Here is a 72089-nt window from a genome sequence, read left to right on the forward strand (position 1 = left end):
TTTCAACAAGGATGCTGAAATAATTCAATGGGGGGAAGAATAACCAGTTTAACAAATAAAGCTGAGGGGATCCCTGGGTGGCTTAGTGGTTTAGCTCCTGCCGTCAGCCCAGGGTGTGATCCTGAAGTCCTGGGATCAAGTCCCGTGTCAGGCTCCCAGCATGGAGCCTACTTCTCCCACTGCCTGCGTCCCTGCCCCCCTCCCCATGTCTATCATAAATAAAAAAATCTTTAAAAACAAACAAACAAACAAAGCTGAGACAACCACATCTCCATCATCTCCGTGTGTTTTTTTTTTTTTAAGATTTTATATTTATTTATTCATGAGAGACACAGAGAGAGAGAGGCAGAGACACAGGCAGAGGGAGAAGCAGGCTCCTGCGGGGAGCCCAACGTGGGACTCGATCCGGGGTCTCCAGGATCAGGCCCTGGGCCGAAGACAATACTAAACTGTTGAGCTACCCAGGCTGCCCTCCATATGTTTTTAAAAAATGAAGTTGGACCCCTACCTCACATCATACACAAAAATTAACTGAAAATGAATTACACCTCAACATAAGAGCTAAATTTATAAAAGTTAGGAGAAAGAGTAAGAGTAAATTTTCATGACTTTGAATCAGTCAGTGATTTTTAAACTATGCCATCAAAAGTACAAGCAACAAAAAAATAGATGGATTTCATCAAGTATAAAACCTTTTATGCTGCAAATGACCCCATCCAGAAAGCGAACAGGGAACCCACAGAAATGGGAGAAAATGTTTGCAATTCTTATATCTGGTAAGGGATGAGCATCCAAATAGAGAAAGAACTCTTACAACTCAGCAAAACAACCAAATTAAAAAGTGGGCAAAGGATTTGAGTAGATATTTCGCCAAAGAAGATATACAAATGATCCATAAACACATGAAAAGATGTTCAGCATCACTAGCCATATGGAAAATGCAGATCCAAATCACGGTAAGATACTGCTTCGCACTAGGGTGACTATAATCAAAATGACAAGAGAATAATAAGTGTCAGCAAGGATGTGGAGAAATTGGAACCCTCCTACATTGCTAATTGGGAATGTAAAATGTTGCGGCCTCTTGGGAAGAAGAGCTTCATAGTTCCTCAAAATGTTAAACTTAGAGTTGCCATATGAACTAGCATTTCCACTCCTCGGTATCTACTCAAGATAAATGAAAGCATAGGAACGTCTGCATGGTTCAGCAGTTAAGTGTCTGCCTTCACCTTAGGGCATGATTCTGGAGTCCTGGGATCAAGTCCCACATCAGGCTCCCTACATGAAGCCTGCTTCTCCCTCTGCCTGTGTCTCTGCCTCTCTCTGTGTCTCTCATGAAAAAAAAAATTAAAAAAAAATATAAAATAAATGAAAGTATATGTCCACAAAGAATTTTGTATGCAGATATTCATAGCAGCATTATTCATAATTGTCAAAAAGTGGCAACAATCTGAATGCTCATCAACTTGTAAACAGATGAACAAAATGTGCCATATCTATACAACAGAGTGCCACTGAACAATATAAAGGAATTAAGTACGATGAAGGCTACAGTTGGGATGAACCTAAAAGACTTCAGGGTGTGTTAAAGAATCCAGTCACAAAAGACCATATGTTGTATGATTCCACATGTAGCAAAGCCAGAAAGTAGATTAGGGGTTACCTTGGACTGGAAGGGTAGGAGTGACTTCTAATGGGTACAAGGTTTCTTTTGGGGGTGATGAGAATGTTCTAAAATTAGATTGGGGTCATGGCTGCAGAGCTCTGTGAATGTACTGTCATTGAATTATACCCTTTCAGTGGGGGAAATTTAAGTACTGTGAGTTATATCTCAATAAAACTCAAAAAGAAAAAGAATAGAACTAGAGAGACCACAGGTTAGAAGTTTCTGGAAGGGGAGGTGAGAGTGGCTTGAGTTGGAGGACAGATATGGAGATGGAGAGAAGTGGATGGATTTAGGGCTTCCATATTTTGGTGGTAGAACTGTTAAGACTTGCTGGTAGAGTGCATGCCGAGAGTGGGGGGGAAGAGAAATGTAGAGGTGGAGTAGGTCTGGATCTCCTCTAGTGTCCTGTCCTGCTCGTGCATCCATCGCTCTACAACTGAATGGTCTATGAAATATCCAGCGAGGTTATTTGGGTTCTAGCTGATTGGCTCATGGCGCGGGGAGCTTGTAAGATCAAACTGCAGTTATATACCTGATGGCTGATGTAGTATTTACTTTGGTAGAAAACAAAGAGAAGTGTCCAGGATTCAGTAAGAAGGATGTCTCTGAATTTTCTCTTCAATTCTGAAAAACTTGGCTATTTGCAGGGTTTTTGAAGAGTAATAACCTCTTTAGTCCAAAATGTTCCTATATAGGTCAGAATCATCTTTCTTCCTCATAAGCATTTCCTCTGAGTTTCTGAGGGTCTGCTTTCAAGTTTAAAGCAGCTTTTTTAGTGGTATCATCTCTTTTAAAACTGGATCAGAAGGTGAATGTTCTGGAGAGACTAAAATCACCTGGGTAACCATTATAAAAGACACACATGCATTTAAAGACCACAGCACTACTGAGATATGAAACTTACAGTGTAAATTCAGCCCAAGCTGAGAACATTTATCCCCCCACGCCACCCCGTTTTCCTGATGAGAAATAAGAACAGATATTTGAAGAGGGAGAAATATCACATCCAAAGGGATTTTTTTTTTTTTTCTCATCAGAATCCAGCTCGAACATTATTACCAAGAGACTTGTGAGATGCATGGCCACCCTGAAAGAAGATGCTGGCTTTGCTCAAAGTGATAAATTGAAATCCTGGTATTTCAGAAAACTTATGGCCACTGCGTATAGCCAGGGGACCTGGAGACAGAGCGAACTGCAGGTTCGTACAAGAAAATGTAGAGCTGCCTGGGGTACCGGAGTCTTTTTACTCCCAAGGTAGAGAAACACTGGCAAAGCATAAGAGTGAAATTCCTATGAGGTTGCACTGTCCCCTGGGTAGCATGCGGTGTTTGACTCCGGCGAGGGTAGGCGAGAAGGCAGGAAGGAAGCACAAGTCTCCCCGTATAGACTAGGGTGCCCAGTCAATCTGCAAGTTTGTGAAAAGCAGTGTTGGTTGTGAACACACTAGCTCTTTGACAAGACTGCCTTGGTTTGAGCCCCAAGCTCTTTGCTTTTGATCTACGTGTCAGAGGCAAATTACACAACTATTCTGGGCGTTTGATTCTGTACCTTACAATGTAGACAGTACATCTTAACCCATAGGGTTGCTTTGAGCATTAAATGAGTTTATATGTGTATAAAATGCTTAGAACGGTGCCTTGGCACATAGTACATGCTCAGTAAATTTTAGCTACTCTCCTATCGAGTGCCTCTTACATGCCAGGGAATGTGCGAGATTCTGGGCATGCAGTTGCAGGCAAGATAGACAAGATCTGTGCACTTATAGAGCTTATAGTCATCTGGAGTCTTATTTGCATAAATATCCTCATGGTGTATGTGGTTCAGAGGCAAGAGATGGAACAGTAGTTCCAGAACTGCCTCAACTTCCACTTCGCCCGAGATGAAAGGCAGTTTATATATGACGATTTTTTTTACATATTTATGTTAATATTTATTATAAATAATGTAACCAGCACATAAAATGTGGAATATACTCAAAACAAGGCTATGTTTATAAATGTAAGGCTAAAATATAAGATTAAAAATAATAAGTAAACAATGGTGACATAGAAGTCCAAAGATGATTCTTAAACATTTGGGTGGAATCATGGCTGCCAAATGAATCCCTGTTACTGGTGGGAACCGTTAGGGGTGGAAAGGAGTCTGTGAAGCACTGAGTCTAACCTCAGGGGGTGCTGACTGTTCCTGATTTAGGAGAGGCTATCCTAGGAAAGGAAAGGGGTGAGTCAAGAGGCAGGTTTTCCAAAGGGAATTATAGTTGTGGTATTGGGTTTTCGGTCTCATTTGTCCAATTGTTGCTTTCTCTTTTAAGCCCCACTGGGTTGGGGAGTTAGCATCATAATGCATTATTAGTATTTTGCCCTGAGAGGGATTAGTAGTATCAGCAAGAGGGAGGCTTTAGGGTCTGGAAAACCATGAAGACTTCTGCAGGGTTGAATTATTCCTAGTGGTGAGGAATCCATCATCACCCACCCAGGATGGAGCCCGGAGTGACAGTTTCCATGAACTTGACCAATAGCCCTCTGCTAGAGGGACTGAAATGTCACTTGGTAGGAAAGGCAGTTATTTCCTGCCCTCCTCTAGACCTCATGTATATTTTGAAATACATGATGTGAAATACTGATACCTCATGAAATACTGATGTGTTGACTTTCTTTAAGCTAATATCCTTATTTTCACATCCATGTTGTGTTGGGGTAAAGGATGGAAAAGTTAATTCAAATCTTGATTAAAATTCTACTGGCTGCAACCTACTATCTTCTGCCAGCCTTGATCTAGAAGTTGAGTCAATTATCTATGATTATTTTCAACTCTCTAAAGAGCTAGAATCTAACTTGAGGGGAATAGTTAAAATAAACGAACAAGCCCATGCCTAGATGGAATATGCATTGATTGTGAAATAACCTAATGTATGTGTGTTTGTGGGTCCCTATGTTGTTTCTGTAGCTACTGAAAATTCAACTTTCTGAAACATCAATTCATCCTATCATGTAATAAGGAGCAGAAAATTAAAGTTTCACAGTCAGGAAACCGTTGGGTTCAATTCTTACTCAGATATTCTCTCACCTTCTGAGACTCATTTTCCACATCTGAAAAATGGAGATTTTAATGCCTAACTCATGGGATTTTTAGGAAAATCATAGGATCTGTGTAAAACTGGTAAGACTTGTGGCTCTGTGGCTGGCACCCAGGCACTTGCTTGGATTGAATTCTTAGCATAATCTGGCTCAAGTAACTCTTTTGTTTATTTCTTTCCTCTATTTTTGCCTCTTTTAGAGCTACGATTTACTACAGTGTGACCCAAATGATTCATTTAAATTATAGGTTGTAAATGTGAGCTTGCTGTTGCACTGCTTTAAAAATCATCAATTACTCGTAATTGTGCATTGAAGAGAGTTGAAGCTTTTTACCTGCCTTAGTCCCTGACCTCCTTCCATATTCTCTGGCCTCATACCCTGAGGTCCAATGATACCACCCTGCTTCCATTCTGTATCTGCTCTGTCTCCACCCTGACACCAACCCCATTCAGCTTAATGTTTTGGTGCAATTACTTACACTATTCCCTCTGCCTAATAGAGCCTTCCAGCATCTGTTCATCTGGCTAACTTTCATCCTCAAAGTTCAGCTCAACCATCTCTAGGAAGCCTTCCCTGAGGCCCAGAAGCCAGCTAAGAAGCCAGTTTCAGAGTTTCCGAAGTCCCCTAGCCTGGTCCTGTCACAGTGCTGGCTAGATAATTGTGAAATGACCTGTTTGCTAGACTCACACCTCCTCAGTGGCAGACATGATATTTTATGCATCATGGTCTCCCCGGTGTAGAGCATGGTGCTTGGTATACAATAGGTGCTCAATATGAACTGAACTGCATTTTCCTTGGAAACTCTCTGTATCAATTCGTATACAACCAAAATAAGCAGAAACTATCCTGATTATTAAAGATGGAGGAGTTTTAATACAGGGAATTCATCGCAGAGGTGATGGAAGAGCCGAGAAGCTAAACAGGGAACAAAGAGGCAGATCGGAGAACAGCTAAGAGTAGGAAGTTGGTACCATCCTAGGGCGGAGATGGAGTTGCCAGAATCACAGGGTTGGGTCCTCCAGATAGAGGCTGGAACCAAGCTGGGGAGAGCTGGACCCTCTACTGCCAAATTCGATGCCCAAAGTGGAGACAGGGAGAGAAATGCAGTGGGTTTTCCTCGACCTCTGGCCTACATTCTCCCGCCACCTGCTCTCATTGGCTGCATGCAGCTGGCAGTCAGCCTAGAGATGCATCCGGTAGAGGGCAGCCTCTCTGGGATCCAGGGGAGGGTGACGAAGGGATGGAGCGTGAACAGACCTGTGGAACCATTCACTCCGCAAAGTAGAGGTAGAAAGTAAAATGACCTGAGTACCATGGGTGTCATCATTTATTCCTTCGAATTAGTATTTACTGAGTGCAGTTGTTCACCACTTTTTTTCTGGCTGTAACATACATTCGAGATGAAGGTGACTTGCAGCTCACATCCCCATGAATGTCACGCACGTGCCCAGGGTTATTAGCCATTGCCAGTGCATCGCTCTCCTCTTCTGTGACTCAAGAAGGACATTGGGATTCACAGAGTGGCATCGTTATGAGAGAGAGAGAAAAGAGTAAATCAGTGCAGATTAATTGCCTATGACAGAAACACATTTCGTAACCAACCCAACTGTCCCAGTTTCCTACCATGAAGGGACTGAGAACCACAGGGCTTGGTTAGAATATTCTTGCTTCATGAACAAATAGGGCAAGGCTGTGTCTAAAATTAGAGTGAAAAACTGAAGGAGGATTCCAGAGAATTCATGTGAGAAGGACTTTTGCCTCAACTATTTTTTCATGGACAATTGCATTAAATATGAACTTCAACTTGTCTGTATAGACATCATCTATACTGAACTATAGAGGTAAAAAATTGTAAGGGAACAAAATGCGTAGAATGTATGTTCCATGGATGGTTCAACCTGTGATTTTGATGTGTCCTGGCACATTTTTTTTTCCCCACACTAAAACTAGTATTTTTAAAATATAAGATAATACCCATTTCTTTTTGGTATTGGTTTGGTTAACCTGGGCTATTGTGGAACTCCACAATAATTATTCTAAAAGACTAAAGTCTTTTAAAATGATCAAATTGCAGGCAGTACCCATTCCTCTTCAGAACTGCCATGTTATTTTTAAAATTCAGAGGAAGAGGAAATCTAGGAGCAGCAGAATCTTGCTTATGTTGGTGATTATTGAATCACGTGGATGCCGAGTACATAAAATATCTCCTCTTGTGAAAATCCCTGTTGCCATTTAAAAATACGGAGATTCGAGAGCGCTCTATATCTTCAGCATGCTACATATCAGAATTTTAGAAGCATTTATTTGTTTACATGTCTGATGTCATTCTCTACTCACAGGGGTGAGGAGGGGTGGGGGAGTCCTTCTATATGATTTGTTGCTCTATCCTCAGTGCCTGGAGCTGTGCCTGGCAGAGAGAAGTGGCTTAGGAACTTCTTCTGGGTGACTCACTGCTTTCCTTTCTACCTTATGCTGGCATGAAATCTGAGAAAGATGAAGAGGTGATTGACCTTACTGGCCACCACTTTCCTGGGAAGATGTCTAGAGTTTGCTCCACTCCACTGGGCTGGGCCAAGCCTTGAACAACCACTTATGTGTGCAGGCACTAAAGGAAGAGAGAGCCCGTTAATTGCAAGCTGTTGCCAAAAGGTCACCACTATTAATTATGACATCTATTTGAAGAGAAGGAAGTCCTGTCTATATGGCAATAGATTCCACGGTGTCTAATTTGTTTGCTGTAATAAGGCCAGGCTCAGTTATTGATGAATCCATCATCCACGTCTTGTATGCTGATGACACCAACTCAGTCTCTCTCAAGATAATGGTATTTATTGCATACAGAGACGAGTGCCGGGCCGTATATTATTAAACTCCATAAACACGTTGCACATTAATTGCTACTGCTGTGCAAGAAAACATTTTTTTTTTCATTTTTGTGGTGGAGAGTTCAGTAATTTATATGGGATGACTCAAGCCATGTCTCTGGGCAGCAGGTGAAATGCTGCTAAATCAATCCATATGGTCGGTCTGTGCGAGAGAATCATTTGTCTGACCTGCATGGGTGAAAGATGCTGGGTGTCTCAGCCGTGCTCAGTTCTTTCCTGCTGTAAATGGACTGACCCTCGGGGTGATGTCTCTACATACCTTCTGGGGGAAAAAAAAAGTAGAAACAATTACAAGATCAATTTAAACAGAAAATAAATGCTGTCTCAATTAATTCAAATGAATAGAACTTTTCTTAGATTTTCTTTTCTGGGTGTGTTCTCCCTCCAGTATCCACATAACGGTCCAAATGTTCCATTTCACCTTTCTGGCACCAACAAAGCCTCAGTTCAGAGGAATAAACAGCTTTTTATCCAGGCAGGAGGGTGGGGGCTGAGCTTTTGGCTCTCCAGAGAATAGCACATAAAGTCAATGCCATCCTTTGATGACTGTCTCTGTGTCTTAGGACCTCACTTAAACTCTCTGACTTTGTTTCCTTACAGTTCTGCAGCTAACTCATTACCTTTATGATTAGTTCAGGATACAACTTAAAAAGAACATAATCAAGGAAAGTGACTCTTCTGTCACTCCTTCTCTGTCTTCCCAACCCGGCTGGCTGTGCTTTTGGTTTGGTTTGTTTGTACCATATTGAAGAATGAGAAACCCCCCTTTAATGATGAGGGCTCACCTATGTTTTCTGAACAAAAAGAGGCATCTTAATTGCTAGATGCAGAGTTTGGTATTCCCTACACATCCACATAATGTGTTTATGTAGAGTTGCAGACTAAAGAATAATCTGATTTATAGATGTATCAAAATTTGGTGACTCTTAGTTTTCAGAAGCCTAATTGAAGAATATTTTAGATTTTCTTTAGTGGAGAGTGAAAAACAATGGGTCATATGGAATGTAGCCTCCTGGCCCTGGCCTTCATCTAACTCTTTTTTATTTTATTTTATTATACATTATTTTATTTAAAAATTTTTTTATTGGAGTTCAATTTGCCAACATATGGCATAACACCCAGTGCTCATCCCGCCAAGTACCCCCTCAGTGCCCATCACCCCAACTCCCCGCCCAGCTCCCCCTTCCACCATCCCTTATTCATTTCCCAGAGTTAGGTGTCTCTCATGTTTTGTCACCCTCACTGACATTTTCACTCCTTTCCCTTTATTCCCTTTCACTAATTTCATATTCCCCAAATGAATGAGACCATATAATGTTTGTCCTTTTCCGATTGACTTATTTCACTCAGCATAATACCCTCCAGGTCCCTCCATGTGGAAGCAAATGGTGGGTATCTGTCGTTTCTAATGGCTGAGGAATATTCCATTGTATACATAGACCATAGCTTCTTTATCCATCATCTGTCGATGGACACTGAGGCTCCTTCCACAGTTTGGCTACTGTGGACTTTGCTGCTAGAAACATCGGGGTGCAGGTGTCCCGGCTTTTCATTGCATCTGAATCTTTGGGGTAAATCCCCAGCAGTGCAATTGCTGGGTCGTAGGGCTGGTCTATTTTTAACTCTTTGAGGAACCTCCACACAGTTTTCCAGAGTGGAGGCACCAGTTCACATTCCCACCCACAGTGCAGGAGGGTTCCCCTCTCTCCACATCCTCTCCAACATTTGCTGTTTCCTGTCTTGTTAATTTTCACCATTCTCACTTCATCTAACTCTTATTCCAGTATCACTATTCTCTCTTTCCCTGGGGGTGTTGAGGGGAGATTTCCCCTATACTCTTCTAGTTGATTCTGGCTGAATAGACAGCTGCAGTAACCACAGCACCCAGAGGTGGTCGTGTGACCTGATTAATCATTAATACCCCATCCCCTGCGTTAGGGTGATTGGCCCAGGGTTGGGTTTGAGACTTGAGCCAAGTCAATGGGAATTTTGTCATGGTATTTTATATGTGGGCATACTCTCTTTCCCCTCTCAGGTTGCTGGCTGAGGTGGTATGAGCCTGGGGTTGTCCACCTGTGCCTTCCCAGCGTTCTCTGGGCTCATTCTCGCTCACAGAGGGAACATGCTGTAAGGAGAGATGGGGGCTATGCATGGTGAGAAGCAGCTGTGGGGTAGGAAAGGGAGGGAGAGAGAACACTTAAAAGTAAAAGCAAGCTAATGAAAACGTTTACGAGCCCGTGTCGCATGGCTCCATGTAGCCGACCCCCTCTGGACCCCCTTGTTATGTGTGCCCATTATTTTAGCTGGCTTTGAGTTAGTTCTCTGTCACTTGCAACCAGACAGGTTCAGACTCACATATACACCTGACAGTCAGCACCAATCACTGCCTTCTTTGCCAATGTGAGTGCCACAAAGTCCCAGACTCTTGGGAGAGCCACCACTTCAGAGAAGCAGGATGACCCTGGGGTTCAGCCTGCCTATGGAAAATTCCAGGCAGCTCTGAAGCAGACAGTGAAGAGAAGGTGGCAGGAGGCTGCATATACACCTCAACCCTGGCACAAGTCCCTTGTCATCTCCACTGACACCCTGGTGGTCTTTTGTCATCCCCTTAGTCTTTTAGGACATAGCTTGCTTGCCTTTCCCTCAGTTCCTTTTCATCTCTTTCTTTCCATCTGCAGCTGTCAACAGTTGCTTCTTTATTTTCTTGCTCATGTCTTTTATTTCCGGGTCCCCTATTCTGAGAGATATGTGCCTGGGTGGCAAATTATCAGATAGTGCTGACTATTATCTTTGAGATACTGGGTAAAGTGCAGGGGGAAATATATCTCCCCTACCTCTCTAGGAACGTGGGGGAGCTAGGCAGCCATCACCATTTGATAATTTAGTGATCAAAATCTTTGTCTCTTCCCCAATCTCTGACTTCTACAGATTTATGACTATGCCTTGGGAAGATTAGCTGTCTTCTCTGTTGAAGGCTCAGGGTTAGATCCTAGCTTATCACGTGGCCTTGGAAGCATGAATCATGGCGGGGAGGACTAGAAGGTGAGCAGGGGGCAGACTTCTTTTCACCCTCCCTCCAGACTCTGCCATCATCTTTCAGATGGTTCAAGGACCTGCTGTTGTGTGCTGGCTCATTTCTTGGGTATGGGGCCATTTTTGATAGGTATGAAGAAGGAAGGTGGAAGAGAGGGCCCTTCAAGGTGACTAGGAGCAGGTGTCCCACTTACCCCTCTTGTTGCTAGAGTTGCAGTTGTATTATATCATTTATGTGGGGCAAGGGGAGTGGTGGAGATAGGAAGGAGCGGGGCTCCGAGTCAGACTGAGTGAAATACCAGCTTTGCCCTAACCAGCTCTGAGGCCCTGGGCGCGTTCCCTGTGTTTCCCAGCTCTCAGATTAAGCATCTGTGAAATGAAGGAAGTGGCGGTTCCTGTTCTACGGAGTTGTTGTGTGAATCAGAAATGAGGTAATAAATATGAAAATTGTCTGTGGATGGAAGCTGGTGGCCTAAATACAAGACACTGTTCTTGTTAAGGTGCCACACTCCACAAACAGCACTGTCTAGGGGTGCAACACACAGTAAAATCAATTTTGCTTGGTGGGAGAGATGTTTATTATTTGGATTTTTTTTTATTATAAAATAGCAGTTTGGGGAGGTAGAACATGTTGCATTCAAAATCTTCATATATATGGGCAGCCCGGGTGGCTCAGCAGTTTAGCACCGCCTTCAGCCCAGAGTGTGATCCTGGAGACTCGGGATCGAGTCCCATGTTGGGCTCCTTGCATGGAGCCTGCTTCTCCCTCTGCCTGTGTCTCTGCCTCTCTCTGTGTGTCTCTCATGAATAAATAAATAAAATCTTAAAACAAAACAAAATCTTCATATCGTTTCAAATTGAAAACCTGTCTGGCTATACCAGTGGGACAGGTGAAAACTATTGATTGAGCTAGCAGGTGCCTTTATTTTAAGAAGCAATTATTCTACTTAAGATTTGTGAATATGTATTTACTAGTTCGATGCATTCAGAATTGTTAGTTCAGATTACATAATTTTGGAAAACTTAATGTTGACATGTAGACATTTGAAGTTCTACTGGTTATTGTGGCCATGGTTAGAAGTTTTCCCTAGGGAGAAGTTGGGCTGCCAGCTTTCTTCTTTGCAACATGTGGGCCTTTATACCACATACATGTGTGCACATACATGCACATACATACACATACACAGGCTTGACAAGTGACTGGAGAGCAGAAGTGTCTGTGACAGGAATTAGGGTCATTATAAATCATTTCAGAGCTTGCATAGCCTGGAGTTTGAGTTTGCACCATGAAAATTGCCACTGCCCTTAGCCAGTAAGTCAGATGATGCAGCCTGTTGCAGGCACTACGTCTGGACATCTCCAAACCTCAGGGACAGCGAGGCTAGGAAAGTGTTACAATGTTCATGTTCAGTGCTTCACAAGACAAGGATGTGTTGTCTGTCATAGGCCTACTGATCTATCACAGAACTGCTCAGATGTCACAGACACATGATGAAAAAGATCACTGTGACATCCTAGGATTCTATGCCCTTTTTCCTGGAAGATTTTGAAAAATAACACCAGAACAGTTCATTAAAAACAACAGCAAAAAAGATTTTTCATGTCAGAAGAGTTATAAAAACAACAATAATGTCCTTTTTACTCTGCTTCCTTTCCAGATACACCAACTGCCTGAGAGCAGATGATAAGGGGGAAATCAGAAGACATTTCCTGGGTGGCTCAGTCAGGTAAGCATCTGACTCTTGGTTTTGGCTCAGGTCATGATCTCAGGGTTGTGAGATCGAGCCCCTCATTGATTGAATCCCCACTTGGGATTCTCTCTCCCTCTCCCTTTTCATGTTCCCTCCCCAACCCTCACTTAAAAAGAAAAAAAGAAATTTGATGTTCCAATGGATTTAGCATGTTTCTTTCCAGAACACACATCTCTCTCTTTAGCTTCCAGGGGAAGCCTAAGCGTCAGGTGGAAACATGTAAACTTACCTTAGATAACTGCCTTGTACGTCCTCAGGAAGCTTTTGCTCATGGAGAATCCCTGCTTTCTAATGGTTGAAGATGGGGAGACTCTGAAGGGCAGGGCTTCATGTTGAGTTAGTCTGTCTTGAATGAGCCCCCTTAGAATATTTTCTGTGAGCAAGAAAAGCCAGAGGCCTAGATTACAGGTCTGAACCTAGTAGAAATCTGGAGAAGAAACAAATAGTCAAGTTGCAACATGAAGATTTTCTTGTAAAGCACTCTGCAGATGGGGAGCCTAAAGTATGGGCCCCAGACAGTGTCCTCAGGTATCTTGAATAAAGCAGACTAAATAAGAAACATGAACTCAAAAGTGCTTTAAAAGGATATGATGCCAGCAATGCAAGCTACCCTTACTATTTTTGTTTGTACAGAAGATGTTGTACTTCTGTTTCTACCTGGTTTTATCCAGGGCATGTTTCATCTTATTTGATCATCTTTTAGCCCATAAATATAAACTATTCACCAGAAATGTGGGAACTCCTATTATTTCTACTCTCTGATTTTGTCATGGGATATCAGGACTCAGACATGGACATTTGTTCTCATGGGGTCCTAACTGAAGAAACTGAGCTTGGAGCTCAGCCACTGAGGTCCAGAGAAGCTAAGTGACCTGTCCAAGCCCAGACTTAGCTCAGGTCTTCTGACTCTCCTCTTGGCCAAGTGTTCCCTACACTATATTATTGTGCTGTTCCAGAGTGATACTTGGCGGTGGGGCGGTGGGGGAATAAAACTCTACTTTGTGATGCTCACCTGCTGCACCACATCTTTGCTCTGTCATGGTGTCCAAGATGGGTCACAATGGGATGGCCATTATGGACCACTTGGCATTTTCTGAAAGGATCTACTGTGAACAGCTTCCTAAGGAATTTGGGAAAATAAGTTGAGCTAAGTTCTATATGAACCCAAAGAGTTAAAGTCCAACTGAAAGGCAGGCAGGTGTTGAAGTCATTGATAGTGTCCATAGGCAGGTGGCTGTCAGGAGGAACCCTGGATAGCCCAGAGTGACTGAAGCTGGGTGGCCTGTTCCATGCTTGTGGGAATATGGAGATTCCTCTAAGTCATGTAACCAGGAATCTGGAAGAATGTTCCATGAAGAGATGAAAAATCTGGAAAAAAGCTTAATCAAAGGCTGGAAATTAAGCCTGGAAGACGTTGGATCAGCAGCCATAGTCTTGAGCTCCATAATATTTCACTTTCAAGGCATCGGGTGTAAGGACAGTCTAGTGGAAACCCAAGACCCTTTTGTGCCTTCGTGTGCAGGTTCCCTAGCAGTTCCCACATGCACAAAACTGCCGGTGCTCAAGAACCACACAGGCAGCCACGACATGGCTGCTGGACAGACGATGAGCAACAACTCTTCCTCAACCTGGCTTGGCCAGTGTTATCCTTTGTCTTAGGTAGCTTTTTCATGCCAAACGTGGTTTTAGTTGGGTGAGAACAATGCACTCTACCAATCTCATTTTAGAAATCCTGGGCTATCAGAAATAAAGAGGCTACTTTATGGAAGCCATCATGATGTTTCTCCAGGGGATTGCATATGAAGACTAGGAGTCCCATGCAATTGCAATATTTTGGATATCATCCCAGATCACTCACTGTCACTAGCACGGGGCGAGGGGATTTCTTAGTCTCCTGCTGCATCCTATGTGCTGTGTTCTCCTCCCCTCTCCCCTGTCAGGCTCCACAGAAGAATGGCTATTTGCTGCCAGTCATCTCAGTCTCACGGAGGACACTGGTCTCTGGCACACTGGCTGACAGTTTCATATCCACAGGGCAGGGTCTGGACCAATAATATCTCCGCTAACCTCTGGACTGCAGTGTGGTTCGTTACCAGTATTTTGCTTGAGTGTTTCCTTTCCCCCTAGTTATTGAGTCTGTGCTGCTTCCTCCTTGGCACATGTTGGTTTTTAGAGATGATGTTGTTGAGTGACATGTAAAAATTAGTTTCATTTCCACTCAAACAATACTTCTGTTGAATCTTCTCTTACATCCCCCTTTTTCATTAATTGTTCCCTTATCTGCACCCCATATTTATTGTTGCATTTGGATCCAGATCACAGTGTGCCTTATGGTCAACTATGTCATTCCTTCCTAGGCAGAGAGTGGGTCTAGTTTGTCCGTGAATCCCAGCACCCAGCACAGTGTCTTTGCATATGGAGAGAGTGGTGACAGAGATGGGGCATGCACCTGCTGGTTCTCCCTTCCTCCTTGGGTAGCATTAAGAGGGAACTTCCCTGCTCCTTGTAGGGAGGCAGGGCTATATGACCGGGTCTTGCCAATGAAATGACAAGTGACATGTATCACTTCTAGGCCAAGCCAGTGAAAAGGTTTGTGTGACCCTCCAGCTTTTTCTGCTCTGCTTTGATGACTGTGGTGATGTTGAAATGGCAAAACCACAAGGAGAAACTAGGACAAGAAGAAAAGCGAGAAGAAAAAAGAGAGACTTGTTCCAAACAGAAGAGGGCTTTGTGTAAGTAGGGAATAAACTTTTGCTGAATTCTCAGCCACTGAGATTTTAGGGTTTGTTTCTCCAGCCAGGCTGGTCTTGCCTGCCTCCTACAGATGGCCCGTAATTCATGGAACTGCATGGTGAGTCTAGGTATTTACAGGTGCGTCTCCTCAAATGATACAATTTATTTGCACCTTCCGTTTTTTCTTTCTCAATATAGCTTCACTTAGACCTTGAGAATTCTGAAGGAGAAAGTATAATAAGTTGTTAAACTCTACAGGGGCCGGTTGCATACAACCGGGCAGAAGTCATCACCCGATTCAATTGTGTTGTCACCTAGCCCTGAAAGGACTATAGCCATTTGGAAATTCATGAATGTCTCCAGCAGATGGGAAGGCACCATATCTCACCCAGGAGTTGCTGTACCTTTGACATATTAGAGAAATTTACAACCCCAGTGGCTTACCTTTTCCACCTTGGCACATGCTCACTTTACTTAATTGGGCTCTATGGGCTCCGTGGAATATGGGGAGACTCCAGGTTACTCAATGATGTTTCATTCCCTATACACCAATTTTACTCTGTTCATGTATAATGGGCAACTTAATGTATTTATTACAGCTGTGTATTTATTTTGTATACACACATCGTGATCACATAATATGCAATATTTACAGATTATTTCTAGGGACTTGTTGGAAGACAGTAGGTGTTACTAACTGATCTAACCTTTCACTGATATAATCTCTGGGAATAGTCTCTCATCATCGACAGGGATTTGTTTTCTGGCTAAACCTCATGCAAGATATTTGTCCTCTCTGCACATACATTTCCTTCTCTGGAAAGTGGGGATAATACTTATTCTTCAGATTGTGTGAGGATTGGAGAAAAATATTTGTAAAGATCTACTCACTACTTGACAATTTGTAGACATTTCATAAATGGTAACTGATAATGATTATGTATTTATACTCATAGAGAACTTCAGCATTTAAACATATTTCACATTTTAAAAAAATTCAGTTCACCCTTATGATGACTTTGGGGGGAGGTCCATTTTGTAGCAGAAGAAAGTGAGGCCCAGAGAGGGCACTACAGCTTGTGCAGAGTCTAGAAACCAGCAGAGCTAGGACTGAAAACTAGGCTCCTCACTCATCCTGGTGCTAGAACTAGAAAGTACCTTGAAACAGTGGTTAAGAGCGGAGCAGGATGAAAACAGTGTAGGGTCAATGGCACAGAGCCTGGCAGGAAGTAGGAGTTCAACATGTGGCCACTATTATTGTATTATAGGTACCAGTGACCATGAATTATGCCTTCAAGTTTATCTATCTTAAAGTGAATCATCAGGGACCCCTTGGCCTCATCCGAGTAATTTCCGCAAATAAAGCTGTTACAGTGTGTGGACTATGCTATGTAAAGCACTATGGATAATCAGAGCACTGGAATACAAAGAATGAACAAATAACTGAGAACAGCCTTGTTGTGTATACTTGGTTTGTGTTAGTCACCTGTTGGACCAGAAGGCCATTCTCTGTGTATTGAAATACTGGAAATAAAATATGGCCCTTCTCTGGGCTGTAATAAGAGAACCAGAGGCTTATTCCTTGAAGTTCAGAGGCATCGTGTCTCATATGCCTCTGTTCCTCCAAGATGCCAGAGAGTGCACGTCAGTATTTATGGCACCCCAACACTCAAATTAGCTTCTCTAATAATCAAGCTGAAAAACACACCCTCCCGGTAGTCTGTTCTCCCGCACACAGCATTCTTCTGATAGAGGCATTCATTTCAATTAATGCAAAAGCAGAAGGGTTTGAGCTGCCCATCCATTTGGCAAGGGATTTGGGAATAGGATCAAAGTTGGTTTTATTTCAGTAGGGTCTCTAGTGAGCTGTTAATTACCTGGGTTTCAAATCAGATGGCATTTGAAATAGAATATTGAATTACACCTGTGTTTGCGGGTCAGTTTATCTCCTGATACGAAGGTAGATTTGTGGCAGGAAGGAACAGGAGGAAATGAAGTTAGTTTTCTTCCTGTGTTTGATGGGGGTGGGGGGGTCTTTGTTGCTAAAATATTCCTCAGGGCTTTGCATACTGGGTTAAACCAGTAGGGAAAATTATGTTTCAGGAACGTTGAGCCAGAGCAGACCTCCATTTATCCCTCAGACAGATTAAAACATGTAATCTTAGATGTGTTAACATGAAATATGACTTGCACACCCATACATACACACGTTCCTATGCACACATACATAGTTTGGAGTACTGAAGGTGAATCGAAAACTAGTTTGGTGGGAAACGGAGCACTGGAATGAATGTTTCTGAGTATTTATCTCAAACATTTAGATTTTAATTTTACTGAAAATAAACTTTTGTCTGTTTACCCATTTACACCTGTCAGAGGATGATATCTTATTTTGGAATATTTCACTTGCTCACTAATCTCCAAATACACACGTCTCCTTTCTGTTCCATAGGTGCCCACACCCTTCCTTGCCTCACGGTGCCTGCTCCCTCAGCTCCATCTCCACAATGCTTATTGCTAGCTCTGTGCGTCTTACCCTTCAGGTTTCAACTCCAATTTTGCTTCCTCTGAGAGGCTTTCCCACCCATTCATTCTGCCTTGTTTCCCTATCTGTTCCTTCAGAGCATTGATCCTGTTATTTATGTGTCTCATATATTTGGTCTTGGCCATGAGAGCAGGAAGGGGCTTGGGTTGTCCTGCGCACCCCCACGTCTTCAGTACTTACACTCTACTCAGCACGTTGTGAGCCAAGCGTCTCACAATTTATTTGGTGAGTGAATGAACAATTGGATGACTGAGCAAGCCATGGGCAAACCTTTTGTTTTCACAGAGCACAGACCAAACCATTAGTGGAGCATAATATTCAGGTTCAGTCCTTACAATTCAAAATAGAATTTTATGAAACTGGACAGTAACTGAAAAACTAACAAAGCTGTGTGTATAGATTCCACCATTTTGGCCCAAGAATATTTTGACAACACCATGCACTTGGGAGCTGAGCTTTTAGTGCAATAAAATGGCTATAGCTTCTCTCTTGGTTTTTGCTCTTTGTAGGTCTTCATTTTTACCTCCTTGTAGGTGTCTCCTCTTATCTCCTGTCCCGCTTTTTTTGGCTTTTATTTCTGTCTCTCAAAAACTGCTGACAATTTTCTCATGGGTTACAAATACAAGCTATGTTTCTTTTTATCAAATTCATAATGGCTATTACTGGTAGAACTGATCGCAACAAAATAATACTGACAACGACACAACAGCCTGTGGTAGAATTTGTTATTGGCTAAAAAAGAAAAAAAATTGATGGCCAAATTAAATCTTCTTGACAAAATCTAGACGTGCAAAATTTGATCTGGGAAAATTGAACTTTGTGGAAATAAAGAAAACTCAAAATGGCAGAAGCCATAACTGTTAAAATTGGATGTGACTGGAAAAAGAAACCCAAACAACCTGATTGAAAATTTCTAAGGAAAATGATTGATACTGACCAAATAATATCAGGGAGATAAAAATAATGACAAGATAAAAGCATTTACATTATTTAATCAAGGGGAGAGAGGACTGGGGGAGCTCAATCGATAAATAAATCTTAAAGTACAGGAAAGACAACTTATTGTGCTAAATAATGGACAGCTATTCTTTTCCAATAATAATAATAAAAAAAAAAGGTCCAAGAATGCAACAGGGGGTTTAGAAAGAACTTCCTGTCCACAGGGGGCTTGGAGACTCTGGAGTGCATTACCATGAAGGCAGGTGGTGACAGGGAGAGAGTTGGGAGGGCGGAGTGTAGGGGTGTGTGTGTGTGGGAGGGAGCCCTTTCTGAAGTTTCTGGAATAAGGTATAGCAGAAAGCTATCATTCTGAGGTGGTTTTTGTACATGCTTTTCTGATTGAAGAGTCAAATTAGGAGCTTTCGCTCCCTGGGATACTCCTCTAGCCCATATTTCTATGACTTCTTAAATTCTATTTTGCTCTTTGGTAAGAAAGTGGAATTATGCTACTTAGAAAATAAATTAAGTCACTTTACACCTAAGCATTAAAACTTTTAGTTTTGTTTAAATGTTTTAAAAATTGTTGTGTTCTTATGACCCAGGTTTTGTAGCTCCAATATCTTTTAGGAATGAGTTTTATGTATGTGGAATTCTGCGAATAAAATGGTCATTGTGATGACTATTAAGGATCATTGTTTTAAATCTGGAATAATAGAAGTTTTCTCTCCATAGGGGAAAGAAGCTAAGGATTGGGGAAATAAAAATGATCCATTGTAATAGCAAAAATATCACTGTTGGTTTTAATGAGAGAAAACATTCAGGCCCTTGTAGACAATGAATCTTTGAGGAGAGTCTTATATGTGAAAAAAAGAAAGAGCAGAAAAATTCTATGACTGGTTGTGATTGCTAGTATTACAAGTCTATAGCAAAGATTGTGCTGTCAAGGTGGAGTAGGAGACTGAGGGGGAAGGAAGTTCCCCTGGAGCCCCCCAGAGGACAGGAAGTGGCTCTAATAAGAATGGAAAAAGCTATTAGTGTGAGTGAAAACAAGAGAGTGGCTGTCAACAATAGGTTGGGGTTGCCCTCCTTTGATGAATGGGACAGTTACTCTTACTTCTCTGCTCCCAGTGTGGGGGCATCATATGAGAAGCAATAACCGTAAGTCAGGGAACATGGCATCCTAGAAGAAACAGGCAAAGCTATCCAGGAAGCAGAAGGATGCTACTGAGTAAGGAGGACTTGAAAGGGGGTTCTAGGTTGATTCCAAGTCATTGCATTCATTCAAATCCTGGGAAATGCCAGGAGACTTAGTGTACCAGTGGATGCATCCCAAAGTAGCCTTTCAGAAAAGTAATAAAAGTAATAAATCAGTGGTTGTGGGTGATGTTAAAGGATTTTTCAGACTGAAGAAACAGAAATTCTAAACTACTCTTGGCCTGAGGTTAGAAATAAATGATATAGCATATTTGTTTTTAAAAAAACTATTTTTTTTTTAGCATACAGAGCTACAGAATTTTTCCTTTTGTGATGAGAGCTTCTTAAGGTCTGCCCTCTTACCAACTTTCCAATATGCAGTACAGCGCTGTGAGCTCTAGTTGCCCTGCTGTACATTATATCCCCATGACTCATTCGTTTTATAACTGGCAGTTTGCACTCCTTGACTCCCCTTACCCACTTTGCCCCCTCTTCTGCCTCTGGCAGCCACTAATCTGTATATCTATGAGCTTTAACATTTTTAAAATTATTATTTAGATTCTGCGTGAGTGAGCTCATACAGTGTTTGTCTTTCTCTGCCTGCCTTCCTTAAAGATTTTTAAAGTTACTTATTTATTTATTTAGAGCAGGGGGGAGGGGCAAAGGGAGAGAGAGAGAGATCTCAAGCAGATTCCATGTTGAGTGCAGAGCCTGACAGAGGGCTTGATTCCATGACCCTGAGGTCATGATCTGAGCTGAAATCAAGATTTGGAGGCTTAATCAACTGAGCCAACCTGGGCACCCCTCTGCCTGATTTATTTCATTTAGAATAATGCCCCTTTGATCCATCCATGGTGTTGCAAATGACAAGATTTCATGCTTTCTATGGCTGAGTAATATTCCAGTGTGTGTGTGTGTGTGTGTGTGTGTGTGCGCGCGCGCGCGCGTGCACACGTGTATCACATTTTCTTTCCCCATTTATCTGTTGATCAGGTTTATGTTGTTTCCATATCTTGGCCATTGTAAATAATGCTGTAATGAACATGGGGTGCATATATCTTTTCCAGTTAGTGTTTTCATTTTCTTTGGATAATTACCCGGAAGTAGAATTGCTGGATCATTTCGTAGTTCTATTTTTAAAAGTAACCACTATGGTTGCCATGATGCTGGTAGACAAGAAAATCTCCTAGGACTGGATTAAGTGATTAGTACTATTTGTTGAAGATTAAGAATTACTAGAGGAACCATGTGAATATAGTTTGTTTTTTCTTTCCATGTAATTCTGTTGCGTTTTCTATAAGGATTAGTAATAAAGATAAATATTCATATTTATGTTTTTAAAAATAAAGAGTGGTGATCATGATAATGATTTTATTTTTAAAGCCATATGGCATAGAATTCTTATTTGATATCATTTAGACCTCATCATTGCTATTTAGACCTCAAGGTTATTACCATGACCTCATCCATCTAGTGGTGAAATACCCTTATATCAGGCAAAATATCACCTTTGCAAATTCAGACTTCTAAATTGACAGTTCATGCCATGGCAACTTTTTTCTTGAGTAGTCTTTGAGTAATTAAAGCTTGATAGGCAGGTAAAAATAGAGAATTGACCTTAAACAAGATGTTTTAGTGCTTATATATTCTTATATTAATTTTGTGTCTAGCAGAAGACTAGCTCATCAAGCTAGTTTTGTACAACATTTGGAAAGTGGGCTGCTAAAAGGTTAGTTTATTATAGACACTTAAACTAGCGGTGAATTTCCAAGCTATTTTTATTGGTAAGATTAAATTACCTTATCTGTACTTCTTACTGAATAGACTTTTTTCTTGTCTGTAAGTTGTTTGAAGGTAGTTTTTTTTTTCTTGCATGTGAAAAATAGTGCTGACAAGTCAATCTAATATCAATAGGGTTGTAGCCTATGAATACTTTTGACAAGTGAGCACCCTTCCATGGATTTCCTGTTGTCCCCTGAAACACTCTACCGTGGGAAATTTCAGTATGGAGCAAAGAAAGTTTTACTGCCAATTTTGTGCCTAAAACACAAGAAAAGATGAACAGACGTCTGCTGCATTGAAAAAGGACACAGGCATGCATTAAATCCCTTATGTCTTACTTTTTAATGATGCAATTGTGAATTATGTTCTAGTTGCATTTGTAATTAGAGGCTGCAGCAGATGGTGAAGACTTATTTTAAAGTGATGTGTCTATTAAAATAAGCCACACTGCCAAATGATTGTTCACTGTAACAGCATCTTTACGCCCCTAAAACACTCCGATTCTTTGTTGATGTGCAGTTGATTACCACAGCTGATTACATATCTGCACATATTTGTTCGGAAATGTATCAGAGATATTTGATATGTGCAATACTTTAAAGTGTGTGTTATCACAATTATAGATAATGAAGCCTTCAATGAATTATTCAGTCACACCATCTACAAAGGGAATGCACTGATTTTCCTTTTCAATAAAATGAAGCATGAATCTTTTTAAACTATTGAGGCTAATTCTCCCTCCACTGTAGGAGAAGCCTTGAGTGGAGAGTGGGGAGTTTCTGAGTCCTGAAAGATTCTCTTATGCACATTCTAGAAAAGAGGAGTTTTGGTTTGAGTGAACTCAGTTTTTGGATTGTGGTGGAAGCTCAGACTAAGAGTGAGAATAGAGAGTAATAGGCTCGGTGGGTGGGGGGGATTGATTGATAGTATATATTACAGATTATATTACAGTATATATTATATATTATATTACAGTATATATTACAGTATAGATTGATAGTATATATTACAAAACTTTAGGCTGTGAAAAGAAACAACACCTAAAACTGGCTGGTTTATAATGATGAAGTAAGCAGTAACATTTCTCACTCTGGTTGCATGTTTATCAAGTTGCGTGTTTATCAAGGCACAGAAGAGGCATTCTGCTCATTCCAGTCTGTAAAGACCAGATTGGTGGAAGTTCCATCTCAACAAGGGTTTACACAATGGCCTCACTATTGGGAAAGGGATGTGTCACTTAAATACTAGCTTTCAAAACTCCTTTGTAGAAGAGTCACATGGGCACTTCCAGTCATGTAATTGGCCAGAGCAAATCATGGGACTAAAACTTGCGTTAAGATGGCAGAGAAGTACAGTCCTACTATGTGCCTGAAATATTCGGTGAAAAATAGTTATGACCAATCACCTCATGATGTAATTTTTTTTTTGCAAGGCTGTGTGTGTCCCTGAGCCAGTTCCTCTACCCGGCTACTATGGCTACGCCGTTTTCATCATCTTGGTCCTGAAATATCATCAGATCCACTATTTTACATTCAGCAATGTGCATAAAGACTTTTAGAAAAGAGGAGGGGTAGAGAAGTCTTCCGGTTTAACATTTTCTACTATGTTCTCTTCAAAGGCGTTAAGGCAGAAATAAGGATTGCATGGTGGCCTGCTGAGTCTGGGAGTCTTTGGGTAAGTTACACAAATTACTTCTCAGAGCCTTCAATATGTTAGTATGAATATCCATGAGGCCAATGCAGCACGCAGGATTTCTTAATTCCATAGAATCTCTTTTTTTGGAGAGCTTCTTACAGGATGGTATTTTGTGGGAACACATTTTGGGTAGTGCTGCTTGGGTCTCTCCCATCAGTACTTGGTTGTATGTTTGGTCACTATTTTAGCTTCTGGGTTGGTGAATACATCAAGGTGCTGGGAAGGTGACACACCCAGAGAGGGCATGGAAGCTCCAGCCACCCTGACCCCATATGTTGCTCTGTTCATGTCTTCCATTTGACAATCCCTGAATTGCATCCCTTATAATACATCAGCAAATGTAAGTATTTTCCTGAGTTTTCTGAGCTGTCCTAGCAAATTATCCAATCTGAGGAGGGGTTATGGGAACCCTCAATTTATAGCAATTGGTCAGAAGTAGAGGTGGTGGTCCAGGACTTGTGACTGACATTTGAAGTAGGGGCAGTCTGTGTGACGGATCTGGTGCTAACTCCAGGTGCTTCGTGTCAGGACTGAATTGAATTGTTGCGCAGCCAGGCATGCCTGGAGAATCAGAGAATTAGTTTCTGTTGTTGGAAAACACTGCAGACCTGTTGGTGGTTCTTGCTGGAACGTGCTGAGGGCTTCCATGGCCACACTTTTTCCTCCAGCCCTCTTCTCCTCCCTAGTCCGGAAAGGAAGCAGCATGATTTTGATGGATATGGGGGTCGAGGAGACATTTTGGGATAGGAAAATACATGTCTTACATGAAGACATGAGTCAGCAAAGAGGTTTGAGCTAAGACTGGCAGTTCTAGGTTGGGAAATGCTTTATGCCATATTCATTCAATACCCAAGAGATAAATATAATCCTCTTCTGACATTATATATATTATATAAATAGGATTATAAATATAAATATACATATAATCATATATGTATGTACAGCTGACCCTTGGATAACACAGGTTTGAACTGTGTGAGTTCACTTATATGTGGATTTTTTTCAGTATTACCTTGTACTTTATTTGCTCTTGTGATTGTCTTAGCATTTTCTTTTCTCTAGCTTACTTACTGTAAGAATACAGTATATAATACATAGAACATACAAAATATGTGTTAATCAAGTGTTTATGGTATCCTTAAGGCTTCTGACTATTAGTAGGGGAGTTTTGGGGGAGTCAGAAGTTATGTGTAGATTTTTGACTTGCAGTGGTTAGATACCCCAAGCCCCACATTGTTCAAGGGTCAACTGTGTAAGTACATATGTGTTTATGTGTTTGTGTGTATGTGTGTGTGTATTTCTCTTTCTATTTACAAACATAAAACATCTAGAACCGGGCATGTGATAAGCACTCTACTACAATAAAAAATAGTGATAAAGGTAGATAACAGTTTCAAATATATTATAGGTATTTCTAAGAACTGGGCTAGGCTTATGGGAATCTCATTTTATTCTTAAAAAACTCTCTGGCAGGTGGTTACTATAATTATTCCCATTTTAGAGATGAGAATACTCAGATTCTGATAGGTTAACATATTTGTCCAAAGACATGCAGCTAATAGGAAGCAAAGCTAGGATTAGATGAACTCAGGCAGTTTGACCATGTTCTTAACCATTCCGCCACTATAACGATTATTCCTTATATTGGGTGGTGTTTAATGGTAGTTAAAGTGGGGATCCCTGGGTGGCTCAGCAGTTTAGCACCGCCTTCAGCCCAGGGCATGATCCTGGAGACCCGGGATCGAGTCCAGCATCGGGCTCCCTGAATGGAGCCTGCTTCTCCCTCTGCCTGTGTCTCTGCCTCTCTCTCTCTCTCTCTCATGAATAAATAAGTAAAATCCTAAAAAAAAAAAAAAAAAAGGTAGTTAAAGCCTGTATATAGAGACTATATTTGTTCTCCACGGCAACACTGTTGGATGCCATGTTCTCCACATTTAAAGATAAGGAAATTGAGTCTCACATAGTTGAATCTTAATTTAAAAGCAAGCAACTTGAGTTCTGGTCCATTCTTTTCCTAATATATATCTTATTTCTACCCACTTTAGTTTTGTCTAGCTCTATTCCTTTTTCTCCAATTTTCTTCTTCCTTCTCCTTCCATCCTACAATCTGGATTTGTAGCATGTGAACTACTAAGAAATAATTTCTTGGGATAGTCACAAAAAACCCAGAGAAGTATTAATAAAACTGTAAATGACGAATCTAGTTACCTAAGCCCCAAATAAATTAATGCGAATACCACTGCACTGCATTCAATTTAATAAATCTTCACCCAACCATTCTGTGTGTCAGGTCTTTGGGACAAAGAATGTCCAACACACACACACACACACACACACACACACACGCACACACACACCCTACCCCCAACAAGAGGTTGAATGTTTTAGGTGACACAAATCCTATCAGATGAACATTACAGGGATGCCTGGGTGCCTCAGTGGTTGAGCGCCTGCCTTTGGCCCAGGGCATGATCCTGGGGTCCTGGTATCGAGTCCCATATCAGGCTCCTTGCATGAAGCCTGCTTCTCTCCCTGCCTGTGTCTCTGCCTCTCTCATGAATAAATAAATAAATAAAATCTTTTTTTTTTTTTTAAAGATGAGCATTACAGAGGGGGGCTTGGACAGACATAATCACCATACCCCCATCTCCTCTGCTTTTCTTCATAACTTCCCCTTCATCACCTCTCTTTCCAAAAAATAAAAACGGGGGAAGACAGAGCCACAGGGAAATGGGATTAGGAGAAGGGAACCAAAGACCATGGAAAAGCATGAGAAGGATGGGCTATTGACTCACAGGAATGTGGTTCACTGGATGGACTCTTAGCTTTCTTTCATCCATGCAGCCAATGCTAGCACATGCTAGAGGGAATCACATGCAGCCACAAGGCAATGACCTGACTTCATTGTCCACATAGACAAAGGGTCTCTTGACTGTAATGGGGGGCAGCTCTCTTTTTGCTTAAATGACATGAAAGGGACAACCCTAGAGTTTCAGCATGTGCTGCCAGCATTTAGTACAGGGTTAAGCAACAAATGTTCCTCATCTCCTGGGTCAGGCAATGTGTGTGAGGAACAAGACCATATCAGTAAGCATAGTAAAGCTAGAACTTTCAAGAAACGTAAGAGCCCGAATGCCCTATAACTATGGCTCCTCAGAGTTGCATACTTTTACTTGAATAATGAAGTTACTCTTTTGTAATAGACCGAATTACCTAGAATGTGAAAAGATCGTTTTATTTTTTAAAATAAGGGTCACAAGCTATCAGATCATTTTGGAGATATATTTTGTTTGAGTTGATCAAGGTTTGTAAAAAATGGATTTTGAATGCCTCATTTAATATGCTTGCATTCTCCAGGTAGCTTCTCTGTCTAGTGGACACTTGGATAAAGTCAATGACTCTCTAGAAGTTGGTGAGGGTTTTCAGGGGAGGGGGATCCAAAGGTGGGTTCTTTCATAATATTAGTGTTTAGGATAATAATGAATCTGCCTGTGTTTTTAGACAGAAATGAATAACTTTGGATAATAAAAGACACCTGTGTCGTCATGGTTAGAAACAGTCAAATCATTAACCTAACCGGACAGATGTAGATAGATGTAGGTGGGGCTTCTGTAAGACCCAGGTCACCATCAGCCATCCTGTATTTTTTAAGTCAATGGCCACTGTATTTTCCCTAGAGATGATTATGCCAGGATGGCTTCTCAGCTCATACGAAGACAGTGGGACACAGCTGAATATATTTCTTGAGTCTGGAGACCTTTATTTTAATCCTGGCTTTGCCTATAACATAGTGTCACCTTGTGAAAATCGCTGATTATCTCTGATTTTGGTTCCTCATCTGGAAAATGTGGAAGTTGGTGAGGTGATTGTCAATGCCCTGTCTAGCTTTAAAATTCTATGATGCCGGGAATATGGTTTGCCCATCAGTGAAAAGTCACTGAGCCGACCTTGGAAATTGCTTCATGCCAATTAATCTCTTTCCTCTCTTTAGTGGAAAATAATCAGAAAAATGGTTTCATATTATAAAACATGAATGTTTCTTTGGAACCCCCTCCTTTACTGCCTTATAAAAACCAAGTGACCTACTATATCCATTTGTGTCTGAGACAAGTGTTAGCAAAAAAATACTTCCATAAAGTTAACTCCTGAGATTGAGGTTGCTGTATGAGTACCTTGTTTGATAACTTATTCCCAAGAGGCTGGGGAGCATGAGGAGGAGGAGGTGGGTTTGAGAACCTTTTTCACTTTTGTGATGCTTTTCAAAGCTGCCCTACTGAGAAATCACTTTGATCAACACAAAAGAAGGATCAGTTTGGCTATTTTTATATCGTAAAGTCTCCAGTGATCTGGCATCTTTGAGAATGAGAGCAGCTACCGAGCACAACCTCTGTCTGAATTATATCTTCCTGTCCCCCCACTCCCATCCCCAGCCCCCTCCCACCCTGAGACCTGTGCTTATTTCCCACTCACTGAAGCTCTGAATTTGATTCTGGTTGTCCCCATAGCTGGCTCTGGGCCACTCTTAGACAGTCTAAATCCTCCTTAGTTATTTGGGTTAGTTCTGATGAGGTGCCAAGAATTCATTCTGAAAGATTCACACACTCATGTTTTTCTCCTGCTGCAAAGGAGTTGGGTCAGAGACACAGAATAAACAATGAGTGCCTCGTTTGTTAACCTCAGAATCCCATTTGCTGTGCACTGGGTTTATTTTCTAGATGACCATGGCTCCTGGCACTGAACAAATTACAGGAATTAAACAGGATTTTTCTGTTCTACCTGTGGTGGTGACATATTCTTGATTTTCCTAAATTCTCAAATTAATGTTATTTTTTATTCTTATCTGCAAAGATGATAGGTGATTTGCTTAGTGTAAAAAGAGGAATTACCTTCATTTTAATTAATTAATTAAGAGACAGAAAGAACATGCATGAGCAGGGGAGGAGCTGAGGGAGAGGGAGAGAGAGTCCCAAGCAGACTCTGTACTGAGTGTGGAGCCTGATGCTGGACTTGGTCTCATGACCCTGAGATCGTGACCTGAACCAAAATCAGGAGTTGGACCCTTAACTCACTGATCCACCCAGGCACCCCAGGGTCTTAACTTTCTATCATTTGGATATCCTCATATCAATTTACAAATAGGAAAAATTCCCTTGTCGGACTGTGCTACTGCATTCTGGCTTCAGAAACTGGGATTCCTATGATTATAGGCTTATGTCTTGATGGCACAGAAAGGAGACTCAAGTGGAGTTTAAACAAAAAAAATCAAGAAGTGATGTTATGTAGCCACATGGTTTGCATATCTCTATCAGAACCAAACCAGGAAGGACAACAGAAACTCAAGCCACTTGGGTTCACTCCTCACATATGGATTAGTGCCTAGAATTAGATCATGAGCTTGATTGTGTGTTGAGCTGGTTATTAATTGAATTAGCTTGTTTCTCTGTGTCCCTGAGATCTACTGTAGTCCAGGACAGACAAGCAGGGCATTTATAGCATTGGTAGTGTGCAGTGCTGAAACCTGAGAAGATTCACAGTACAGAGCCCCTGGGGGGTGTTTGTGTGGGAGACACCCCAGGATGAAGTACAAGATAATCACAAATAAAGACACAGAAAGTAAAACAGTACAACCCAACTCAGTGTCAGATGAATGGGCAGCTGCCCAGGGCAGTTGGTTGTAGTCACTGTTAGTAGAGTGTGGTAGAAATTCCTGGAAAGGTTTCTTTGTGAAGGTGACCTTGAAGCAGGCTTTGGAAGAAGAAAGGCTGCATCACAAAGCCGTGGGTGTGGGTTCAGGGAGAGAAAGGGGAAGCCCAGGCAGGAGCAATGAGTTTGGAGCAGCTAAGTAGAGAATGTAAACTTGAATTCTGAAGGAAATGAGGACATTCTGGGAAGATTTGGAAGGCCAGAGGAAAATGATGAAATCCTGCGAAGGAGACATTTTTTTTTTAAAGATTTTATTTATTTATTTATTTATTTATTTATTTATTTATTTATTTATTTATTATTTATTTATTTGTTTATTTATTTCACGAGTGGGGGGAGGGAGAGAGGGAGATGGTGAGAGAGAATCTCAAGCAGACTCAGTGCTGAGCGTGGAGCCCCATGGGGGGCTTGAGCTCATGAGCCTGAGATCATGACCTGAGCTGAAATCAAGAGTTGGGCGCTTAACTGACTGAACCACCCAGGAGCCCCTAGGTGGTTAAATTTTGAGGAGCCAAAATTTAAGATCAAATTAAGGACTGGCTAAAATGACTTTCTTGGCTGAAATGATGGAGGAAGAGTGGTTTAATGGGCAAAATTGCTTCTAGCTCTGAGGAATGGCAGGCAAACCTGATATAGTAGGACTCAGGTTAGTAATTTCCCTTTGCTCCTGTGTATGGTTTTCAGTGTACAGTCCTACTCTCTTACGATAAAACCCTAGTTCCTTTCTTCTTTTCTCACTTTCTTTACGAAACCCTGCTTAGGGGATCGGAACAGCAGTCGGTTTGGTGGCAGGTCAGGCGCAGTGGCAGCGGGTTCTCCCCTGGGCCTCCCATCCCTGTGTGAGGACTTTCAGACTTCGGCAGACAAATTAGCCTGAAGCCAGTGCCTGTTCCCAGGGGCACATCTGCCTGTGTCCACTTGCTCAGCAAGACACTCTTTCTGGGGCCAAGACACCAATTCCCGTACCTGAACCCAGTGTCGGACCTTTCCTAAGGGATCTGTTTCCCTTGTACTGACACAGGGAGTATAATTCTTGTCCTTTTGAGTAAACAGTTTTGCACAGTCTAGGGTGGGGCCAGACTTAAAAAGCAAAGCCAAGGATTCTGTTGTTTCTCTAATACCTGCCTCCTGGAGGGAGCTCGCTGTTCATAAGGGCACCCTTCGAGCCCAGCCTTGCCCACCTTCTTCGGAACACGAAGTAGTCCTTGAGGTCCTCTCTGCTCTGTTGCAGCTGGGAATTCACCTCCTTTCATGCCTATTAGACTTGGATGGCAGCCCTTTAAGACCCCCAGATAAAATGTGTAGATCTGCCCATCTTCAACCTGCATTTGATTGATGCAAGATTTTCATTTCTAATTAGACCTGTTTGCTCAAGAAGTACAAATAAAACCAACACATGCTCCTTAATCCTGTTAGAGCGGGTGGCAAGGTAGACTATTTTCTATTTTATAGTTGGTTTTAAAACTCAAACTATAAATGTGAATTACTTTTCAGTCTGACTCCTCTGGTGTAGGTTATTGTTATGCTAATTCAGGTGTATGTCTTCCAGGACCTTATAAGTATATAAATCTTGTTGTTCTTTTGAACAAATTGGATGGTTAATCCCTTAATCAGTTATTGAGAGATTGCTACAAGCACAGAGCAAAGGCCAGACCTCAAAGCTCTGCAGTTTGAAGGTCACCATTGTTATGCATTTGGTGTTTCTCCTTTTTTCTTCTGTTAAATAAGAAAGCTAGTTTGATCCTACAGAAAGCACTTTCCTTTAAAGTGGAAAGATGGGAGCCTGGGACGAGCAGGAGGTTCTAATGATTCAAGCAATAAGTGATGCTATTGACGGGAAGCATTTCTTCCCACTCGCCCATCCCCCACCCCCTTCTCTGCCTCTCCTGCTCCCCTCTTAGGTGTTTTCTGAGAACGGAAATCTATCTCCAGTAGGCTGGCTGTATGTGTCAGGTAGCTTTTCTGTTTTCTCAACAAAGTATTTGTGTATATTCTGTGGATAACCTTTTAGTAGCATAAGTAAGCAGTTTTTCCTTGATCTGTCCCTGAAAATATTCATTGAGACTCCATCAGTTGCTCAGAAATAATAGGTTAAATTTAAACACATTATTATTCATCGACAGGTGTTTCTGACTATAATGGGGGAAGGTTTAAGCTCATATGGATGGTTATTGCTGACAAGACAATGTGCCATAGATCCTCTGTGTGTGGAGGCCCTGGCTTGAACCCTGCCCTATCTGAGTTGATATGGCCAATCACATATGGCCAGTCACACCCCTGGACACCGGTGCTACCTCCTTTCTACAAGATGTGTTCTGAATTGATTTATATTTATAAGGACTGGGTCCACCAGCCTACTACCCCAGCTGACCAAAGCATATCATGTTACAACCTTTCTTCTACCTATGTCTCATTCAATAGAGCCCAGGGAGGACCTTTTTTGGGGGGGGTGTTGCCTAGGCAGGAAAAGCCCCATGTAGAAATCCCGTCAAGGGGGTGTGATGCAGAATCAAAGCAAGGTGCAGAAATTAGAGGAAGCAATAGAAATTGAGATTCTGATTCCAAAGCAGACAAATTTCTGTGTAAACCTTCTCCCATGAAGTAGGATGGGGATCTGGATCAGGATCCAAATCAGAATCTAAAGTGCCAATGGAAGTCACAGACAAATGAGGTTTTACTTTATTTTTTTTAAGATTATTTTATTTATTTTAGAGGGAGAGAGAGAGAGAGAGAAGGAGCCTGTGTGCTAGTTGGGGGAAGAGGCAGAGGCAGACGGAAGAAGAATCTCAAGCAGACTCCCAGCTGAGTGTGGAGCCCAGTGTGAGGCTCTATCGCATGACCCCTAGTATCATCACCTGAGCTGAAACCAACAATTGGATGCTTTACTGACTGTGCCCATCCAGGTGCCCCACAAATGATGTTTTAAATCTTTGTGACCCTGTGAAGGTTTTAAACTTTTATTGTTTTTTTTTTTTTTTTTTTTTAAATTGTTGTCTAGGGTGACTGGGTGATCAGTCAGTTAAGTGTCTGCCTTTGGCTCAGGTCATGATGACAATAATCTTAGTTACCAATCAGTGAGCATTCACTGCATTTGCTCCTACAAACTGGGCATTACTGTCCACCATTTTATAGAGGGGAGCACTGAGGCTCACCCACACGCTAAGCAAGCTAGTCCAGATCTGTCAGCCACAGCAATTGATTGAGAGATGGTCACATGACCCAAGCCAGGCCAATGGAAGTTTTTAAGATTAACTGGTAAAAGACTATCTTCTGGGAATCCTAAAAGGTTAATGTAAGCTTGAATGTTCTTGATAAATGTCTGAAGGGAACTTGTCTCAGAATGAAGCCAAAGCAGAGAAAAGCACAAGAAATAGAGAAAATCATGTCTCTGAAGACATGATTTCGGCACCTGGCTACAGCTATGCCTGAAGCCAACCATTCTTGGATTGTTTAGTTACATTTAACAATATATTCCCCCCCCCTCTTTTTTTTTTTGTAGAGTCATGCACTCATGCAGGCACTCTTTTGACCCCCATATGGCTGTATGAGAATGGGTTTTGGGCCTAAAACATTTTCTTGACAAGAGTTAGAGTCCTTGTGGCTTGAGCTGGGCTTATCTCCTTGTGCCAAAATAATTCTTCTTGTTTCAGATTTAGTGTGTACTCTCTTGTTCTGGTGAAGCATGTGTATCATGTGGCATCTGGCCAACCCTATTTCTATCCTCTTTCTATCCTTTCAGAGAGGGGGCTGAGTCCTACTATAGCACAGGAGGGCATGTGCAGGCCAGTAGCCCTGTGTCTGCTGCCAGCCAGGGACCCGTTGGTCATGGGGGACTGGTGCCCACCATTGGAATTGATCTTATTCTTTCCCTTTTCCATTCCCAAACTTTCTCTAACTCTCCAGGTAAGCACAGTCATTTCTCCTACTCTTCCCTCACTCCAGAATCTACCATCATTATTGTGCTGTATCTTTATACATCTGTCCTTTACTAGACTGCAAAATCCTAGAGAGCTGAAGTAATGCCCCTGTGTGTGTGCGTATGTATTTAATTCTTGCCTTTAGGCTCACATAGACTCCAAAAATGCAAAGTAATCTTCAATATTTAAACAAGAAATTCTTTAGTTAGCCTTATGTATACAGGTGTAGGTTCTCCAGCCACTTCCTAATATAATATAATATAATATAATATAATATAATATAATATATAGCCCCTCCCATGCTTCTCAAACTTTAACATGCAAAGAAATCATCTGAGGGTCTTGTCAAAATGTAGAGTCTATTTCAGAAGGTTCTGAGGTGGAGCTGGAGATTCTCATTCCTAATAAATGCTTTGATACTCTGAGAAGCAAAAATTGGGTATGCGTCATTTGTTTCTCCAGGAAACTGTCAGGTCAGAGGATGTAGGAACCTTCTGATAAATCCGTGACTTGTTAGGTGGTAAAGATGTATTTTTCAAGAGCTAAATTCAAATTCTAACTTTATTGCAATGGAGATTAAATTACCAAAATAAAACTTGAGGTACACAGAGGCATTATTTTCTTAGTCAACCAGTAAGTACTTTTTGAGCATTGACTTTGAGCCTACCTCTTGGCTAAATATAATGACATACAAAAGAAATATGGGACTAGTTCAGTGTAACCAGTTTTAGACCTGGAGAAAAAGAGATTCTCTCCTGCTGATTTAGGACTGCTACTCAAATTTATCATACCCCAAATATCTTCACTTTTTTTCATTGCCTTGATAGTTCTTTGCTTGACGTTGCAGAATAAGAGAGGATTCTGGAGCTCATCATGCATTCACACCTTGATGTGTATTCTCTCCTTTCTTTCCTTTTACCCAAAAGAGATCCACCAAATAAGAGAAATTGGGATTTTGCTCTGGTGGCTGAGTCAATCCTGGAGCAAGGGGATAATTCTAGGGGAAGGCAGTAGGGATCCCATAGGATAACGTGCTTATTGCTAGATTCCTTTAAGAGAATGTTATATGCCCAACCATGTTACTCAGTAGAAATGTCACCAAAGGTAAGATGAAGTCTATTTATTTTGAAATTTTATATCTGGACCATAAGAATCACTGAAAGTCAGTGATTGCAGGGAACTCAGTGATTACTGGATGCAAAATTATCCCTTTCTAAAGCAGGAACCCCAAATCCCGAGTATAGTTTAACTTGCCCTACACATGCATCTAGTACATCTGTTCCTCTTGGTTGGAGCTCTTTATATAGCAAAGGAAGCAGTGAAGCAGGGGTGACTAAGAGCCCATGCTCTCCTCTGCAGTCAGGGTCTTTGGGTTTGACTCCTACTTCTCCAGTTGCTAATGGGCTTTGAGTGAGGTTTTTTTTTGTTTTGTTTTGTTTTGGTTTGGGGTTTTTTTGGACTCTCTGTGTCTCAGTTCCTCATTTGCAAAATAAAGATAGTGGTAGTAACTACCTCAATGGGCTGTTGTAAAGATTAAATGAGTTGATACAGGTAAAGCAATTAGAGCACTGCCTATCCAGAGCAGGTGCCCAGTAAATATAGGTGGCTATTACTATCCTCATTACTGTGATCTTCCGTGATGTGACTTCAAGGCTACCAGTGAAGAACCTCTACTACAGGCTAGCCCTGAACCCTAGGCTTCCCCTACCTACTTGCTGTTGCCACATACTCTATTATATAAACGAATTGTGCCTCCCAACCCGCCTTCCGTCCACCCCCAAGGTCTCACATTATACAGTTCACAACGTGGGTTAAAATGCTAATATTCTTGAGAGAGGGATCATGATAATTTACTTTCACTCTACATTAGGAAGAATTGAATTGAATCCTTTTCCAGAATTGGTTCCACATTGAATCCTTTTCCAGAAACAGGTTTGCAAAGAAGAAGGGCCACAAGGTTTTGGGAGTCTAGAATGTCAGAGTGATGGGGAAGGGGTGGTAGCTAGGACAGGGAGGAGAGAGTTGAGGGTACAGAAGGTAGTCTGTCCATGCTCCTTACCACCTTTAGTATCCAGGATCCATTCTCTCTCTTGTCCTCTCTGATTCCTTCTCTATAGCCTCTCACATGGGGATAACTGTGTATCCTTTTAGCCTACAGAAGTCTGAAGAACCTTTGAAAATTCCTCATAGTATAGGGTTGCTGAGCCCAGAGCATCCCAGGGAGTGACTGGCTTAGGCCAGAGTTTCTTAATTTCAGTGCTATTGACATTTGGTGTTGGATAATTTTGGTTGTGAATTGATCTTGCGCTTTGTGAAATGTTTAGCAGCATCCTCAGCCTCTACTCACTATATGCCAATAATACTCCTCCCAACCAGGTCATGACAACCAAAAATGTCTCCAGACATTGCCAAGTGTTCCCTTGGGAACAAAATTGCTCCCAGCTGAGAACACTTGACTTAAGCCTCACTAAGACCCGCTGATTTTATTTTCTTTTGGTCAGGCCAGGCTGAACTCAGATCAATGGGATCATGGGCTTATTGGCTTCTACTCTCCATATGGAGATTCTCCGCCCCTCCCCTTCCCCACCTGCCTCTAGACAAAATCTACTTGTGCCTCAATTTATCTGATGTAGTCACTCCCTGTGATATGTGGAGGGCATTTGCTCCTGGCTAGAGGTGGCCGGCTGAGGATACAGCAGGCTATCTTAGGTTGGAGTTCAGGGTGACCCCTTGATGCCCACTCCTCTAGTTGTCAGCTGGGGACACTCCGGTTTTGACAACCATGTAGGATCACCTCAAACTCCTATTTCCTCAGAGAGAGGAAGTCAGCTTCAGCTCCCAGAGATGGTCAGAAGGAGCAGAGAAAGGAGTATAACCGAACAACGATCAACTTTGTGAAATGATTCTATAACACCCACTGCTGTCCGAGGAAAGTGGGCTGTGTTCATGAAAAGGTATTTATTTATTTATTTATTTATTTATTTATTTATTTATTTATTTATTTATTTATCTATCTATTTTCTTCAGTTAAGCTGGGTTGAAAGACGTTAAGAGAGACTTTTGGAGTTCCATTTAAATCTTTCCTACTGTGTGATGCTGGGAAAGTTCCTAGACCTCTCTTAACCTCAGTTTCCTTGGCTGGAAATGTGAATAATAATTGTACCTACCTTCCAGGGTTAGTTGTAATTAAGCTCCACGTGCCACTGATGCTTCCTGGGAAATGAAGACCCCACGTGCACCTCAGTGCTCAATCCACAAGGCTCCCATTGGCTTGTTCCCCAATTGCCTGGCAGCCTTCCTCTCCGCTGCTTTCTCAGCACAGACTCCAAGTGTCTCCCAAATGTGTATTTCTCAGTTCTCTAGGGGATGCTCGACTCTCAGTCCGCGGCTGAGCCTGAGTAAGCACCTGGAGTGCAGGGATTTGGTCGAGTGCGCTTTTGGCAGCAAAGCCAGGCTTGGAGTGGGCTCACGATGTGGTACATCTCACAGCCCAGAAACTTGGGCAGGAAGCGCTCTCCTCTGGGCTCTTCCAGAATCCATAGTGACGCCCACGTAGGCACCCGGAACAGGAGTCCCTGGGGTCATGTGATAATTGTCGGTCACCTTATCACAACTGTTTCAACTCACCAAGATGAGGTCTGAGATGTCTTCACTGGAGGGTCTCAGTTGGCATGAAGGCAATCAACATTTCAAGACACACCAGCTGGAAAATTCTTTCATAATATGAATACTGTAAATATTTACTTAAGCTTCCTCCACCCTCCACTGACATTTCAGAAGCAAGAAAATTGTTGAAGAGGCCAGATTTTTACACATAGTATTTATAAAGTATACTTTGGGCAGCGAGAGTGTAAACATCTCTGTCCTGGATTTTAACTCTTAGTACAAATTACTTCTCCGAGACTGAGATGGCGTTTCAGATTAGAGAGGGAGAGATAGGATGTTTGACTTAATTTGCCCAAAGTCACACACTTAGTAAATGACTTTGGAATCAGACAGAATTTGGTTTAAACCTCCACCTCGGTGGTAGTTGCTAATGTAAATTCAGCATGTTGCCTCATGCCTTGGTTTCTATAATATGAGGATAGGTTGGTATGATTCCGTAACATAAATGACGTCAAGTCCTGAGTAGGGTGTTGGCATAACACGGGTTCAATAAATTCAGCTGTAATGGTAATTGCACGGTTGCCTAGATTATCATTTTACAATTCCTATCTGTCCCCGCCACCATTCTTTACTAACTGACACCGATGGACAGGAAGCTGTGTTCAGTCAATGCCTAGCATGATACTTGATATTTGGGGTGTTCGCTAAGTGTTTGAGTGAATGAGCAAATAATGAGATCATGACACAGGAGATCTTCATTGATCAGTGAATTTCTAAATTGATATGCTGGGAAGACTTGTTGAAACTTTCTAAGGCTCAGTAATGACTACTGAGTACAGATGTTAATGAAGTAGGTTGAAGAAGGTCTTTGGGCAGGAAGGCAGCCAGAGGGCAGCGTCTACCAGTGACTGATGAATGGCAAACCCTTGCTGGAGGTCAACTAAAACAGTTCTATGTGGGGGTGACTTTTAAACAAGGCAATCTGCAGGGAATTGGGAAACTCCTTTCACCCTCCCAAATCTGCCCGACGTCTCTCTGTCAGAGAATGATTCCTTTGGGCTAAGTAGCATGTAGGCTGGGGTAGCTGCAGTTAAAAAGAGAAACCGAGAGACCCAACATGTGGAGGGCATTTGGAGGGCAAATATGTGCCCAGGGTGACCGTCTTCCATTCAGGGGCCCAGATTGTTGGAGGTTTGTGAAAGGATCACCTCCCTTCCAGCCAGCCAGATGGGGCAAAAAGTGGGGAGAAGAGCTCTATGGGAAAGGCTCACAAGCCAGCCTTGGGGTAGCACTTAGCACTTCTGTCTCCATTTCACTGGCCAGCGCTCACTCCCATGGCCAGACCTGACTGCAAGGGAGTCTGGGAAATGGACTGCCTGACTGGGCAACCACTTTCCAGTTGCATCAGTGCCATATGTGACAAAGGACCAACGTGTCTGACCAACTGTGAACGGTCTTCACCACACCTTTTAAGGAGGCACTCTCTCTGGGAAGGTGTGGGTAAGTATAAATTAGTCTGTCCCCGCCAGGGGAAGGATGTCCACGGTTTGAAGGATTTGCCCTAGAAAAAGTTGAGGGGAGAGGTTTGAGGCTAGCAAAGGTGAGTGGTGCAGGCTGGGTGGAAATAACTGAGGCAGACCTGGGTCCCAGGGTCCTGCTCTCGGGGGTGGGAGACGTGGAGCATCAGAAGGGGACAGGAGAAATGGAAGATAAAGACAAAAAGGCTCTCAAGTCACAGTTTCATAGAAGATGAGAAATAGCTGCTCTCCAGAGAAGCAAAATGGTGCTGGGGGTACCAGCAGTAGAGGAGTTACGAGCCACTTGTGGGCTGTCAGGTGCCATGAACTGTGCGGGGAGAACGGGGGCATGCTTTCCTCCTCCAAGGAGAGGCAGGCTCATTATGTCTCTAAGGTGGATTTTATAGTTCTGGATTTGAGCCTAAAAGTTGCATGTGGTTTTCAAATACTTATTTTATCACACACTCCACGATTACTTCCATTATGTGGGGCTAACATTTGAGTCTTTTCAGAGTTAGTAGGGATATAAAAGGTTTAAATAAGCCCAATATCAGATGTGTCTGGGATTCCATTTCTTGCATGCAGACTGTAAATAAATGCTGATGAAAAATATTTTAGTTCCAAATTCTGCTACCCCAAATCCTACAAATATGCACATTAAAGCCCCATAATCCCATAAAAGCCTTTTTACTTGTAAATAACACTATCTTGTTTTCCATCTCAAATTTCTTCTCCTGTAATTACACAATATTTGGTTTCCCCTTTTTAGGCAATTCAAATTAAAACTTATTTCATTTCATAATTACAAACATTCATTTTGAGTAAAGACCAATCTGACGGGAATTTGGTTCCAGTGATATTGTAACCTAGACTTGTAATAGCAAAGCAATCCATCTCCTTACTAATGTCTTGGAATCTTTTAAGACTCTACCCCAGCTAAACATTTGCATTTGGAAAGTTTTATCCTTTTTCCTGAAATAATAATGCTTTATTAAGAGCACCGTGTGATTTGATTTTTTTAAAAATAATGATTTAAATCAAAGACTTCAAGATATAAAGAATTTAAAAGGTGAGCCATTTCACCCTCTTAGTTTTGGGTTATTTTATAACTCCCATGAGTTCTGGAGTAGAACGTTGCTTGGAAAATGTTCATTATTAAGTTCATTTTCAACCATTTCCTGGAAAAGGAGAAAGAAAATATTCTTTGTCTGGGTGTCATGATAGGTGGTAATTTTGAAATATTAGATAAAGTGTATGTTATTACTATTCTGAATATGGATAGAAGAGAAAAAGAGCGTGCTGACTGGACATTTTTGGTTGGGTAGTTCATACGTAGGAAAACGCGGGATCTATTAACTAAGAAAAATGCATTGAGGAAATGCCAAATGGAGGAGGGCTTGCAGGGTGATCACTGTTCATCCATTGCAGTGTAAAAAACAAAACAAAACAATCCAAAAAACAGTGGTTTGCAACAATGATTTATCATGATCTCACAGTTCTGGGGCTTGATGGGTTCAGGGGGGCAAGTTTTGCTTGTTGGGGACCCTCATCTGTCCAGAGTCAGATGGTGGCTGAGGCTGGTGGCACCTGAAGGCTTCATCACACGCACTGCCCGCTCTCAGGCTGGAACACTTGCTGGGGGCTGTTGGGGCATCTCCCTTTCCAGCAACCTCAATCCATGGCTAGCTCGGGCTTCTTCACAGCACAGGGGTCTCACGGTAGTGGGACTTCTCATGTGGTGGTTGGTTTTCCCGCAGAGCAAGTGCTCCAGGAGACCAAGACAGAGTTGTAAGGCTTTTTCTAAGTTGCCTTTCAACGTCCAGTGGGATCAGTTCTCCTCATTCTGTTAGTTGTGAGTCATGGGGACAGTCCCGGTTCCAGGCGAGGTGATCACCGAGGGTTACAAATAGAGGCATGGTTCATTGGGGGCCATCCTTACAACCGCCTACCACATACCACGGTCACCGACCAGCTGCCCACTCAGACCATTTTAATGGGTGAGATGACCACACCGCAGCAGGGGGGTTTGTAGTCTGATGGGCCTGAGTTGGTAAGAGCTGGGAGGGGAGGGAGCAGATAGCGGCTCTTCCTCAGGACTACTTCATGCTGTCTGAGTGGTGTGTGCGTGCATGTGTGTGCAAATGTGTGTGCAAGGGTGTGTGCACGCACCTGGGCGCACTTTGGGTAGGATTTTGGGTCACATCGATTGCAGTTTGATTTAAGCTGGGGTCAGGAGGGGAGAACTATCAAATGCCCACTCTGTGCCAAGCTCTATGTTACACACTTTAAACATTTAATATTGTTTCGGGAGGCTACTGATGTCGCGGTCGTGCTCAAATCCTCGGTGGCTTTGTTACTCACAACGGATGGGGCTCAGAACAAGGGTGAGTTACCTAACTTCCCTGGAGGCTCAGTTTTCTCACGTGTAATGTGTTTGAGGGACTTCCGTTCACAGAGAGAAACACTCAGTTCTCTTTTCACGTTTTTAGTGCCCGTTTTATTAATCTTATGAATTTCTCTATCAGGGAGTATTTAAAAAATGTTTAAAAGCAACACATTTCTCTCTTTATGTACCATTTATGCAACGAATGAATACAAAGTCATGAATTCAACAAATGACATTTTTTCAAAATATGTAAACAGTGATTACCGGTTAAATCTAAGATTTCTAAATATGTAATTAAAATTATAAGACTAATTTATCATATTCTTGTAAATATTTTAAACAGTGTAGAAGGCACGTGACACTCATACACTCTTAACGCATTTATAGTACTAACCGGGACCTGACACTAAAACCTGGTATAAAAATGGTGATATATTTGTTTGTTTCTTCATTATCTTTGTTCCTTTTCTGTTTTTTTTTTTTCCCCAGGCAGAATGCTTTGGTGCATTTACTCGGCTGGACATTCCTTCTCTACCTGTTGAGGTTGTGGGTGACAGATTGACATCCTTTGCCCCTTCTCCGCTCCCCCAGTCAGAGTTCCTAACTCCTTGCCCCCGCTTTGTTGTTCTGCATAGCACTTTTCTTCGCCAGAGTGTATATTGTACTCATTTGTTTAGTGTCTCCGCATCCATGCAGATATTTTTTTGTCTGTGTAGTTCACTGCTGTATTCTCAGTGCCCAGAACAGTACCTGGCTGGCACATAGGAGTTAATCACAAAGATTTATCAAATGAGCAGATGCTGTATTCCGGACCGGGATAGTGGCCCATGATCCATGAAATAGATCCATGAAACACGTGTGTCTCTTCATGGAGATCTTGAATTGGCTACCCAGCTGGGCAGACTCTCGGTGTAAGTCAGGTGTCATTCACTTTATGATGAACTGTTCAAATTCTGGACTATGACAAAGTCATAGTTTTTTTTTTTAATTTTTATTTATTTATGATAGTCACACAGAGAGAGAAAGGCAGAGACATAGGCAGAGGGAGAAGCAGGCTCCATGCACCGGGAGCCTGACATGGGATTTGATCCCGGGTCTCCAGGATCGCGCCCTGGGCCAAAGGCAGGCGCTAAACCGCTGCGCCACCCAGGGATCCCAAAGTCATAGTTTTTAATTTTCTTTGGATGAACTATTCCTCCTGAATCATACAGATTCGTATCTATTTTTATAGATCCGGGGAAGTACATTTTAGCTTTGCTCACTCTGCACTGGGGCCTCATCCATTGTCAATCATGTCAAAGCAGTGTGATGCCCTGAAATGGCAGGTTTCTTCCTCTTTGGCCAGTAAGAAGACCTATAATATTAAAGTCCACATTACAGGTTTGAAAGGTTGGGATGGGATAATCCACATAAGGTGAAGAGAATAAATAGAGCCTGGCACATATTAAACTCTCAATATTCTTCTCATTAATTAGGCCATTTACAGGGTGCCTGGGTGGCTCAGCGGTTGAGTGTCTGCCTTCAGCTCAGGGCGTGATCCTGGAGACCTGGGATCGGGCTCCCTGCATGGAGGCTGCTTCTCCCTCTGCCTGTGTCTCTGCCTCTCTCTCTCTTTCTGTCTCTCATGAATAAATAAATAAAATCTGAAAAAAATTTAGTCCATTTGGAGGTATTATCCTTGCTAAAAAAAAAGAGCTCCAGTTGTTTTCTCCTTAGGTGTTTATGAAGAATTCCTTTATCCCAATTTGGATGGCAGGCTATGCACCTGTCATGTGCTCATATATTTGCACCTATAGAGGCAAGTACTGTGTTTCTCACAACAGGTCTGAGCAAATATAGGAAGATGAATTAGACATGATTCCTAGAACAGTTTTAAGGGGAAGGCTGCATTCCCGAAGAACGTGGTAACAACTACGTTGAATGTTCTTATGGCTTTGTCAGTTGGAGTATCCTTTCAATCTCAGTCTGTAAATAATTTATTATGAAGGCTTTACTCTTTTCTAACTGAGCAAAATTTCCAAATGAAAACTTGTGTCCAGTATGGCCAGGGATCTAATGTTGAATACATGGGTGCAAGTGGCATTTACATGTTGGACCGATTATAAAATTATTTAAAGATAAGTCTAGGGATCCCTGGGTGGCGCAGCGGTTTAGCGCCTGCCTTTGGCCCAGGGCGCGATCCTGGAGACCCGGGATCGAATCCCACGTCGGGCTCCCGGTGCATGGAGCCTGCTTCTCCCTCTGCCTGTGTCTCTGCCTCTCTCTCTCTCTCTCTCTCTGTGACTATCATAAATAAATAAAAAATTAAAAAAAAAATAAAAAATAAAAAAAAAAATAAAGATAAGTCTACTATGCTGACATGTAATTATGGTAGTATTTCAAGAAGATCTAGTCCTAGAGACGGAAGTCATCAGTGCACATTATAGATTTAAGTGGATGTTGTAAATGTAGCCTCTAAAATGTAACAATTGACACCTCGCGGTGTTTTTGCTTTATATAGATGTCCTTAGTTTTTGAGCTTTCTACCAATATTTTTGGCAAATACTGCTTTAATGTGCATTTTAAGGGGGTTGTATCTTTGTTGCTATTGTTTATTAGCTCTATACTTTCATGTGCTCTGTGAACATATTCCTATTTCTCGGGTTCATTTTTACATTGAGGTTTTTCCTATTCATTTGGACATTTTTTTTTTTTTTAATTCTAGGGATGTTAACCCTGACCATTATATGAGCTATAAATACTTTTCTCATGTCCTGCCATTTGTCTTTCAACTTTGACCACAGAATCCATTTTCGTGGCGAAATTATTTTGTAAATGTCATTATAAGAGAGAATATAATCTGTTTAAATGTTAGTTTGATAATAATAGCATTAAATAAATATGTTTAATGAGTAAAATAATATTCACAGAACTAAATTATCCTCTGGTAAAAAGATACCTAATTAAGTATATGGGAAAGCTAACCCTGGAAGACGTAGTAATATAATTTTTCATCTGTCAGCAGTATAATACTATATTATAAATAGCAAAATAATTTCTGGAGAAATCTGCCTTGAAATAGAATGGAGACAGGACTATTTTAGACTGTAATAGCAAAATATACTCAGGTTGTAGAACTGATATATAAAGGGAAAAATAGAGTACAAAGGAGAATCTTCCATTAGCCGCTCAAAAAAGCTCATTCTAAGAAAAGCCTTTTCCCTGCTGCCAAACAAATGTACAGAACAGTCTCTTTTTACATGAACATGGGTCTTCCTCCTCTCACCTGTCCTTTGCCACCATCGGCCCAGGAGGGATAATTACAAAGCAATCTGGGATTGATGATGGCTGTGGGATAGTGAGAGTCTTGGTTCTACCACTTATCATCTGTATAGACTTGAACAGTTTACTTAGCACCCCAGCCTCAGTTTCCCCTTCTGTAGAGTGGGAGTAAGAATACCTACTCACAGGGAAGTTGTGAAGATTACATGAGATAAAATACATGAAACTGTTTTAGACCCCATACATTGCTATAAATCATAAGTTCTTAGATATGATAGTTCATTCATCACATCATTTTCAAATGATGAAGACTAAATTAATCAATCCACTTCCCTTTTACTGAGACAATGAGCTTTGGGAAGAAAAGAAGACACAGGTTCTGCTTTAACAGGCCTTCAAATCCACTAATTACACTTTGCATGTATGTAACGCCTTAGAGTTTACAAAGTGGTTTCCCCCACTGTGTTTCTTATCCATTCATTCATTCATTCATTCAATCATGGAACGATAATGGTGATAAATTGGGCAGAGTCCTTGATCTCATGGTTAGAGAAAAAGCAAGTACACAGAAGAGCAAGTGAAATATATATAAATTATGATACTTGCCGTGGAGAAATGAAGCGTGGGTCGGATGGAGAATGACAGATATTTTAGGAGGGTGGTGGAAAATATCTCCTTGAGGTAGTTGCAGTCAAGGCATGCTATTCCTGGAGCAGGAAAGAGCTTAGCATGTTCAAAGAGCAAAAAGTGCTGGGAGGTGTGTGCAAGGCGGAAAGCGCCTCATGCTGGAGGTGGAGAGACAGCACCGGGCTGGATCCTCTCTGGGCCGCACTAAGGAGTTTGGATTTTATTCCAGGTGTGATGCAAAAGCACTGGAGGCTTTTAAACCAGAGAGTTTCCAAATGTTGAGAAGATTGCTTTACTTCTCTGAGAATGGATTGGAAGGAGGAGGGATGGAGGCATAGGTGACCGCCAAGGAGGCTATTGCATTGGTCAGGGGAGAAGGACTCTTTATTTAATACTGACTAGTAGAATTTGTTAGGTACTAGGGCAGGCACATGAACTCTTTACCCAACTAACTCCATCTTGTCCATGGGGTCTCAGGGTTTTGAAAGAGGTGTTATTTCACCCAGGTCTAGGATGGCGTGCTCTTTCATTGGTTTTAAGAGTTGAATGGAAATGATCATGGGAAGGAAGCAAGCATATTGCAGATTTATTTCAGCTGAACTGTCCTAGATTTATCCATGTCAAACATCTACAGTTTGGGATTCTGTATTAGTTTGCTGGAGCTGCCATAGCAAAGTACCACAGACTAGGTAGGTGGTTTTAACAACAGAAATTTATCTTTTCACAATGCTGGAAGCTCAAAATCTGAGATCAAAGTGTCAGTAGGAATGCTTTTATCTGGGGCCTCTCTCCTTGGCTCATAGATGGCCACCTTCTCCCAGTGTCTTCACGTGGCCTTCCCTCCCTGCATGTCTGTGTCCTAATCTCCTCTTCTAGTAAGACACCAGTCTTATTGGACTAGGGCCCACCCTAATGACCTCATTTTAACTTAATTTGCCTCTTTAAAGACCATATGTTGAAATACAGTCCCATTCTGAGGTACCCGGGGTTAAGACTTCAACATATAAATTTTGGAGGGAACACAATTGAGCTCATAACAGTTTCTAAGATGAAATCTGTGTTTGGGGAATCAGGCATGGTAATGAAAGTCAGGATCTAGTTAACTTATTTCTGGCATGTGCTGAAATGGTTGCATTTTAAGTCTTAAAGAAAGAAAAAGACATGGTTTCCTTTTATAATTAGTGCCAACTGTGATGACTTAAATACCTCCTCAAAGGATTGTTTAGCCACATTCACTAAGTCTTTGTTAGACCACCTGCTTACCTCTTGTTAATATTCATGTGATTTGTGCCCTCTTTCTTTAAGAGTGATCTTTTAACTTCTCTCTACTAAGGTAAATTTTGGGGAAAAAATGCACTGAAGACAAACATGTGCTATTGTTAATACTCTGTATTTTGCAGTTATGTGCCTTCCCCACTTTCTCTGTGCTATCTAATGTAAGAGTCCGTTTCCATGCACTTTTTGTAGCTGTCATGGCTGGAGGCATCGCTTCCTCACCTGAAGGGATTGCAGCTGAGAAACCAAGCCACAAGCTGTTCAAGAGGAATTAGCACTAACCCCTGGATGCAGCTTGAGCACATGAAAAGAGGAAGTAGTGGGGAAGAAAGGGTTAATGAGAGAAGCAGCCCAGGTTGGTGAAAGATAGGGAAACCTCAGTAATGTTCTGTGGGCACTGGCTGGCCCCATGGCTACATGTTCACTCACAGGTAGCAATTTGGGCTTTTCTTTCCCTTTCTGGGGAGAGACATTTATTACTCTATGGAATTCAATTGACATTTTGATTTTAAAGTGCCTCATGCAAATTTTGGATGAGCTAGTTACAAAACTTTGAGGCCAACATGCATATTTATGAGTTTATATGTAAAATTTATGAGTTTATGTGTCCCAACCCATGAAAAAGCCTTCTGTCCCTTGTGTGAATCATCACGATCAGAACTAGGACTGGCTATTGGCAGCTCCAGGAATCGAATTCTGAAGCCAGAGAGTTCTTTTTGGACCTTGGTGTTGGTCCAAGGCCTGTGGTATTAGGTGATCCATGGATGATGTGGTTTTGCTATTCTATCGGAGGGTTTCATCTGTTTACTTATGAAATCCCTGGGACCATGCTAGGCTGAGGTGAAAAGAAAACTGGCTTTGGACTCAGACACTGGCTGGACCACTATTAATTTTTTGACCTCCCTGAGCCTCAGTTTCCATACTTGAAAATAGGAATAACTCTTAAATGCTTGAGTCATAGAATTGCTCAAAAAGTACTTGTGAACTGAATGAATATTTCCTTCCCTACCTCAAATCAGCCTACTTCTGTCCCGCCTCTTTATCCTTTCTATCGCTGGGTCTTAATCAAAAGCACTTCTTAGAGATGGTTTTTGATATGTTAATATACCTCAAGTAAATTTAGGGCACTGTTACCTGTCTTAGGGCCATCTTTAAACTTTGTCTCTAACCATGGAAAGAAAGTTTTTTGTCTCCTTTGGAGGGGTTTTACTTATTATTAAGTGGAAAGGCATTGGTGGTACCACTTAAAGTATGCCCCATAGGGTGACCGTATAGCTCTGACTGAACATGAGGGTGGTTTTAGCTGCTGTAGTCCTTGGTGTCATCATAATCTTCTTCATCATAGTCATGCCAACATCCATCATCTCTTCCTCCTTCTCTTTCTTCTTCTCATGCATGGTCATCATGTGCAATCCTAAGTGTCCAAGTAGTTATTATATTAATGAATTGCTTAGAATGATGAATGGTTATGAGGGTAAATGCCTTTATAACCTCAAAACTGTTGAACTTCAAAATAGGTTGTCATTGATACATTCCATATCGCACCTATCAGTCTTTTTTGTCCCTATTGTTGACACTGTCACTCAACCTTGGGAAACAGTCTGGGTTTTATATTCACACAAAACTCTATTCAAATACTGGCTCTGCTACCACAACCTATGTGAACGTGGACAGGATCCTTAACTTCTCTGAGCCTCAGTTTCCTTATATGCAACATAAAAATAACAAACTAATGGCAGCATTGCAGAGATGTTGGAGGATTAAATAAAAAGAAAGTATTTGGAGGATTTGGCATCATTCTGGACACATAAATGCTCAGTTAATGGTAGTTATTACTATTGTTATAAATATTCATTATAATATAAATAAAAGACCTTAAAATGATATCTAGCTTAGAGTAGTGTTCAGTAAGTAGTAGTGATGGTTTTTATTCTTATTGTTATAGGAACCCTTCAAAACAACATAAATCTTCCACCCATCCCTGTACCTTTAAAGGAGCCTGACTTAACCAAGCCCGAGCTGCTGACACCCAATGAAGGTGAGACTTTAACCTGCAGCTCCAATGTCAACAGTTGCCTTGGACTTGCTCATTTCCATTCTTTATTCAGCTCCTCCATATCTTCCCTGTTCCTTACTGTCTAGCTTCTGATTCCTTAGTTTGGCCTCACACTTTTAGCTCTGTGCTCACCTGTGGCCAACCAGACCCTTCTGTTTAACTTGGGGACTCTGTGAGCATGGCTCACCTCATTTTCTGACTCCCCTGTGCCACCCCCCTAGGTTTCTGCTTTCTCCTGCTTCTGTCAGGCTCTGGGCTTTCCAAGGGAGCCTTGGACAAAATCTAGCCACGGTCTGGGTTTGGTCATTAGCAAGTCCTTGATCTATCAAAATGCGTTCTTATTTATTATCTCAAAATGTCTATTTGGTATGAAATTCCATCTTAGATCCTAAATTATCTTCCTTAGATAATGTCCCTTCTCTACTAGTTTACTAGGCTTGTAAGAAGATTCTAAGATCAATTTGCCTCTTCTTCACGGTGAGAAAGCCGCTAGCAATCCCCCATTCTTACAGTATTGGCAATATTTTGTCCATTCTGACTCTGTCACTCTCTGGCACCTATTTTTATAAAGATTACTTTACAGGGCCAGGCCTAATGATTAGAAGGATCATTAGTCCAATGGGTAGAGCACAGTGAAACACATTTGGCATAACTGCCCTGGGTTTATGCCAAAACGTCTAGAGAGGAGAGACCACAGTTCTTGCCAAAGCCCTGAGCCCCAATGCGGGCCCATGAATCCTGCTAGTTAGAGGGTTTAGCCAGCCCTCGTTTTAATTAAAATTTTGATTGTACAGTTGTTTGATGCCTAAACTATTTCTTACCAATTTGAATTCCACAGACTTCCATGACCTATTACTGAGGGCTATTTAATAGATCTACTTCAGCCAATCATTATCAAAATCAGCTCAATAACTAAACAGGCAGATTTAGCTTTCCAAACCGATCTTCCTATTATCCAGAGTTTTCCAGATAATAACGAGTAAACTGTGGTCATGCTATTGTGTCTCTTGGGATCTGAATGGATTTTTATTTCATGCAGACAGGTAGAAAGCTGAAAAAGAAAACACACACACATTTCGGGAAGAACCACCTAACATTTATTTCAGGATTGTTTCATCAGGCAAAAGGCTGCCTTTTAGTGGCTTCGATGCTTTCTGAAACCTTTCAAGCTACAAGGAGAGTGATTCTGGTTTGTGTGGCTAAAATGCTAGAGAGGATGATTGGTTTCATTAGCCAGGGAGGAGTGATAATATGCTGCAATACTTCTCTAGTTATTGGGCACTTTATATTAATAACTCATGATGACTGGAGTGTTTAGGTGTATATTTCAAACTCAGTGTAAAATACCATGCCATTAAGAATTTAAACACATTCTAATTTAATTATGGCCAAGAGCTGGTTCCAAGGGATCCCATGTTTTTGTTGGCTAGTTTCAATATTGCAAATTTCAAATATGGAAAGATTTATTTTCTTTTACTCCTTGCTTCTTTTATTCTGGATTGTTAAAAACCCTAATCATTTAAAAGAACACACATTTGGAAAATGAAGTGCAATTGAAGTTATGGAAAATTCAAGTTTTCTTCAATACTATTTTGTTTTCCACTTTGAAATGTGCCAGTTTTTTTTTTTCCTACCCATAACATATTGATTACTCACAGGTTCTTTTTACCTTCTTTTTGTCCTTAAATGGCTTCTCCATTCCTCAAACAGCCTTGTCACAGAATTTTTCTATCATGGGCTAAACGGGAGAAAAAAATCTACCACTTGAAAAATTTGTCAGAGACTATCATTTAGTTACCATCCAAGTCAGCTAGAGATGACCGCCTGGGCCCTGCCTTCTGGGGGCCTCTGACTTAGCTGGGCAACTATAAAGAAGAGGGAAGGAGTTAGCCCAGAACAACTAGTAATGAATAAAATTGGGGCTCATGTGTAAATTCAGCCACATGGCACTATTGCCACCCTGTCCTCCTGCTCCACCTCCTTCCACACACTCTTCAGGCTAACAATCCACTTAAACCGACCTGGCTTATATAAAAGTAGTTTAAAAAGTAAGGAGGTGGAGGAGAGGAGGGTCTTCACTGAGGGATTTTCCTTGAATCTTGAACACTTGAATATTTTGGTCATGACTCTTCAACTTTTAGGAATGAGCTCAGTTGTCAGGGACATCTGGAGAACTGGGTGGAAGATGCAAACTTAATGTTTATACATAGCCTATATACCTGATGGCACTTTTAGAACCAATTTTTCTAAGGTCCATGGGGACCTTAGAGTCTCCAAATGTAGTAGGCAGGGGGCTTCCTCGTATAAGTCCAGTGTAAATCTTGGGTCCCTGAGTCCTCTGTAACTTTCGGTTGGTCGGCAACAATGAGAGGATGGAACAATGTGTCCTAATAATTTTTTATTATATTGGGAAAACAATACAATTAATACAATAATTTTGTATTAATTTGGAAGACATATACCATTTAATCTGGAAAAATGAACGAGCACACCAATTGAGTTTTCTTATATATATATTGCAAATTGAGAAAAAAAATAACTGGCAGTTTAGGATGTGACAGTGAAAGAATCCAGCAGATTCAGATATGGGTTTTCATGGAGAGTAGAATTAGGTTTTTGGATTGATAATTTTATTTTTTTAAAAATATTTCATTTTTATTTATTCATGAGATACACAAAGAGAGAGAGAGAGAGAGAGAGAGAGAGAGGCAGAGACATAGGCAGAGGGAGAAGCAGGCTCCCCTCAGGGAGCCGGATGCAGGACTTGATCCCAGGATCCGGGGATCATGCCCTGAGCCACAGGCAGATGCTCAACCACTGAGCCACCCAGGTGTCCCTGGATTGATGATTTTAAAGATATAGATGTCAAAAGATGCATAGTTCTGAAAAATTTTTCTTGCTCTGATGGTTTGGAGTGGCAAGGAGTCCTTTTCAGGAAGCATGTAGTCAAACGGACTGTCCCTTTGGAAACAAGGAGTCCTATCTCTGTAGTCCTTTGCTGCCCTGTCATTTCAGATGCTCCCCCCTACCTTGCTGCCATAAGAGGGTTAGAGTTGGCCATTACACAGGTTGCAGGCCACCCAAGCCTGCTGAAAAGACCCGTAACATTTTGTCAAATTATTTTTCAAAAGTCCAAAGTAATGAGATAAAATATTAAATTTATATTTAAAAATAATGTATTGACCTGTCTCCCTGGCCCCGTAGGCTGTGAGAGCCCTTCAGAGACAGGCATTATGAGCTGGTGCCTGGCTCAGAGCAAGCTCATGATCAATACTGAATAAATCAATTAATAAACATCTTGGTTTTAAAAGAGCGATACATGAACTAGATAAAACTGCCCACACATGGCGCTGCAAAGAGGTCAGTACCTGTGAGTAATGCAGGGGGGATTCGTGAGCCGACAAGGCCTACTCCTACAAGATGCCACCCATTACTCATCTGCACATTAGCTATTTATATTGTTAGTGTCTAGGACATTTTATCTTCTGTGTTTTTCTAATTAGCCATGTATTATAAATATTTTTCCACGTGGCTTCAGGTCCTCATGCTTTCTGTTTGTAACAGATGAGTACTATTCTACTGGGTTGCTATAGGATGATTTTCTTAAACTTTATGTCCTGTGGAGTTACTGGCATGAGATGGTCGAGTAAGAGGAAATGGACTCTTTGCTATTCATAGCCTCCTTATGAAAAAAGAAAAAAAAAAAACTAGCACAAATTTACATGACAAGCAGCATAGAGGAGTGAACCAATTTTCAGTTTGACTTTACCATCACACCCCCTTCCAGAAGTCCCTTTCAGCATCCTACCTCCCACATTGCACACTCCCCTCACCTCAAACACCCACAGCCATTTCCTGAGGCTTGCCTCTACAGGACACTGAAACATTCAGGGGGAAAGAAAAATGCTCCAAATGTCTCCCAGATGTCTGAATGTGTGGTATAATTTGGCATCGAAATGACTGGAGTTTTCATTTTTCATTCTTTTTTTTTTTTTTTTTTTTTTTTTTTAGTTTTTTTTTTTTTTTTTATTGGTGTTCAATTTACTAACATACAGAATAACACCCAGTGCCCGTCACCCATTCACTCCCACCCCCGCCCTCCTCCCCTTCTACCACCCCTAGTTCGTTTCCCAGAGTTAGCAGTCTTTACGTTCTGTCTCCCTTTCTGATATTTCCCACACATTTCTTCTCCCTTCCCTTATTTTCCCTTTCACTATTATTTATATTCCCCAAATGAATGAGAACATATAATGTTTGTCCTTCTCCGACTGACTTACTTCACTCAGCATAATACCCTCCAGTTCCATCCACGTTGAAGCAAATGGTGGGTATTTGTCATTTCTAATAGCTGAGTAATATTCCATTGTATACATAAACCACATCTTCTTTATCCATTCATCTTTCGTTGGACACCGAGGCTCCTTCCACAGTTTGGCTATAGTGGCCATTGCTGCTAGAAACATCGGGGTGCAGGTGTCCCGGCGTTTCATTGCATTTGTATCTTTGGGGTAAATCCCCAACAGTGCAATTGCTGGGTCGTAGGGCAGGTCTATTTTTAACTCTTTGAGGAACCTCCACACAGTTTTCCAGAGTGGCTGCACCAGTTCACATTCCCACCAACAGTGTAGGAGGGTTCCCTTTTCTCCGCATCCTCTCCAACATTTGTTGTTTCCTGCCTTGTTAATTTTCCCCATTCTCACGGGTGTGAGGTGGTATCTCATTGTAGTTTTGATTTGTATTTCCCTGATGGCAAGTGATGCAGAGCATTTTCTCATATGCATGTTGGCCATGTCTATGTCTTCCTCTGTGAGATTTCTGTTCATGTCTTTTGCCCATTTCACGATTGGATTGTTTGTTTCTTTGGTGTTGAGTTTAATAAGTTCTTTATAGATCTTGGAAACTAGCCCTTTATCTGATATGTCATTTGCAAATATCTTCTCCCATTCTGTAGGTTGTCTTTGAGTTTTGTTGACTGTATCCTTTGCTGTGCAAAAGCTTCTTATCTTGATGAAGTCCCAATAGTTCATTTTTGCTTTTGTTTCTTTTGCCTTCGTGGATGTATCTTGCAAGAAGTTACTGTGGCCGAGTTCAAAAAGGGTGTTGCCTGTGTTCTTCTCTAGGATTTTGATGGAATCTTGTCTCACATTTAGATCTTTCATCCATTTTGAGTTTATCTTTGTGTATGGTGAAAGAGAGTGGTCTAGTTTCATTCTTCTGCATGTGGATGTCCAATTTTCCCAGCACCATTTATTGAAGAGACTGTCTTTCTTCCAATGGATAGTCTTTCCTCCTTTATCGAATATTAGTTGCCCATAAAGTTCAGGGTCCACTTCTGGATTCTCTATTCTGTTCCACTGATCTATGCGTCTGTTTTTGTGCCAGTACTACACTGTCTTGATGACCACAGCTTTGTAGTACAACCTGAAATCTGGCATTGTGATGCCCCCAGATATGGTTTTCTTTTTTAAAATTCCCCTGGCTATTCGGGGTCTTTTCTGATTCCACACAAATCTTAAAATAATTTGTTCTAACTCTCTGAAGAAAGTCCATGGTATTTTGATAGGGATTGCATTAAACGTGTATATTGCCCTGGGTAACATTGACATTTTCACAATATTAATTCTGCCAATCCATGAGCATGGAATATTTTTCCATCTCTTTGTGTCTTCCTCAATTTCTTTCAGAAGCGTTCTATAGTTTTGAGGGTATAGATCCTTTACATCTTTGGTGAGGTTTATTCCTAGGTATCTTATGCTTTTGGGTGCAATTGTAAATGGGATTGACTCCTTAATTTCTCTTTCTTCAGTCTCATTGTTAGTGTATAGAAATGCCACTGACTTCTGGGCATTGATTTTGTATCCTGCCACGCTACCGAATTGCTGTATGAGTTCTAGCAATCTTGGGGTGGAGACTTTTGGGTTTTCTATGTAGAGTATCATGTCATCGGCGAAGAGAGAGAGTTTGACTTCTTCTTTGCCAATGTGAATGCCTTTAATGTCTTTTTGTTGTCTGATTGCTGAGGCTAGGACTTCCAGTACTATGTTGAATAGCAGTGGTGAGAGTGGACATCCCTGTCTTGTTCCTGATCTTAGAGGAAAGGCTCCCAGTGCTTCCCCATTGAGAATGATATTTGCTGTGGGCTTTTCATAGATGGCTTTTAAGATGTCGAGGAATGTTCCCTCTATCCCTACACTCTGAAGAGTTTTAATCAGGAATGGATGCTGTATTTTGTCAAATGCTTTCTCTGCATCCAATGAGAGGATCATATGGTTCTTGGTTTTTCTCTTGCTGATATGATGAATCACATTGATTGTTTTACGGGTGTTGAACCAGCCTTGTGTCCCAGGGATAAATCCTACTTGGTCATGGTGAATAATTTTCTTAATGTACTGTTGGATCCTATTGGCCAGTATCTTGTTGAGAATTTTTGCATCCATGTTCATCAGGGATATTGGTCTGTAATTCTCCTTTTTGGCGGGGTCTTTGTCTGGCTTTGGAATTAAGGTGATGCTGGCTTCATAGAACGAATTTGGAAGTACTCCATCTCTTTCTATCTTTCCAAACAGCTTTAGGAGAATAGGTATGATTTCTTCTTTAAACGTTTGATAAAATTCTCCTGGGAAGCCATCTGGCCCTGGACTCTTGTGTCTTGGGAGGTTTTTGATGACTGCTTCAATTTCCTCCCTGGTTATTGGCCTGTTCAGGTTTTCTATTTCTTCCTGTTCCAGTTTTGGTAGTTTGTGGCTTTCCAGGAATGCGTCCATTTCTTCTAGATTGCCTAATTTATTGGCGTATAGCTGTTCATAATATGTTTTTAAAATCGTTTGTATTTCCTTGGTGTTGGTAGTGATCTCTCCTTTCTCATTCATGATTTTATTAATTTGAGTCTTCTCTCTCTTCTTTTTAATAAGGCTGGCTAATGGTTTATCTATCTTATTAATTCTTTCAAAGAACCAACTCCTGGTTCTGTTGATCTGTTCCACAGTTCTTCTGGTCTCGATTTCGTTGAGTTCTGCTCGAATCTTTATTAACTCCCTTCTTCTCTTGGGTGTAGGATCTATTTGCTGTTTTTTCTCTAGCTCCTTTATGTGTAAGGTTAGCTTTTGTATTTGAGTTCTTTCCAGTTTTTGAATGGATGCTTGTATTGCGATGTATTTCCCCCTTAGGACTGCTTTTGCTGCATCCCAAAGATTTTGAACGGTTGTATCTTCATTCTCATTAGTTTCCATGAATCTTTTTAATTCTTCCTTAATTTCCTGGTTGACCCTTTTATCTTTTAGCAGGATGGTCCTTAACCTCCATGTGTTTGAGGTCCTTCCAAACTTCTTGTTGTGATTTAGTTCTAATTTCAAGGCATTATGGTCCGAGAATATGCAGGGGACAATCCCAATCTTTTGGTATCGGTTCAGACCCGATTTGTGACCCAATATGTGGTCTATTCTGGAGAAAGTTCCATGTGCGCTTGAGAAGAATGTGTATTCAGTTGAGTTTGGATGTAAAGTTCTGTAGATATCTGTGAAATCCATCTGTTCCAGTGTATCATTTAAAGCTCTCGTTTCTTTGGAGATGTTTTGCTTAGAAGACCTATCGAGTATAGAAAGAGCTAGATTGAAGTCACCAAGTATAAGTGTATTATTATCTAAGTATTTCTTCACTTTGGTTAATAATTGATTTATATATTTGGCAGCTCCCACATTCGGAGCATATATATTGAGGATTGTTAAGTCCTCTTGTTGAATAGATCCTTTCAGTATGATATAGTGTCCCTCTTCATCTCTCACTACAGTCTTTGGGGTAAATTTTAGTTTATCTGATATAAGGATGGCTACCCCTGCTTTCTTTTGAGGACCATTCGAATGGTAAATGGTTCTCCAACCTTTTATTTTCAGGCTGTAGGTGTCCTTCTGTCTAAAATGAGTCTCTTGTAGACAGCAAATAGATGGGTCCTGCTTTTTTATCCAGTCTGAAACCCTGCGCCTTTTGATGGGGTCATTAAGCCCGTTCACATTCAGAGTTACTATTGAGAGATATGAGTTTAGTGTCATCATGATATCTATTCAGTCTTTGTTTTTGTGGACTGTTCCACTGAACTTCTTCTTAAAGGGGAATTTTAAGAGGCCCTCTTAAAATTTCTTGCAGAGCTGGTTTGGAGGTCACATATTCTTTTAGTTGCTGCCTGTCTTGGAAGCTCTTTATCTCTCCTTCCATTTTGAATGAGAGCCTTGCTGGATAAAGTATTCTTGGTTGCATGTTCTTCTCATTTAGGACCCTGAATATATCCTGCCAGCCCTTTCTGGCCTGCCAGGTCTCTGTGGAGAGGTCTGCTGTTACCCTAATACTCCTCCCCATAAAAGTCAGGGATTTCTTGTCTCTTGCTGCTTTAAGGATCTTCTCCTTATGTTTGGAATTTGCAAGCTTCACAATTAAATGTCGAGGTGTTGAACGGTTTTTATTGATTTTAGGGGGGGATCTCTCTATTTCCTGGATCTGAATGCCTGTTTCCCTTCCCAGATTAGGAAAGTTTTCAGCTAGAATTTGTTCAAATACATATTCTGGCCCTCTGTCCCTTTCCGCGCCCTCGGGAACCCCAATTAAACGTAGGTTTTTCTTCCTCAGGCTGTCGTTTATTTCCCTTAATCTATCTTCATGGTCTTTTAATTGTTTGTCTCTTTTTTCCTCAGTTTCCCTCTTTGCTATCAACTTGTCTTCTAGGTCACTCACTCGTTCTTCCACCTCGTTAACCCTCGTCGTTAGGACTTCTAGTTTGGATTGCATCTCATTCAATTGATTTTTAATTTCTGCCTGACTAGCTCTAAATTCTGCAGTCATGAAGTCTCTTGAGTCCTTTATACTTTTTTCTAGAGCCACCAGTAGCTGTATAATAGTGCTTCTGAATTGGCTTTCTGACATTGAATTGTAATCCAGATTTTGTAACTCTGTGGGAGAGTGGACTGTTTCTGATTCTTTCTTTTGAGGTGAGGTTTTCCTTCTAGTCATTTTGCTCAGTGCAGAGTGGCCAAAAGCAAGTTGTATTGGGAAAAAGAGAAAAAGAGAGGAGAGAAAGAAGGAAAGAAAAGAGAAAGAGAAAAAAAAAGGGAAGAAAAAGAAGAAAAAAAAAAACGAAAAAAAAAAAAGAAGAAAAAGAGAAAGAAAAAGAAAGGAGAAAAAAAGGGGGTGGGGGAAGGAAACAAATCAAAAAGCAAAACAAAATAAAAACAAAAACAAAAACAAAAACAAACAAAAAAAGAACCACGGGGGAGTATCTTCTGATTCTGTGTACTTTAAGTCCCTTGGCTTCTCCTGGAAGTTGTCAGTCTAGCTGGTGTTCTGGGGGAGGGGCCTGTTGTGCTGATTTTCAGGTGTTAGCAGTTGGGGGAGCTGCTGTGCCCCTGCCTGGTGCAGGGCTCGGTGGGGGTTGTTTACCCCGTGAGGCCGCAGGAGGAACAGCCCCAGTGGCGGGGCAGCTCTGGAAACCTGGAGTCAGCTCCGGCAGGAACTCCGTCTGCAGGGCCTGGAGGCTCCGGGGCGGGGCCGCTGATCTGCTCAGCTGGGGCAGGAGCGTCCTCGCTGTCCTGGGCCCTCCCGGCCTCTGCCCCTCCCGGGGGAGGCGGGATCCTGGGCTGTGTCCCGGCGCCCTGTGCTCCGGAGCCTGCGCTGGTGGATTCGCGCTCCCGGGCCGCGCAGCCCCCTCCGCAGAGCCGCCGCCCGAGCCCCTCCGAGCTGCTCCTGGAACCGCGCAGCCCCCTCCGCACGGAGCCTCTTCCTCTGCCCGAGCCCCTCCGAGCTGCTCCCGGGGCCGCGCAGCCCCCTCCGCGGAGCCGCCGCCCGAGCCCCTCCAGCTGCTCCGGGTCCCGCCGGGTCCCGCCGCGCGCTGCAGCCCTTAGGGAGCTCGGCGCACTCTCCTGGGCGCGCAGTTGCTGTTACTGTCCCCGGGAGCCCGAGGGCATCCCCGCCCTCCTGGGTCCTGCTCCCACTCCCCGCGAGCCCCTTTCCCCCGGGAAGGTCGGTGCAGCTCCTGCTCCTCCGGGTCGGGGCTCTCCTGTCCTGGGGACACTCGCCCCGGCCTCAGCCCGGCTCCTCGCGGGGCCCCTCCCCCTTGGAGGCCTTTGTTCCTTTATTTCTTTTTCCCCGTCTTCCTACCTTGATAGAAGCGCGAACTCTTCTCACTGTAGCATTCCAGCTGGTCTCTCTTTAAATCTCAGGCCGAATTCATAGATTTTCAGGATAATTTGAAGGTTTTCTAGGTAGTTTGGTGGAGACAGGTGATTTGGGGACCCTACTCTTCCGCCATCTTGCTCCTCCCCCGAGTTTTCATTTTTCAACTGGATGTTTTGGCAACTGGCAAATACAACCTTAATATACTAAGTAAATCTCCCCCCCCCCCCTCGCAAATAGACTTAATTTCATAAAGTATTTAATGAGCACGTACTACGTGTCAGTTACCGTAGTGGGGATTGGAGAACGCAAGCCTTTAGTAAATGATGGAGCCAATATGAAGAATTTTATGCTTTTATGAAGGATAAGTATGCATGTTGCCAGTTTGGGCAAACGTCTTATAGCAAATACTGATCCTTTCAACTGAAAAGATTGTATTTCTCACACATCTCTTTAATTTGCATATTTAGTTTTATAATTATACTCCGGGCGGTGTGTCACTTGTCTGCCAGAATGTTTTTTCACGAGTCAGAGGAAACGAAGTGGAGACATGCCCCGTTGAGAAAGAGCAGTCTCCTTCTAAGAGGAGAGAAAGACAGGAATGTGCTACCTCTTCTTGGGAGCTCATCCGCTATCCTCTGGGCTGTGACAGTAGGGACACTTGTCCTGCTGGTGTGGACACACGTTGAAAAGATAGAGAAGAAAATCATATCCACCAAATCTCCTAATCAGGGTTGCCTTTAAGAAGTCTAGTTGTTTCAATGATAGGATCTCTGTGGTGGAGGCTCCCTAGGATAAATTAATCCAGGTATTTTTCAGTGCTGTTATGAATGAGGCATGAGTCCAGGTGCTAGAGAATACACACGTCTGCACCTCCAATACTGGGCTTTAGGTAGGTGGCTAACTGGAAAGGTCTATAGGGAATAATCTGATTTGAGTATAGCACCTCCAAGTGATGCCTTAAGATTAAATATTCTATTGGACTTCTTTTCAGGATGAAAAATCAGAGACTCAAAGAAGGAAAGTGATTGGTTAAAGATGACACAGCTTGTTGATAGCAAGGGAAACACAGTCCTTCCAGCTCTTGTTGTCCTAGACTTCCATTTTCGTTTTCACTGCTTGGAACCCCATGTTCATTTCCTAGTGAGGAAAAAGCAGTGACTGGAGAGGAAGAAGTGTATGATTGTGTGGAGCTCATTCGTTACTGAGCAATCACTGTTTCCCAGATTCTACTCCTGTGGTAGATTGCAAAAATGGCCACAGTTTTTCACCCCTTCCTGCATCCATAGTTGCATCCATGCAACTTTGAAGCTCCTTTCAGGGAGAGGTGGCATCCGTTTCCATAGTCCTTGAAGTTGGGCTGACTGCATGACTGGCTTTGACTGATATGAGTGGCCAAAGTCCCAGGCTTGGGTGCTTTTGGTCTTTCTTGGAAACATTTTTTAAAATTGGCATGGGCTAGCTGTGGATGTTGGGAAACCACATGGGCCAGTTACTGCGGTCATCCCAGATGACAGCTAAATAGCCGTCAGACCTGTGATGAGGGCCGTCCTGGGCTAGCCACCTCCCAGCCCACCGGCCACCCGACCGCAGAGATGTGAGCAAGCCCAGAAGGCATCCATGTCTGCTCTAGCTCAGCTGAACTGCCCAGCTGGGCAATGATAAATGTTCAGTTTCAAGTCAGTGGGTTTTGGGGTGGTTTGTTGCTCAACTGATGTAACTACAATGGTGTTTAGTATGTGACCCTGCCTTTGCTGTGGAATTTCAAGCTACATGTTTCCCAAGTCCCTGCCACCTGAATGGCAGGATGTATTTGGCACACTTTCATCCTGGGTCAGCCAGTCTGGTTTTATGCTGAGCCCAGAGCAGGGTCTCATATGCATAATGCCTGTGGCACCAACATCAGTATTGCCCTGGCGTGGTCCTCTCAGAGAGAGGCTTAAAGGAGAACATGGTTGGCAGCAATGAAGTCCAGGAGGGAGCCAGGAGGTGTGCAGTCTCAGATGCACTGATTCACTGAACTGTTGTCTAGGGCATCCTCATGGACACCAAAGGTCTGGACTCCTTAATGCTGGAGATGAAGCTGACTATGGACTGAATTGTGTCTGCTCAAAATTCATCTGTTGAAGCCCTAATCCCCACTGTGAGGGTGTTCAGAACTGGGGCCTTTCGAAGGTAATCAGAACTTTAGATGAGGTCATGAGGGTGAGACCCTGGTGATGGGATCAGTGCTCTTATAAAAAGTGACACCAGAGAGTACTCGTTCTTCTCTCCCTCCCTCCCCCACCACCTCCTCCCTGCCGCTTTGAAAACACAGTAGGAGGAAGGCCATGTGCAAGCCAGGAAGATGGTTCTACCAACCATCCTGGCACTCAGATCTAGGACTTTCAGCCTCCAGAACTAGGAGATAATTAATTTCTGTTGTTAAAGCCACCCAGTCAATGGTATTTTGTTATGGCATCCCAAAACTAATACACAGCTGTTTCTAGTTAGACAGATGTTTGGCATTGCTTCAGGGGAAAATAATCTGAATGATTAAATGCATTTTTTACTCCAGATGTTTTGGCAAGGTGAAGATGAAGCCAATATGTGCTTGTGGGATGGCCCCATGGCTGTCCTGGGGAGTAGCTTCTGGGCAAAAGGGGAAATTCTAGGAGGGGCCAGAGGAAACCCCCTTTTCTTCCATGTCAGGAAAGCACATACGCCTTTTTGGAAAGAGGATATTCCATAAGCAAGCTTTATGGAGATTTATGAAATACATACAACCCTCTCCTTTGAGTTGCAAGCACACTACATTGAATAAATCCACCTGCTGGTATGACAGTGTCTTCCTCCAATCTGGTCCTGGTAGCCACTGTTGAATTTGTGGTTGAAAACCTCAAGAAGGAAATTCTGACCAAGGTCAAATGAGTGAGGAGCAGAATGTCAGAAGATGAAAGTGGTGACTTGTAGGTACTTGTACTGAAAAGTACCAACTGTATTATGATAAAAGGCATATTAATGCATAAATACTAGGTATGGATAATTGTGCTCTCATTTCAACTTCTTCACCCTTCTAAAACCCAGTAATTTTATTATTAACAATTCTGAATTTCTCACATGTGACTTGAAGAGTCAGGTTTGCTGACTCCACAGAGGAGAATTCTCTATTATAGTGGGCAAACTTTTTCAATAAACACTAAGTAGTACATATTTTCAGTTTTGCAGGCTATATGTGTTGCTATGACTCAACTTTGCTGTTGTCACGCAAAAGCAGCCAGGCACAACACTTAAACAAAAGAGTGTGGTTGTGTTCCTAAAACACTTTATTAATCAGAAGAAGTGGCAGGCAAGGTTTGGCCCAGTGGGCTCTCCTTTGCCCATGTCTACTCTACTGGGTTAAATGAGTAAGTGTTTTTAGGGTGAGTTATGCAGTGCCTGGAATGTGATTATATCTCCGGAACTGTTGGCTATTGGTTTTCTCTGCCTGGCATGAAGCAAGGCAGAAGTATGCACTCAGGAGAAGTAGGTTAGTATAGAGTGAATGCGAGTCAAATGAAAATAAGGACAGGGAGCCAGTTGAGGGCAAGTGCACACAGCACTGGCACTTGGCACAGAATTGCCTTAAAGATGGTGTGTTTATATCAGATAAAGGGCTAGTTTCCAAGATCTATAAAGAACTTATTAAACTCAACACCAAAGAAACAAACAATCCAATTATGAAATGGGCAAAAGACATGAACAGAAATCTCACAGAGGAAGACATAGACATGGCCAACACGCACATGAGGAAATGCTCTGCATCACTTGCCATCAGGGAAATACAAATCAAAACCACAATGAGATACCACCTCACACCAGCGAGAATGGGGCAAATTAACAAGGCAGGAAACAACAAATGTTGGAGAGGATGCGGAGAAAAGGGAACCCTCTTACACTGTTGGTGGGAATGTGAACTGGTGCAGCCACTCTGGAAAACTGTGTGGAGGTTCCTCAAACAGTTAAAAATAGACCTGCCCTACGACCCAGCAATTGCACTGTTGGGGATTTACCCCAAAGATACAAATGCAATGAAACGCCGGGACACCTGCACCCCGATGTTTCTAGCAGCAATGGCCACGATAGCCAAACTGTGGAAGGAGCCTCGGTGTCCAACGAAAGATGAATGGATAAAGAAGATATGGTTTATGTATACAATGGAATATTACTCAGCTATTAGAAATGACAAATACCCACCATTTGCTTCAACGTGGATGGAACTGGAGGGTATTATGCTGAGTGAAGTAAGTCAGTCGGAGAAGGACAAACATTATATGTTCTCATTCATTTGGGGAATATAAATAATAGTGAAAGGGAATATAAGGGAAGGGAGAAGAAATGTGTGGGAAATATCAGAAAGGGAGACAGAACGTAAAGACTGCTAACTCTGGGAAACGAACTAGGGGTGGTAGAGGGGAGAAGGGCGGGGGGTGGGAGTGAATGGGTGACGGGCACTGGGGGTTATTCTGTATGTTAGTAAATTGAACACCAATAAAAAATAAATTAAAAAAAAAAGATGGTGTGTTTTAGTTGGTTCAGGCTTCTATATCAAGTACCATAGACTGGGTGGGTTACAAACAACAGAAGTTTCTTTTCTTTTTCTTTTCTTTTTTAAGAGAGAGAGAGCATGCATATGCATGCACAGGCAAACATGGGAGAGGGAAGGGGAAAGACAGAGGGGTAGAGAGAGGGAGAATCTTAAGCATGCTCCACATCCAGTGTGGAGACCAAAGTGGAGCTCATCTCATGATGCTGAGATCATGACCTAAGCCAAAATCAAGAGTCAGACACTCAACTGACTGAGCCACCAGGCACCCCCAGAAATTCCTTTCTTAAAGATCTGGAGGCTGGAAATCCAAGATCAGAATGCCAGCATGGTCAGGTTCTGATGAAGAAACTCTTCCAGGTGGCAGACTGCCGAGACCTCTCCGGCAGAAAGAGAGCTAGAGGGCTGTCTGGGGTCTCTTTAATAAGGATACTAATTTTATTTATGAGGGCTCCACCTTCATGGCCTAATTACCCCCTAAAGGCTCCACCTCTTAATACCATCACATTGGGGGTTAGGATTTCAACATATGAGTTCTGGGAGTACATATTCAGACCATTGTAGTGTGAGTCTCTTGCGGTGCCAGGACGTTAACATGTCATGTGCCATCTTGGAGCAGGCCATCCTCACTTTCTCTTCTACATAAGTTTTATAAACTAACAGTCTATACATATTCTGCATGCATAAGCTACCTTTATATCCTACACCCCACAGTACCCAGCAGAATTGGAGGCTATCAGTGTGACAAGACAAAGCAAATAAAACTCTGAACCCCAAGGCACAGTGTCATCGTACATGATCCAGATTAAGTGTACACACTAATATTCCTGCATGATTTACAAATCTTTTCCCTTAATTCTGGTTGCATTAGCTTTTCCATTGCTGTATTGGCTTACTGCAGGTGTGTAAAAACATTTGAGCATGATGAATTGTTTCTTCAAGAGCCAAAAGGTAAATGATGAAAGAATTGGATAGAAAACATGTTAACAAGATATTTTATATTAGCTCCAAGGAGCTAGATCAATTACTATGATGTGTTACATGTTCAGAAGTCAGGAAATTCTAAATTATGGTTCCCAGTATGAACGTAACTCAGCCCCTTTGCACATGCAATATTTTATATGACTGTATATGGTGTTAACTTTAATGCTTTAACATCTATGCTTAATGTGGCAACTATAAATTTGAATTTCTTGACTTCAGAGGTTATAACATTTAACCATACAGCTGCACTGACATACTTACTGCATTCAAATATTTCTTGGTGTAATATTTTGAAAAATAAGTGCTCTATATGGATAGTTCCAGTCTTTTGTTTGTTTGTTTTTGTTTTCATGCAGGAATTAAAAAAAAAAAAAGAATATGGCCCTGCCACTGTTAGCTCTGTGACTTTCTCTAGGTCATTTGAAGTAAGTGGGATGTGACTGAACAATTTTCACTTTCCGGTGGTTTCTACACCAAATCATACCTTGAGGAAGAAACATTTTCTGAACATTGTTGCATCATTTATTTCAAAGGGTTTGGTCACCCTGCAGATGGTGTGGACAATATAAGACAAATTCAGAGTTTAATTTCAGGCTGCATTATTCACATTGTAATAACTATAAATGGAATCCCCTTCAGTTTAAAATCTAACACAAGAGTCTAATAGGTGATTTATAAATGAAAAATTATGCATGCCTGGGGTATAACCACTTTCCCCCATTAAGAATCTGGTATCAGGCCACTTGTTCCTTCTAGATATATTTCTTTGCTTCTGTGTACACATTGTTTTAGGTAAGCAGGTTTCTCTAGTTTCAGAGAAATTCACCTCTCCTTCCCCCCATCCTCATACTACTTGGGGCTACAACTTTCTCCGGTTTTAGCAAATACATTGTGAAACAGCTGTCCTGGCCACTGCTGGCAAGAAGCTCAAGGAGCCCGGAAGGAGTCTGTACTCTTAACCACTTTGCTATTATAATTGGTCCCAAGTTTCTTGTTCTGGGGCCAGGTACTCACCACACACACACACCCCTATATGTAGGTATAGTGAGTATGGATCTTATTTCATAAGCTCAGGTGCGCAGGAAATGTAGCTTTAAAATTTTTTTCTTCCAATCAACTTTGAATTCCTGGCACCTATCCTACTGGTCTATATTATGCACTGCCCACAAGAGCCATACTTTAAATATAAGGACACAGAAAGGTTGAAAGTAAAATAATGGGAGAAGATAGACTATACTAACATTAACCAAGTTAATGGTACATCTGCTATATCTATACTAATAACAGGGTAAGCTGGCATATCTGTACTATCAGACAAAATAGATGTAAAGGTAAGAAGTATTACTACAGATCAATGAGAACGTTTAATAATGTTTAAGGGAAAAATTCAACATATTTATGGTACCAACCTAATACCATAACTTCAAAAAATATAAAGCACACTCTAGCTGAAGTAAAAGGAGATATTGACATATCTATAATCATAATTGGATTTCTTAAAATAAGCAGCCAAAATGGTTAGAATAAGCAGTTATATGAATATAGCTTATTCTAACACAACCGTTAAATATGTAGATAAGACATATGTGAGAATATAAAAGATTTGACCAATATTATCTACCAACTTGACCTAATTGAAATTCATAAAACTCTACACTTAACAACTATATAATACAAATTTCTTTCCAAGATGCATGGAACATTTATTCACCAGTATTGACCTATATTTTGAGTCATAAAGCAAATCTCAAAAATTTAAAAAGATTAGAACCATGTGTAGTATATTTTCCAACCATAATGGAATTAATTTAGAGATAAGTGCAGAAAGATAACTCAGAAACCCTCAAATGTTTGAAAATGAAGCAATACACTTCTAAACAACCAGTGGGTCAAGGAAGAAATCACAATAAAGATTAAAAACATTTTCACTGAGTGATCATGAAAATACAACATGCTAAAGCTTGTAGGATAAAGAAGTGCTTTGGGGAAAGTATGTGGCCTCATATGAACATGTCTGAAAAGAGGAAAGGCTGAAAATCAAAGGTCTTATCTTTTTGTTTTTTTTAAATGTATTTTTATTTTTTAAAGCTTTAATTTAAATTCCAGTTAATTTAAAGATCTTATCTTACATCTCGGAAAGATAAAAAAAAAGCAGATTAAAAGGAAAGTCAGTAGTAGAAAGGAAATAAGAAGGATAAGATCAGAAATTCATGAAATAGAAAACAAACACACAACAGGGAAACATCAAACTGAAAGTTGGTTCTTTAAATACACTAATGAAATTGAGAAACTCCTAAGAAACCAATAAAAAGAGAAAACACAAATTACCAATATCAAGAAGGAAGACTGGAGATATAGTGATGTGATAGATATTAAACATATAATAAGAGGGGATTATGAACAATCTAATCCAATATATTTGAAAATTTAGAAGAAATGGACAAATTCCTAGAAAAGTTAAACAACACTAAAAGAAGGAAAATATAATCTGAATTTCCTATTCTAGTTTAAAAAATGGTTATGTAATTAAAATTCTGCCCTCCCTCCCCCCACAAAACTCTAGTCTCAGATGAGATATCTAAGGAAGAATTTATACCAACTTCTTATACACTCTTCCAGAGGATAGAAAAAGAGGCAGCCCTCCCAGCTTATTTTGTGAGATAGCATAATTTTTATGCCAAATTTTGATAAATACATAAATGTGTATATATTAAAAATATATAATAAATCAATACATAAACAAATACCCCCCCATTTAAGATCAACCTTCTTTGTGAACATAGGTGAAGAAATCCTGAATAAAATATTAAATAATCAAATACAGTGAATATCTACCTACCTACCTACCTACCTATCATCTATCAGTGATGATACACAGCCACCAAGTTGAATTTATTCCAAGAATGTAAAAGATTAACTTAAGTTGGTTATAAGGTCAACCAATGTGATTCATCAAATAAATAGAAAAGAGGAAAAGAGCTTATCATTATGTCAGTTTTATAAGATTCAATACTCATTTATGATTTAAAATAAAACTCTTAGCAAGCTAGGAACAGAAGGGAAATTTTTAAATCTAAAGTGCATCTATATAAATCTCTGGCAAACATACCATTAATACTATGCTAATACTATTAAATGCTTTTTCCCTGAGATAGGAAATGAAATAAGATAGTTATTATTTTTACTTCTGTTCTTCATGGTGCTGGAGGGCTGAGACAGGCAAGAAGTGAATGAAAACATATAAAGATTGGAACGGAAGAGATGAAAATGTGTTTATTGAAGATAACGTTTCAGTTTATAGAATATTTGAAAGAATCTATATGTGAACTATTATAAACAATAAATTAATTGTGCAAAGTTGTTAAACATGAGGTCAATATAAAAATTATTTCTACAATCTGGCAACAAAGATCAAAATGTCACTTTAAAGTGAAAACATTTAGAATAAAAACCATCAAACATGTAAATACACTTAATTACTTTATATAATAATATGTAATGTGTGACTTTATATAGGGAAAGTATAAATGATTACCGAAATGATAGAAGATCTAAATAAATGGAAGGATATACCTTTCTCATTGATTGAAAGACTTAAAATGATAACAATTTTAGTTGATTTATAGATTCAAAGTAGTGTCAGTAAAAAACTCCAGCAGGTTTTTCTTTTGATAGAAATTGACAAGCTCTGTCTAAAATTTATATGGAAATTCAAAAGGACAAAAGAAGACTAATAATCTTGAAGCATAACAACACTGAAAGATTTACAATGCCAATATCAAATTTTATTGCAAGCAGAACGAATTAAAATGGTGTGATATTGGCGTAAGGAGAGAGCAAAGAACAGGATAAACAGAATAAAAAGTCCCCAAACAGACTCTCATCTATGTGGTCACCTGATTTATAAGTGTCACTGCACTGTGGTGGGCAAAGGAAGACCTTTTCAATAAATTGGTTCAATATTTTAACTATTTTGGAGGGAAAATGAATTTTTACCCCCCACTTCACACTGTATATGAAAAAGTCAAATTCAGAGGATCACTAGTCTAAATGCAGAAGATAAAAAATAAAGTTTCCAGAAGATACCACGTGAGAGTATTTTCATGATCCTGGGATAGGGAAAATTTCCTGAACAGAGCACAGGAAGCCTTAACCATGAAATATGATTTATAACCGTTCTCCATGAAAATTAAGAACTGCTCATCAAAAACACATTAAGAAAGTGCAAAGGCAAGTCGCAGAATAGAAAATATTTGCAGGTCAAATAACCAAGAAAGAACCCACCTCCCTCCAAATGAAATAGCCCTTGTCTTAGTCTGCTCAGGCTGCTGTAACAAATAGCATACCCTGGGTAGCTTACAATCCGGAAACTTATTTCCTCAAAGTTCTGGAGGCAGGAAAGTTGCACATCAAAGCTTCTGCAAGTTTCAGTTCCCTGTGAGCACTCTCTTCCTGGCTTGCAGACAGCCACCTTCTCAGTGTTCCTCGCTGGCAGGGGGGGGGGGGGGGGGGGGAGAAAGAGAAGATCTGGTGTCTCTTCCTTTTTTTATCTTTTTTCATTCATAACAACACCAATTCCATAGGATCTTCCACCCTTCTGACCTCATTTACTTTGTTCACCTCCCTAAAGGCCTTGTCTCCAAAATAGTCATGCGGGGATTAGGGTTTCAACATACACATTTTGCAGGGACACAGTCCAGTCCATTGCAACTCTTAAAAATCAATTTTAAAGTTCAGACACAGTTAAAACGGTGACAAAAGATTGGAGCAGGTACTCTGCAGAAGAGAATGGCTCAAAGGCCACTGTGTATATGAAAATGTGTTCAACATCGCTGGTTATCAGGTGAATTAACATTGAAACCACATTGAGATACCATCACACACCTGCCGTGTGGCTAAAACCAAAGGAAAACCTGACAACAGCAGGTGTTGGTGAAGCGGTGGAGCAAGAGTCCCTCTCATACATTATTGGTGGGAGTATAATTCAGGAAAACTGATCGGCGATGCCTACTGAATGTGACCTAGCATATCTGGGTTCATCAAAAGACATGTGGGAGAATGTTGTTAGCAGCATTAGTCCCAAACTAGAAACACCTAGTGTCAATCGACAGTAAGACGGATACATAAATCCTGGTATATATGTATCACATATGTACACATATTTACATATACACACATAACAATATTATATAGCAATGGATGAGTGCACACGACAGACAAAATGTTGAGAAAAAATGCAGCACAAAGGAGGACACATGGACATATTTATGTACTGTTAAAAATCAAGTGAAATCTGGTAAAATCTATGGTGACTGCAGCCAGAAGAGCGGTCTTTTCTGGAAGGGGTAATAGCTTAGAAGGGGTGCAGTGGGCTGCTGGGCTCCGCGAGGTTCTGTGTCTTGGGTGACTGTCCCGTGGGTATGTTTACTTTGAAAATACTCACTGAACCATATAATTTCATGTGTGTTAAACTTCCATATGAAGGTTTTCAAGTGTGTACAAAAGCAAATCATTTTTTCCTGTTGCTTAAGCATTGAAATGGGCAGCAAAGAAGGAAAACCAATAGTTATTAAGAGTTTGCTGTGTGCCGGGCCCTCACTTCCTGCCGTCCGTCCACCAGACCTGCTGTGGTCAGACAGGGAAAGCCCACGGTTCTCTTTAAGCTGCCTTCATTATGTGGCCTCCCCTCCCATGTGGAGGCAGGAGGAACCGCAAGGTGCCCACTAGTTTGTGTCTGTGTGCCGTGGGCTAGGGATGGGCCCTACCTGGAGCACGGAAAATGACATTAGGGAAGGGAGACTCCCAAAGGAAAATCAGGGCTATTTTGAGAAGAAGGAAAAGTGGGTGCTAGGGCTAAAAGTCCTCAGTATTCCCTGGAATTGCACAGGAAATATCAGGATATCTTGTTTAATAAGGATTTTCTCCCCCCCTCCCCCGGCTTGGATCTCAGTGTACAAGTTATTCTTTTTGCTAAACCACCAGATAAAAGCTCACTCTTTCATGCCTGTAACGAGGCAGAGTAAGGAGCACAGGGCAAGGGCATAAAGAGCCAGCTGGAGAGAGACAGCAAACTTCTGGGCCCTGCAAATAGAGCAAGAAGCAATTTTCTTGGTGGTAAGTAGCCAATTGATGAATACGCCGGATTTAAGTGAACTTTGAATAACTGTATAAACTAAGCTGGGTTTTTGTTTTGGCAAGTAGTACTAAGGACTCTGGTAGACAAAACTGGCCTAACTCCAAAGCTGGCCTGGACGCGAATGGCACAAGTCTAAATTACTTGGGTAAAATTAGAACTTAACTATTGGAAACTCATTATTACGGTGGTTAGTGATATTTAATTTGGCTTTATCCTAAATTGTACAGAGTTCATTCCAGTATGTAAATTAAATCAATAAAAAATTGTCCTTAAAAGGCGTGTTTCTGCTTTTCTTTTTTAAAAATCCTGAGTTGAGATGTTTCTCTGGACATGCTGGGCGTCAATATGTGAATTAGCTAGGAAAGTATCTGATTCTTTGAAGAGACAGAGTATGCAGTGACTGTTAACAATCTCTTAAGGGAACATAAATTCTTGACCAAGGATCTTAACTTGGAGTGATTCTCTCTGGATGAGCTTTATAATACACATTTACCACGCTTAGTTCATTGGGGGTCACATGATTTGCAAGATTAAATCATAAAACATATGTACTGCAAGGGGCAGATGGGGGATGGCCGATGGTGAGTTTCAGGAAATTTGAAAGGAGTTCACCGTGGGCTGGGGAAGACTTCATGAAAGAGGGACCCTGGCTAGGGACCCAAAGGAAAGTACAGCCTTCTGTTCATGGCAAATGTGGGCTCCTACTGGCATACACCTCAAAACTCTCCCAGACTCCACCCATTACCTGCTTGCAAAGCTACTTCCACATTTCCAGGAATTCATTACAGCAGCCCCTGACGTCTCGGTGCCCATTTTCTTCGTCCATTCAGGCTGGTATAACAAAACACCGTAGGCCAAGTGGCTCATAAACAAGAGAAGTTTATTTCTCCCATTTATGGAGGCTGGGAAGTCCAAGATCGAAGTGTTAGCAGGTTCGGTGTCTGGTGAGAACCCACTTCCTGCTTGGTAGGCCGCCACCTTCCTGTTGTGCCCTCACGTAGTGGATGAGAAAAACTCCAATCTCCTCTGCTCAGGATGAGGACACTAATCTCATTCACAAGGGTTCCACTCTCATGACCTAATCTCCTCCCAAAAGCCTGACCTCCAGACACCATCACATTGAGGGTTAGATTTAAACATGTGAGTTCCGAGGGACAAAAAAACCCCTCAGTCTGTAGCAGGAGTTAAGTCTTCGGGAAGAGGAGAGGGGAGTGGGTGTGATGAGGAGAGGTACCATCATGTGGAGGGACGCAGGGGCAGTAGTATGGAGGACCCAGACTGGGTATGAGACAACTCTTGAGGCAGCCGGTCAACTCCCCCAATTCCATCTTCTTTTGAATTGCCTTTGAAACACAGGAGTGGGTCCCCAACAGTGATGTCTCTAATACATGACCCTGACTCTCTGTGCCTGGCTGATTAACCTACTTAGGATCTTAAGAACTTAGAATGGGAAACAGAATCACAGAAATGGTAAATTTTTGAGCATGGTCTCCATAATGATAGATGTACTACAGCAATGCCTCTCATTTTAAAGAGCCTTTTCAGACATTTTTTTCCCTAATGGCTCCCACACCCATGAAATTTTAATACCATAGATATACTATATATCTGTACATGTGCTATGTGTATATCTGTGCTTTACACATAAAAGAGCAAGAGCATTTTTTTGCCCTATCCCACAGGAATCCATTCTTGCCCCCTTGAGGGCAATATCACTGAGGAAATATTTTTTAGAGAGAACATTTCTGAACTCCTATAGTTGGTCCCTGGAGTATCACTGTTTCCAGACTTTTCTTAGTCTTGTTTGTTCAAGGCTTCCTTGGAATTTTTGAGATATTGCTTCATCTTCTAAAAATGTTCACTTTCTGTTACTTGCAACCAAAATAATCTAAAAGAAAAGCAAAAATATTTTCTAATAAAGGCTTTAGAGAAATTCAATCATGTTTAGAACACCCAGAGGGCTACCTCAGGGTCTTTATGCCATGACGCTCCTTATCAGATATGTTTTCATATCGGCACCTGCTTTTTTTTTTTTTTTTTTTTTTGCTTGGAAAGAAAGGGCAGATACTGTTTTTTAATTCAAATTGGAGGCACTCTGAATACCACATTTAAATCTACATGTTATAGAAAGGCAACAGGAAATTGTTCTGAATAATGGAAAATACATCTGTGTCTGAATAATTTAAAGATACTGAACCTATTTTCATTTGCATTTTACACATGTATACCAGCCATTCCACAAAATGCTGAACAAGTAGGAGAATCGATAGCTGAATTTAATTTTGCACAGAAATTTAAAAGCTGGTAGAAATAGAGGATTAGAAGAAGAGTCTTATCTCATCTCATCTCATCTCATGCACTCTTACACCATCAAATCAAATCTGAAATAAGTGTGTGATTTGTTGTTTCCTTTAAGAAACTTATTTTAAAAGTTTATTTTTTATCTTGAAAATTTATTATAAGTTTCTCTTTGATAGGACTCAAGTTACGACTTTTTGATTAGATTTTTATTTCCCACATCTTGTGTGCGCGGTTTTATTTTTGTTTTCGCTAATAGTAGAAATTAAAGACCCTATTTTTTATAGTCTTTATACTTTGTTAA

General features: G+C 41.3%; 2 long non-coding RNA genes across 8 annotated transcripts; one reads left to right on the plus strand and one right to left on the minus strand.

The window, feature by feature from the left end:
• Positions 1-2725: 2725 nt before the first annotated feature.
• Positions 2726-49298, plus strand: LOC125754484 (uncharacterized). 4 transcript variants are annotated; one of them, XR_007408829.1, is made up of 8 exons: positions 2726-2864; positions 12320-12388; positions 14353-14496; positions 14985-15144; positions 23224-23279; positions 35736-35874; positions 45785-45947; positions 47538-49297. It is a non-coding gene; the product is annotated as an uncharacterized LOC125754484 (long non-coding RNA). The 4 variants fall into 4 exon arrangements; XR_007408830.1 differs by lacking the exon at positions 2726-2864 and adding an exon at positions 21494-21552 and having other exon boundaries at positions 12176-12388; positions 47538-49298; XR_007408827.1 differs by lacking the exon at positions 2726-2864 and having other exon boundaries at positions 12176-12388; positions 47538-49296.
• Positions 5684-13387, minus strand: LOC112656551 (uncharacterized). Of its 4 annotated transcripts, none has more exons than XR_004812552.2 (4): positions 13138-13387; positions 12642-12839; positions 7797-7890; positions 5684-7348 (listed from the first exon to the last, which is right to left on the minus strand). It is a non-coding gene; the product is annotated as an uncharacterized LOC112656551 (long non-coding RNA). The 4 variants fall into 4 exon arrangements; XR_007408831.1 differs by having other exon boundaries at positions 5684-6230; positions 7081-7890; XR_003134448.3 differs by having other exon boundaries at positions 5684-7890; positions 12642-12785.
• Positions 49299-72089: the final 22791 nt, after the last annotated feature.

Source organism: Canis lupus, chromosome 37, assembly GCF_003254725.2.
Source record: "Canis lupus dingo isolate Sandy chromosome 37, ASM325472v2, whole genome shotgun sequence".
NCBI classification, from domain to species: Eukaryota; Metazoa; Chordata; class Mammalia; order Carnivora; family Canidae; genus Canis; species Canis lupus.